General features: G+C 40.0%; 1 protein-coding gene across 1 annotated transcript; it reads right to left on the minus strand.

Moving 5' to 3' along the window:
* Positions 1 to 21,500: 21,500 nt before the first annotated feature.
* cntn6 (contactin 6) lies at positions 21,501 to 54,730 on the minus strand (the record flags this gene model as incomplete). The annotated part of the gene is made up of 22 exons (XM_083667611.1): positions 21,501 to 21,604; positions 34,538 to 34,706; positions 36,159 to 36,271; positions 36,709 to 36,889; positions 37,424 to 37,539; positions 37,653 to 37,887; positions 38,326 to 38,396; positions 39,235 to 39,384; positions 39,662 to 39,820; positions 40,223 to 40,340; positions 40,862 to 41,034; positions 41,681 to 41,808; positions 44,345 to 44,495; positions 44,824 to 44,953; positions 45,340 to 45,482; positions 46,055 to 46,239; positions 46,419 to 46,521; positions 47,238 to 47,441; positions 50,832 to 50,927; positions 51,809 to 51,984; positions 52,186 to 52,312; positions 54,670 to 54,730. The coding sequence occupies 22 exons, from the start codon at positions 54,728 to 54,730 to the stop codon at positions 21,501 to 21,503; spliced, it is 3,093 nt and encodes a 1,030-aa protein (XP_083523737.1).
* Positions 54,731 to 72,089: the final 17,359 nt, after the last annotated feature.

Here is a 72,089-nt window from a genome sequence, read left to right on the forward strand (position 1 = left end):
TGGTGTCCAATGGTGTGGTGCATCTTGAAGCCAGTGGCTCTGCATCACTAACAATCCCCCATGCACAACCCCCCTTGCCAGCTTCAGCTCTACTGCTGTTCAATGCCTGCTCCACAATTTACTGTAAAAAAGTTTACTGTATACAGTCTATCAACTGAGGCCTCTTTTCATGTTAAATATGAAAGCAGTGTGATAGTAATACTGAAAAGACGTAACCATTATGTTCAAGGAATCATTTTATTTGGGTAGTGGTGAACAACTTTCATCCAACCCACATAATCAAAACACACATATCAGACAAAGAACCATGGAAGATTTATTGCTTTTTTTTTATTTTTTTATCACATCTTAAAATCTAAATATATGCCATTTAGCTGACAAGAACACTCACATACAGTGAGAATTTGAAAATGTTACAGAAAAGTACTAAAATGCAACATTCAAGAATAAATGCTGATACCAAGTAGTGAAATAATGTTTCAAATGCAATAAATGAATAGGTACATTTGTATGCTAACAGGATTTACTAAGATAAATCCTCTTATATCGAACTTTGGATTATACTATCAAGACACATTTTAGATAAAATTAAAGTCTTAAGTGTCTCTTGATGTCCACCAAAACCATTAGAAGGTCAATAGCAATCTCCAGCTTTGTGCTTATTGATTGGCATTCACACTAGAAGGAAATTGCTCTTTGATCAAAATTAATCTGCTGAAGATGTAACACTCTAACTTAATTAATACGACGTTCCAAATTGATTTGACAGACATCAAGACTTACTTGGTTATTAAACTAAACCTGGTTGATTACAGAGCATATGAAGTTTGGGAGATTGAATTGTGTCAGATAACAGTTAAGATGTGTGGGGAACTGCATTTTTCATCCTTGATATTAAACACTCTAGAACTTTCACTCTGTCATAGCACACTGATAATGGCCAATTCAGTAATTCAGTGGATTTAACTTTTCAAAATAACTCTCCTGTCCTCTTAGGGCAATCCTTGAGTCATGAACATTATAAATAATTCCCTGCCTAGTTATAACAAGCATAGTTGAAAATAAATAAATAAAATGTAAAGACTCGGCCAGGAATACTCTTGGCACCTTTGCAGTTGTTTACACAACAGTAACAATGTTGTGTTAACATCAAAAATCAAACGTGTTCATAATGGCTTTCTGAAGCTTTTACAAGTTATATCCTGCTTCCTGGTTTAAATGTGTAATTGGGTTAATCAAATAGTTACTTACAGTAAAATACTTGGTTTTCAGGTATTGAAACAGGTGGTCACCATGACAGGTTGTCACCACGCTTCCTATCCAAGCTGTTAATGCCCAGCAAAGCTGCAATATCCTGAGTGCTCCAATTAAACAACAAACACATTCAAACACACACATTATTATTATTATTATTATTATTATTACACACATGCAAAAACACTGATTTAAACACCTTGAAATGTATCCCAATTGTACTGTACATGAAAATATGCACTGGAGGATTTCGCATGTGAGCGTCATTCGGGATCTATACAGCAAAGCTGTGTTGAACCCTAATGTAATTGTTAGCGTTATTATTACTATTTGGATTGTAATTGCACTGCAAAAACATGCCACATTTACAACATCCCAGTAGATTAATGCTGCAGATTCAAAAATGGTGTTAGAGATGTTTAAAGCATGGGCGAGGATGGAACAACAGTGACACCAATGTTGTCAGAATATTCTTGAATGCCTTTTGAAGGTAAGACACCCTCTGCATTGGACAATTATACTGTACATTAGCCAACCTCTCCATTGGGGAATTACAGTATATATTATTACAGATTACAGTACTGTATAGAGCTCTATACAGCTCTATACAGCTCTATACAGTACTGCAATCTGTAATAATATATATTGTAATTCCCCAATGGAGAGGTTGGCTAATGTACAGTATAATTCTCCAATGCAGAGGGTGTCTTACCTTTACCCTCACCTCCCAGGGTGAGTGTGAGGAGGCAGCCCTGCTGGCAGCTGCATTACTGCATTAGTACCAAAATGAAGTTCAGGAATCTGAGCTGTCAGATTGTCAAAGGTGCCTTTCCTTGCTCCCTTAAATATTAGTGAGGCTAATAACAGGTCAATGCCACAGTGACATGGGCTGGCTGAACCCTAGATTGCCTGTGAGATTAGCCCAAGGCGACAGGGGCAGATCCATCCCAGAGAACAGGAGCTGAGGCTCATGATGGAGGACTTGTCAGGGCCGTGGAGAGGATTCATGATGATGCTCTTGACAATAGACTGTCTGATAGTCAATGAGCCACAGCCTGTCAGAGGAGCACCTCCACCGGATGAGATGCCATACAGGTGCTCCTGCTCAAAGAGAGAGAAATGAGAGGAAACATATATGTTTAAAGAAGATTACCCTTCAAACAAGTGATAGACCTGGAGCACATTGATTATTTACTTATCTGACAGTTGGAGTGGTAAGAGTATGCTACTGTATATCTGGTTGGTTCTTTTTTGTGATGATAACTACATAATATACACATAATATACACGTACATGTGCAAGGTAAACTGGTAGTTGAGAAAAGGAAATCATACATTTTGAACATAATTTTAATCCAGGATATAGATTTGATCATAAACATTTTGAAACTTTGAAGAGATGCAACAAGGATTTTAGTTAAATCAAATTTTGCCTTGTGTTGATTGTATGGTTCATGATATAATGTTAATGGATTTCTTATCGCATTAGACCACAAAGTACTCAGTTTAAGGACAACAAAAGAAGCATTTCCTCATGGGAGTGGGGAGGTGTGCCTCTCTCTTACCAATCAGGTAATTTCTTGATGATGTTTTTCTCTTTCGGGGACTCATTTTTGGCACACTTCCTTGCTATTCCTTTTTTTTTTTTTTAAACATTAACAATTGAGAGAAATATTCATGTCTTGACTGTAAAACCTCACTCTTAGTTCACAGCGCTTCCCTGACTTTTTATTCTACAATGCCAGAATTGAAGAAAGCTGCTCTCAGGAGGTAGAGATGACATTCAAATACCCTGTGTTCTGTAGCTCCCACTTATTATGGCCAGTGCAAGTGGACTCTCACTTAGTCTATTCTCTCTCACTTAATCAGGTGTCTGGGGAGATGGTGCTATTGTGTGTACATCATTAGAGCCCTCCCCATTGACATTTACAGAGCCAAACCAAGTGACATGTTCAAGATGATTGTACTGTACAGTAATACTACCCCCAGAATCGGGAAAAAATCTAGAGACAAAGACATCAGTGTACTTTTTAAATTCACAGTTACTCTCAGGTAAATTCAGTAGCTCCTTGTTTTTCTATGCTTTTGCAATTACTGTATGTCCAGTGGTAGAGAGACGATTCAATAGATATCCACTTGTGCCTTCTCAGGTGGTGTGATAATGCCCTGAGGCACCATAGCACTTGTCCAAGTTATTGACTGTGTTTAAACAAAAGTGCTTTTAATCTCTCCTTGTGTCCCCTTGATCTAATATGAATTGAAAACATGGATACAGTTTCCTTTTTATTGAAAGAGTATACCTTTTATGATACTGCATGGTGCCAATCAAATGAATGGCCCAATGTCTTGAATTCATATTTAGCCTTTAAATAGCCTCTATGCAGCAAAACTCAATCAAATGCATTACGCTCACATTTCTCCCCTTTGTATTTGTGGCGCTCATAGAATTTCTCTTTTCACTCACGAAAGCAATCTTCAAAACTAACCATTGGTTGTTAAAATGCAAAGAAATCCCCCATTTCCTACTGAGAACTTATTGGAGCGTGTCCCTCTAGCTGGCAGAATGTAATAATAAGTGGGCTATGACACTATGTACTAATCAGTTGACAGGGAGCCCTGCAGAAGCATAGACGGGAGGAAATGTGCAATGAGCAGGACTGTGTTTAACCCCTGGAGTCACAGGGACAGGGGCGGTGTGTCTCTAGTCAGACTGTAGTAGCTTCAACGGGTGAGGAATTGAGACATTATTTTTTAGATCAGGCTGCCAAAAACATTTGTTTTCTATGCTTAAACGCATGTCAAACAATTGATTGTTTGTGTGTGTGTGTGTGTGTGTGTGTGTGTGTGTGTGTGTGTGTGTGTGTGTGTGTATGTGTGTGTGTGCAGAGCATAAGGGCAAGGCTGGGTGGAAGTAATCTTTAATAAAAGTGAGGTACATATCTGATGGATGGCACTTCTCCATTGCCCTACAGATGTCACAATAGGACAGCTACTGTAGGTCAAGGCTCAAGTAAAAAAAAAAAAAAAAAAAGGTTAAATTCCTAATTTTAAGATTTATCGCAGCCAAGACCAAGGCTATGTCTCCCTGGAGTCATTTCTACATACTGTTCTGTGTGAGACAAGTCGCTGCAGCTGGCACAGGAAGCCATATCAGTCTCTTAAAACCAGTCACAGAGCTGAGCTGAAATGTGCACCACCAGCAGATTCATTCTGCACTTGATCAAACAGACACACAAACATTTCATATGGGGTCTCAAGGTGATAACAGAATTTGATTTGATAGTATTGATTGACCCCCAAGTAATTTTCCCCACTCTTACTGTACATCAAGAATCTTTGACACCACTGTTATTTGCTTGAGATAAGGTTATCCGTCATAGTGCAGAAAAAAATGGGAGCTAAAAAGTAAGTAAGAAATCTTTCAAATATATAAAAAAAATTCTATGTTCTTCACATAGCTGCCCTTTATTTCATTTTGCTTTATTCCTCTTTTCAGAAGTACAAATGTATGGTGCATGATCAATCATTTTTGTTTGTGTTTCAGTACTGTATACTCTCATCTTTGTTGTTTTCTAAATTGAGACCAGTGGGACTTTTTACTACAACATGTCGTCACAAGTTGCCCTCTATCTCCAGGTAACTGCTTAAAATCAACTCTCCATCTTGTTTCGTATGACGCCATATCTCTACCCTTTCCCCCACCCTTGACATGTACTGCAAAAAAAACATGTAAACCCACAGAATGTCTCTCCAAAGGGACCACCCTTTCCATATTTATACCCAGTGACGAGGCGATGTACTCTGCTACGCCTTTGAGCAAGAGATTTCCCTGGCCTCTCACAAAAGCGCTGCCACCCTTTAAACATTCCAGTCATGGTTCAGCAAGGTGCCTGCTGTCAATTTTATTTATAAACCTCCCTGCCCTAGTCTTTCATTCAGACAGGCACTCTCCCACCTCCCATCCACCTCCAATACACAGCTATGGAGGGGAGCAGACACAACCTACAAGACATCCTCAAAGGTAAAGAGTAAACATAGCTCACAACAACGCTTAATGCAATCACTTGGCATAGAAACACATGCCTCAGCAATAACACAGCACAACACAGTCCAGGGGTATTTAGGTGTATAAAAATGCCACAATGCATCCCAATAGCACACTGCGTGAAATATATTTTTCAGAGAGCCACGCTCTAGATATTACCTCCTGTTTCTATTGGCCCTTCTTCACCACTCATGCAACAGACACTCATGCTGTAAGGACTTGATGGCTCCCCGGGTGCGAGTCAGAGCTCTCTGACAATAGGCTCTGATAGTCACAAGTCCAAATGATAGTTCCCTCCATGGGGGTGTCTAGAGAGAAGCCCTGATAAAGCAGCAACCCTAAAGAAAGCCAGAGGAGCTCTTACACACAGGATCACGCTGACATAATGAGGACAATTGCATGCACTGTATTTGCCATTCATTTGCAGCTCACATTTCAGTGAGAAAAAGGGAAATAGTAAAATGTTTTTATATGTAATACGATAACACTCATGTAGAACATCATATAACACATGTAGAACATCATACATTCACACGTTTCTCTTTCCACAATGTACTCCAGAAAACCACCCATTGTTTATTCAATTTATTAGCCAATTAAAACAGCTGGCCCACATCCACAAGACATTACAGCACATACAGCACTGTACATCTGTGTGAGAAATGTGCCCACTGGGTTGGAGGATTGAGCTGTGATGCTTGAAGGGGACTGGTGCTGCAGTTGACACAGCTGCTTCTGAACCACCAGCAAGTAGTTGCCATTTTACCAATGCCTTTAGGACTGCCACAATCCCTCTATAACAGGCTACTGAGGACTGCATTAAATTGAAGTGGTCGTCTTTCTATGAAATATTACTGATGTATTAGAATAATAACATGAGGCAGACATTGGTGTGGATGATGCCATCATATACCTGCTACACAGAGCTCACTCCCATTTGGATAAGGCTGGCAGCACTGTGAGGATCATGTTCTTTGACTTTTCCAGTGCATTTAACACCATACAGCCCTTATTACTTGCGGATAAGCTGCTGAGGATGCAGGTGCTCCCCCATTGTTTCCTGGATTATGAACTACCTGACCAACAGGCCACAGTTTGTATGGCTGCAGGGATATGTGTCGGACTGGGTGGTGAGCAGCACTGGTGCCTCCAGGGCACCTCTTCACCCTCTATACCTCGGACTTCAGGCACAACACAGATATTTGCCATCTGCAGGTTCTGCAAGTTCATCTGCATCTGCAAGTTCTCGGACGATTCTGCTATTGTGGAATGTGTCAGTGGCGGCCAGGAGACCAAGTACAGAGGACTGGTGGACAGTTTTGCTGAGTGGTGTGAGCAGAACCACCTGCTACTCAACATCAGCAAGACAAAGGGGATGGTGGTGGACTTTAGGAGGACTAGGGTCCCCCTGTCTCCTGTTTCCATCCAGGGAGAGGACGTGGAGGTGGTCCAGAACCCCAAGTACCTGGGGGTGCACTTGGACAATAAACTGGACTGGAATGGTAACACAGATGTCCTGTGCAAGAGGGGCCAGAGCCAGCTCTCCTGAGGAGGCTCAGGTCCTTTGGCGTGTGCAGGACTCTGCTGAACATGTTCTACTAGTCAAGTGGTGGCCAGCGCAGTTCTGTATGTGGTGGCATGCTGGGGGGGCAGCATCAAGGAAGGTGACACCAAGAGGCTGAACAAGCTTATTAGGAAAGCTGGTTCTGTGGCCAATAGGAGGTGGCCAATAGGAGGATGAGGACCAAACTCCTGGCCATCATGGACAATCCCTCCTGTCCCCTACATGACACTGGCAGAGCAGAGAAGCTCCTTTAGCAACAGGTTATTACAACCACGTTGCACTAAGGAGCACTATAGGAGATCTTTTCTGCCTGCCGCAATAAGACTGTACAACTCCTCCTCCGGCTGGCTCGATCGGGGTGATCAGAGTCAGGCTGGGGAATGTCTATTTTACTCTATTATTCTGTTGGCATTTAAAAAAAAAAAAAAAAATTGTTTGTGATGTGAGCTGCTGTAACGCGTTAATTTCCCCTCAGGGATCAATAAAGTACCTATCTATCTAAATATAACTAGAAACGACAGTTTACAGTAAGTACAGTAAAGTACAGTATTGGGTGTATTCAATCTTGCCAACTGTAATTGCTTAACAACTAGGTTTTGTACATGCACAGTAACACTGTACTGTAAGTATCCAAGCAACATACTGTTAGCGATTTAGTCTTTTTTTTTTTTGTAATTATGTACAGTGGTCGCAGGAGTGTGGTCTTTATTCCACTTGGTTCCACTTGAAGTAATGAAGTAATTTCATGCTTGTTTTCATAAGCATGTTACCTTTTCTGGCAACCTAAAATTTGAAATTCAACATGCAATGCTACTGTGCTAAGTACAGCCTAATGATCAATCATAGTGTTTGGTTTGTCAAAAGAACTTCCTGAAACCTACATCTGTTTATTATCAAAATGGTGGATGGTAGTTTGCATCCATGGTAAACTCAACAAGGCTGTCTCTGTATGGTGATTTGGTTCAGGTTCAGAACAGCCCATCCTCTTGACAGGCTCAGCTAAATCCTGGAAAATGCACATGTAGTACACTGAGATGGGACTACGCTGTAGCTGCTGCCTGGCGTTCCTGTAAACTATTTCAGAAATAAATTGGACTCCATTTCAACAGAGAGACTTTGCAGGCATCACAAATCCAATTTTGGCCAACTCTTTTCTCAGATTTGTCAGTGGACCGCAGATTGTATTTCCTTGAACAAAATAGCTGTGACTTGGTTGGATGTATTTGCTCAGCGATGCTTCAATAGCATTTACTGGCTTCCTAGACGACTGCTCTCCTGTAGCCTGGAGGAAGATTGTCAAACTGAACTGCTTCTAACTATAACCCAACAAGTCAGAGATTGTTCTATTGGTGTCACAAATGTGTTAGAAAAAGGTCTAACAATTTTCTCATTTCAAGATACCAACTGAATTTAAATGGGGGAGTGTTAAGAATACTTGAGAAATCAAAGCCCAAAGCAACAGTGTAGTGCAAAAAAGAGGAATGCATTCTAAGCATTAATAGCCTATTAATCCCCCAATGTCTTGTGGAAGATTATGATAATTGATCAATTGATTATTAATTCTATATTCATACTTTCAATTAATAACATGATATATTGGATACTGATCATTTGATCTTTATACATACATATACATAGTGAACTTTTGACTTGAGACTCATGTTGACTTTTTCTAGCTACACATTCCTGAGCATATGTAGGGGTGAAAGGTATGATTTCTATATGGAGAGGTGAAAAGTTACATCTAGTTTAAAGATTGAGGGGTGAAAAGTTAGGAACAAAGAGGTGATTTGGGGAATAAAAAGGCTGCCTAGAGAGAAGATGTTTTAATTTGTCTCTGCCCTCGTGTGTAGAGTATCTCTGTGCATATGATTTTGGTGTATTGAGAAGTTTCTGTCAAGTTGGAATAATAAAATGAGCTCTGAATTAACTTTGGTTTCTTGATTACAGAATATGTAGATTGTGACTAACCATAAGAACTCAAGTTTGGAGGCACATCAAAGCCTCAGCGGTTGACCATCGAGTCCCGGTGGCATGTGGGTGACAATGGAAAAACGTGTGAATAGAAAAGAAGGTAAGAGACACCTTGTTCATAAAACGTCTCCATATTAGCTGTTTGTTGCCCCCACTCTGTCGAGACCTTGTGTGGTGCATTCAACTGACTGACGACGTCTGTTCTAGAGAAACCAAATTTAAAGTGCATTTAAGGCCATGGAATGAAAAGAGGTTATTAGCACTGTGATATTAAAAGTTCAACCATACAGGAGTAATTTAGTAGACACGGGTCGTGAAACTGTGCAAATAGGATAGACATCAATTGTTGACTCAAGATAGCAAAATTTATGTCACCAGTAGGCTGGTGTATATATATAAACATTAGTCGTTGACTTAAGGTAACTGATTATCAGTGAATTGATGCAGGTAGTTGCTAGCTGTTGATTGAAGGTAGCCGAATGTTAGGCTACTAATGAGCCAAAGCCGTATGCTTGGATGTTGGCCAGTTTTTTTACTTACGATAATCAACGTCCCTGATTATCAGTGAAACTGACGTATTATGTGTGTAAAAGGATAGGTACCTGTTTTCAGTCATTGACCAGAATACGTGAAATAGATATTGGTGGACTAAATAACCTGTTCAGGCGTTGACCAGAATAACCGTTTTAAAAGTTATTGGTGGGCTGGACAAACCTGCGCAGTAGGGACAAGATATTCCTATTTTGTTGGAAATCATCGAATGCATTGCAGATTAAAGCGTGGATTGATCACCCACTGTTTAAAGTATGTGTGGGGTGTGTGTGACTGAGTGCTGTTTGAGTCCAGCCATGAGTGTGTGTGAGAGAGAGACTGTGTGTGTGAGAAGGAAGTCGAGCGTGTGTGTGTGTGTGAGAGAGAGAGGATAGGGAGCGAGTGTGTGTGTTTCTTGCAAAAAAATCCACCATTTCCACTTCCTTCAAGCTTAATCATAATATGTTCTTTAAAATGAATTATTTTCTTTCACTATTACTATGTATTCAATTGCTTTTGTGGATTATTGAAATAATTGTCATTACAGATGTATTGAAGGGATTGGAGTTGTGCACTTGGATGTCAATCTCTCATTCGTTTGATATTGGTCATTCTTATTAAGCAGTATTGATTCAAATACTTTTTATACAGACATCTACTCTGATGTCGTTATATAAGATTTATATCCATGTGATATGATATTATATATGTGTGCCTGGATTTGTGCAAAAATGAATGCTGCTGACATTATCTAGACATTAACAAACAAATATATGACAGCAATAATAATTAATGCGAGCTATCGCTTATTATAGGTTGTTGGTATTATAGTTATGTAAACAATAGAAGATTTTTGAAAGTTTTTAAATGGTTGGGAAAACTAAAAAAAAAAAAAAAAAAAAAAAACATTGCAATTTAATTTTTTGTTTCTATACTCGTTTTTGTATCTCTTTGAGTAGAGCAGGCTGAGCTCGGTTAAATGGTATATGGTTTTAACATAACTGAGTTTGGTTTAATAATGTGTAAATGGGTGATAATGGAGGAATTCACCCAGGTTGTCTGTGTGCGTGTGTTATTTGCGTGATATGCTTTGGAGTTGCGTTGGGTTGGTTGGCAACAACTATAAATCCGTTGCATGGGCTGAGAAATAATACAGGGGTCTAAGTCATATAGTCTTTGCATGTGTGTGTGCTTGCTGTGCTGTGTACACACATTCATTTTGTGTTCAGAGAAAAGCCATTTAGCGATGCTTCCAAGTGCTCAGATTGTTAGGACTGACTGTTAGGAAGTCTGGTTTGCCAGTATCTAAGGAGAGGAGTTTGGACCTGGGAAGCCCCTTCCCAGGTCCCTCCCAAGGTAAAAAAAAAAAAGAAAAAGAAAAAAGGGGTAGAGAAAGATTTTCTATTGCGACATTGTGTGGTGAGTGCAAACAATTACCACTTGAGAACACTTACTTTATTATTGTATTTTTTTTCAGATTGTGAAAGACACACATCTTGCTCATTTTTGAAAGTACAATGATACAAAGAATAGAAGAAATAAAGAAATTCAAGATGGATAGAGTTGAAACTACGCTACAATACATGGTGTGAGTAAACAGGCCTGAACACACAGCCATTACTAAGAAATGGTCACTGTGGACCTTGGACACTCCATACGTCTGGCCCATTGAAGGCACCTGGAGGAGTCCAAAGTACATGGTCAGTGTTGAAACAGCTTACAGCATGAAAGAAGCCGCTAATTCTAAAAAAGGCTCCATGAGAAGAAAAGACATGTGTCCACGCCGTCTTGTCATGGAGCAATGGAAAGCAGAAGTGCTCCTCCATCCATATGTATCAGTGTACCCCAGAATTGCCATACTGGAAGAACAGAACAAACAAGCACTGATGGTAAACCAAGGAATACCTATTCATTAAATGCCAATGATGACACTAGGAGCAACCGTTCAGTTTGATGGAAACCTTAAAGGTCAGTTTCAAGTTAACTCTGACCAGCAGACGATGTCTACATCCAGAGAACCAGGACAAGGATTCGGCTCTCCCCCCTGGAGCCTTGGCTCTCGGAATAAAGGATCTGGGATCTGGGAATCCCCATTACATAGTGAGGCATATAAAAGCCTGCATCAGACATGGAGTAGACCGAGCAGCCTCACCTTTGAGCTTATGGGTCAAGCAGCTGCATGGGAAGAAAGAAAGAGAACAGATGAGGAAGTAGCTCATCCGCCATCTGACTGTTCGTCAACCTCCATGCCTGGTCAAATCAGCATGTGGACCAGAGACTCATGTATACCCCAAGCCCCTGGAGGAGGTCAGTACAAGATAGGAGGAACAGTCAACCTCGACTGCATAGAGAATAAGCTAGTTGTGGCAATGGATGAAAAGGAAAACGAATTGGAAGCTCGCCTATCAGACCACACTCAAACATGGATAGAAACAGACCAACAGAAGGCAACAGCACAACAAGCCCAAACCCTGACAGAAGAACAAAGAAATATTTTGGATCTAATCATTCACAAACACCTTGCTCGGGCCGAGGAGGTCCGGACACAGTTGGATGCAGTATGTACAATAAGAAAATCAAATCCTGACAGAAGATCACCTGACAGATACCAAGGAGCCTGGGGATCAACACAAAGGATCCCAGAAGAAAACAAGGAGGAAGCAACAATAGCTCCACTCTTGATGACGCCAAGTGCCAATGGGCCACAAGCAAAGTATGTGCCATGGTCAAGTGGAGACATGGAACAAATCTACTCTAATCTCCCAGGCTTACAAGTGGTGCAAGGCCTGTATAGGAGCTTTCGAGTCAAAAACTCGAAACAAATGTGGACCAGATATGAAACAAAAGATATGAAACAAATGTGGACCAGATGCGTGAATTGGCCAAAGTAGGACACTACAGCAGGAAAACATGAGACAGTGCCATTCAACGCTCACTGCCCAGCCCTATGGAAGGCCTTGGAAAAACTGTACCCGACTCATACAGACCTGTCAAAACTGATGGGAACTAAACTGAAAGAAAGAGAAGAACAAGAGGACTATCTGAGCAGACTAGCTGACCTGTGGGAAGAACAGATGGACGAGTCATGGGAGACTAACATCTCAACTAAAGCATTGTTCTGGCAGATAGCCCTGACAGGTCTGCCCACTCCAGTCAAGAATCGCTTTGAAGAAGAATTAAACCTGGCTGATGAAGAATAGTCAATGCAGAGAGCTATGCTTATACACCACACCAGGAAATATGCTGAAAGAAAGAAAAAAAGAAAGAGAAGAAGGGGACAAACTCAAGAAGAAAATTATGTCTCTACAGATTCCTAGGAATGACTGGTTATTGTCGACAGTGGATCTGTGACTATGCAGTAATGACCAAACCACTGAGAGACATGTGCTTACATAGCTCAGGAAAAGACCTATTAATATGGAATGACCAGGTCAAAAAAGCATTCACTGATTTGAAAAATGCCCTACAAGACGCGCCAGCACTGGGTCTGCCGGATTACTCAAAAACATTCAACTAATTCTCGGCCGAGCAGCATGGTTTTCCTAATACAGTATTGACTCATAAGTATAGTACTCAGCATAAACCAGTGGCATATTACAGTATGCGCTTGGATGGAGTGGAGAGAGGATTGCACAGTTGTGAAAGAGCATTAGCAGCAGCAGCTTTTGCTGTGGATAAATCATCTCCAGTGACTCTTGGACATCCAACCATGTTATATATGTCGCATGCAGTAGATTTGTTGTTAAGTAGTAGGAAATCATCTATTACCCAGAGGAGGTTAAGTGGCTATGAGGTCCTGCTGTCCAGACCTGAACTGACCATTACTAGATGCACAATGGTCAACCTGGCTGAACTACAGCTCACGGCAGATGATGGAACTGCCCATCGATGCGAGGAAGTAGTGCACACAGAATCACAAGCCCGACCTGACCTGCATCACAATCCCCTGCCAACCCTGAAAGAAAATTTTTTGTTGATGGCTCAGCCTCAAGAGATCCGGACACTGGACAGTGTGGAGCCGAGTATGCTGCCATTGAAATGACGGCCGAGGACACTTCGAAGTGAGGGAGGGATTTGCATTACCTCCACACTATAAGTGCTCAAATGGCGGAATTGGTTGCAATCCAACGCGCATGTACGCTGGGGAAGGGTAAACGAGTTACAATCTATTGTGACTCAGCTTATGCTTGTGGAGTTGTGTGTAGTTGGGCAGGGATATGGGCCTTGAGGAACTACCTGACTGCAGCAGAGCAAAAATGAGCAACAATGCCTAATTAGTAAGAGAATTGTCGGAGGCAATGAAATTGCCCACAGCATTGGCAGTGGTGAAGTGTGCTGCTCACACCAAAGGCAGTGATGTTGCATGCATCGGAAATAGGTATGCTGATATCGCCACAAAAGCAGCTGCTGAAAGTCTGTTTGTGCCCACAGAAAATTTCTGCCCAATAATTGAGACTTCAGACATTCCATTGACTGAACTCTTGGAAACACAGGAAGCAACTTCTCCGCCAGAGGTTGCTCTCTGGGTTCATCGGGGCTGCAAGCACGACCCCGAAACAGGCCTTTGGAGACAGGCTAGTACAGGAAAAATTGTGGCTCCAAGGGGTCTAATTCGTAATCTCTGCAGAGCGGCTCACGGTGTGTGTCAACTCTGCTAGGGGGGTAATGATGGAGAAATTATGTGCTGATTGGTTTATACCACAGGTCACAGACCGTGTGCAAAATTTACAAATGCCAAATTTGTCAAGAAAACAATGTAAAAAAAAATCCCACCAAACCTGGAAAAATGCCGCCTCCAGAAACCATCCCCGATCCATTGACCTCTGAATGTCAATACAATGCAATATCATGGCTATATTATCACCGTAGAGAACATGACCTTTTGTTAGCCACCTCAATAGGTTTATTCAAGCCCTCGTGGTGACATTTTTAGCCAATCACATAGATAACATCACATATACCTTACAGGGTTTTGCTAATGAAACAATCAAAGGATTTCAGTTTCTGTCGAACACTGACAGGAGTCATAGGTTAACTCTATTAAAACATGAATTGGCTCTCAACTATATTTTGACGAAACAAGGGGGGTTAAGCAACACGTTAAATTTGACAGGTGAAGCCTGATTCTACTGACAATATGACCAACGTGATTACAGCCCTAGAACACATAAGGGATGCATTTGGTCCATCAAAAGATGCAGGATCTTCCACAACCAAATGGTTAATCGATAAACTTGGACACTGGGTAGCAATGTTAGTCCAGATCTTGGTGCCCCTGGTCAAAATATAAGGAATAATGTTTTGCTTCTGCACCATAATGTTAACTTGTTCGAAGGCTATGTTACTAAAATGGGTAGGAATTGTAATGCCAGGGGAAGGTGGTGTGACAATGCCATTATTATCAGTAGAACTTCCTGAGGATGATGGTGACTTTGACTTAGGTTTATGAACTAACTGTATGATAGAAGACTACATGTTTGAAGACGATACTGAATATCTTCGTTAAGTAAATTCCTGACTCATCAATACGGTCATCATCTACCACTCAGGAACAAAGTGAATAGCACATCCTAAAGTGCACCTCTTCTATAGGTTTATTCACAAGACAACATAAAATTATATATGCTGATATACAGTGCATTCAGAAAGTATTCAGACCACTTCACTTTTTCCACGTTTTGTTATGTTACAGCCTTATTCTAAAATGGATTAAATTAATTTTTTTCAATCGATCTATTTATCAATCTACACACAATACCCCATTATGACAAAGCCAAAACAGGTTTTTAAAAATGTTTGCTAATTTATTAAAAAATAAAAAACTGAAATATCACATTTACATAAGTATTCAGACCCTTTGCTATGACACTCGAAATTGAGCTCAGGTGCATCCTGTTTCCATTGATCATCCTTGAGATGTTGTGAGATTGAAGTCCACCTGTGGTAAATAGATTGGACATGATTTGGAACGGCACACACCTGTCTATACAAGGTCCCACAGTTGACAGTGCAGTTGACAGTGCCATGAGGTCGAAGGAATTGTCCGTAGACCTCCGAGACAGGATTGTGTCAAGGCACAGATCTTGGGAAGGGTACAAAAAATGTCTCCACAAAACTCACAATAGGTGAATGATCACTCATTGAAAGGAGCGTGCACATTGTGGAGAGGCTTGTGAGATGCAACTCCACAATAGGTTTCCCCTACGTAAGGTAAATCCACAAACATAAGTATAGGGAAGATTTTGGGGGAAGGAACTGGCGAACACTGCAGTGAAATGTTTCGCTGTCCAGCCCTACGAGCCCTACTACCTGATGATCAATGACAAAGAATAAAAGATTAAATGTTTAACTGTGATGCAACAACATTTAAGGAGCCTTAAGTTCCTGTTTATCATGATATTAAAACAGTGAGATTTGAAATGTATGTGATGAATGATTAAATAATAGTATCCCTCTGAAAGGAAGTGCCAGATTGCAGACTAAAAAATGTGGTTGCTCAGGATTGGCTGGATGGTATGAGAACTGCAGGGGAATTTTCCTGGCAAACAGTCAAAATGTTTAGAAAGGCAAACGTTTTTCGCCCCTGCCTGTAATTATGTTAATTACTGATATCTTTGTCATTTGACCATTATACATACATACGTATCGTGAACGTTTGACTTGAGACTAATGTTGACTAGCTACTGTTGTTGCAATAACACATTCCTGAGCATATGTAGGGGTGAAAAGTTACATCTGGTTTAAAGATTGAGAGGTGAAAAGTTGGGAACAAAGAGGTGATTTGGGGAATTAAAAGGCTGCCTACAGAGGAGATGTTTGAATTTTTCTCTGCCGTGTGTAGAGTATCTCTCTCTGTGCATATGATTTCGGTGTATTGAAAAGTTTCTGTCAACTTGGCATAATAAAATGAGCTTTGAATTAACTTTGGTTTCTTGATTACAGAATATGTAGTATGCTAGATTGTGACTAACCATAAGAACTCAGGTTTGGAGGGTATTTCCTCCACAGTCTTTGCAAGCTAATGAGACATGAAAGACTATTTCCCATGTTTTGCATCTCAGTGCTACTGTATGTGTTCTATCCTTTTTCCAGGAAAGATAGGAAGTGCAGTCATGTAGCAACCGTCATGTAGTTCTCTCTCTCTCTGTGATGATGAGACTAATCCAGAGCTATTCAATCAAATGACACTTTTCAGTCAAGCCATTTTTCAGTGTCACATTCTTTTATGTTTGATCCATGAGGTAAGCGTGTCCCATTGGCATCATCTATCATCATCAAGTCAGGCAACTGGGGCTCTCCTGACCACTGGGCTGTCATTCTCTGGAGATGTATGCCTATGAGGAACATGTGTCAATCAAATAATTTAGAAGCTTCACTGTATTTCCATCTTAAATTAATCACAGTGAAATACATGAATGCCAGAGAGTACTATAACTCAACAAGCTATTCCACATACACACATGCACACACCCACACGCACACACGCATGCATGCGCACATACACACACACACAACAACAACAACACTAATGACCTGACGATGCTTTGTGGCTGCAGGCAGTCTAGCTCAATACAGTTCTCTTGGCTACTGAACTGGCAAATGCCTCCCTTTTTAGGGGGTGTTTGAGGAGATCTCTGCCCTTGTTGGGCGAGTTATCCATATGAAAGATTTCACATGGCAGTCACGCCTCCTAGCCCCGGTCCTGTGCCATGTTTGTTAAACCATGGCTATGAACCAAGTCTCAAAATAGGGCCTCTTGGATGAGATAGGTCCTCTACCGCGCAGCACAAACATTTATTCAGATTATTTATAGAATAAAAACATGCATTATTGTATCACATGGCAATCATACCAGTTCAACAAAGTGATAGAGCCGAAGTTGAAGATGGTTCAACTCAAAGAAATGTTGAAATCCTATGTCTTGTGTAATCAAATCCACGTTTCATGGTGAGTTTCAAGACTCCCCTTCAATATTGATAGAGGAGTGTCAGTTTCTTGACTGTCTTAAAAGGATTATCATTGGTGTGTGCAATGACTACTGCTCTTATTAGTTGCAAATATCAAAGAACATTTCTGAAATGTGAGAAAAATGTTAAGAAAATGTGTTTCCCTAATTGGCTTGCGTGACTCCATATTTAGACAAGTGGTTGAACAACAAAAGACAAGGAAGCAATGAAAAAAGAGCAAGCTATGAACATCTGAAGTTTTCATGAAAAGTGTCCCCTAAAGGAAGGAGGAACAAGACATGCAACAGATTTTGGAATGTTTGCGGTCACAGGGGGTCAAGCACTATTCAGACACTGAGGATGGCAACATTAATTGAGGTCACACCACTGGGGTGCACACTCCATTAGACACAATTTTCCCTGGAACAAGACTAGCCCACAGGAGCAAGGGAAAAAAAGAAAGAAATTAGCATACTTTTCTTTGGAGAGTATACAGTGATTTGGGAAATCCAGGATCATTTCATCAAGTCAGATCTGTGTTTACACACAGTGTGTACTGTTACCCTCTTGCCAGCAATAATATGGACTAGTTGCCAAGTTGCAAAAACCATGTCATTAATCTCTTGGTGGGTTCCACTCAATTACTTCATTTTCTCAAAGGAGCAAGGAACAGACTGGTGCAGCAAGTGCCTCCACTTATAATTAGAAATATTCTCATTTCAGAATAACAACAAGTGCTGTCACACAATTCCATAATCAATTGTGATGACCTACTCATATGTAATCAATATGGATAATGATATGATATGCATTGTGAATGTTAAATTGTTAATCCAAACGTATTTATATATGGTGCCTTCGGAAAGTATTCAGACCCCTTCCCTTTTTCCACATTTTGTTGTGTTATAGACTCAATTTAAAATGGATTAAATTAAAATAATTTGCCATCAATCCACACACATCCAATTTGTCCCCAGAATGACAAAGCGAAAACAGGTTTTTAGAAATTTCAGTAAAGTTATTAAAATTGAAATACAGAAATACCTCATGTACATAAGTATTCAGACCCTTTGCTATGACACTCTTAAAATTAGCTAAAATGCAAAATGTCATCAACAAATCACTCAATAAGTTGAATTGAGTCCATCTTAATGCAAGGATAATAGTCAATGTAATTTTGGAACTAATATCTTTGTTTTTATAGGGTCTCTGATTTGCATTGCTAGAGCAACCTATTTCTCACTCTGCTTAGGGGAGCTAGTCTCCCCCAGGGAGAAGAAGGGATTGTTGAGATCATCGTCACTTTAATTGCAGGTTTCAGGAATTTATTAGAAATTTCAGCAGGAAAGGGTAAATAGCGATATGACATTTAAATAAAAAGCTCTGCTTTAAAATGTAAAAATAACAACAAGTGGTTGGAGAGAGTGTAGATGAGCTGGCCTGTCTTGCCTAGCCTCCCTGTCAGCTCTGTGTTTTTCTTGTCCTGGAGTTGGATGCAGGACTGTCCGGGGCCCCTGTCTCAGTTTTTATCTTTGTGGCAGCTGAGCTCAGCAAGCCAGTCACTCCTGGATCTGTATCACAGCCGGAGCTGGGGGGCCTCGTCCAATTATCGGTAGAATGGTTGTAGCGTAGCACAGAGCATTGCTTGTCATCCAGTCGAAAGGTCCCACTTACTTCTCTAAAACACAACTTCTTATATTTTCCCTCTAACCCTCTCTCCTCCCATATATCAACATCACACAATAATTCAGATTCCTACAACACTCGTATGTTCAATGAAAAAACCTTGGTGCTCTTTACCATCAATCACAACATCTCTCTTTTTTGGAACACTGTTTTCACACAGCATCTCTCTTATTTGGAACACAGTCTATCACAAAATCCTATAACAAATCAATCACAAGGTCTAAGGCTTGTTTCATCATGTTTGAGCTGGTCTTTCAGAGACTTTCCACTCGTCCTGCTGGCTGGGCAAGGCGTTTCCTGTAACTCAGGTGACAAAATACACAGCACACAAACAGGCTTCCATATTTTTTATTAGAGTTTTACATATAGTCATAACAGTCTTTTACTTTTCTGAATGACTGATCATAACACAGTTTCATATATATATATATATATATGCAGTACATTTGGAAAGTATTCAGACCGCTTCAGTTTTTCCACATTTTGTTATGTTATAGCCTTATTCTAAAATGGATTAAATTATTTTTTTCCCCTCATCAATCTACACACAATACCCCACAATGAAAAAGCCAAAACAGGTTTTTAGAAATGTTTGCTAATTTATTAAAAATACAAAACTGAAATAAGTATTCAGACCCTTTACTCAGTACTTTGTTGAAGCACCTTTGCACCGATTACCGATTACCTTTGCACCGTCTTCTTGGGTATGACGCTACAAGCTTGGCACACCTGTATTAGGGGAGTTTCTCCCATTCTTCTCTGCAGATCCTCTCAAGCTCTGTCAGGTTGGATGGTGAGCGTCGGTGCACAGCTACTTTCAGATCTCTCCAGAGATGTTCGATTGGGTTCAAGTCCAGGCTCTGGCTGGGCCACTCAAGGACATTCAGAGACTTGTCCCGAAGCCACTCCTGCATTGTCTTGGCTTAGGGCCGTTGTCCTGTTGGAAGGTGAACCTTCGCCCCAGTCTGAGGTCTTGAGCGCTCTGGAGCAGGTTTTCATCAAGGATCTCTCTGTACTTTGCTCCGTTCATCTTTCCCTCAATCCTGACTAGTCTCCCAGTCCCTGCTTCTGAAAAACATCCCCACAGCATGATGCTGCCACCACCATGCTTCACCGTAGGGATGGTATTGGCCATGTGATGAGCGGTGCTTGGTTTCCTCCAGACGTGACGCTTGGCATTCAGGCCAAAGAGTTCAATCTTCAATGTATCAGACCAGAGAATCTGTGCCTCAACACAATCCTGTCTCGGAGGTCTATGGACAATTCCTTCGACCTCATGGCCTGATTTTTGCTCTGACATGCACTGTCAACTGTGGGACCTTATATAGACAGGTGTGTGCCGTTAGGGTTAGTGATAATTGTGATATTTCAGTTTTTTAATTTTAATAAATTAGCAAACATTTTTAAAAACCTGTTTTGGCTTTGTCATTATGGGGTATTGTGTGTAGACTGATGAGGGAAAAAAAATAATTGAATCCATTTTCAAATGTGGAAAAAGTTAAGGGTTCTGAATACTTTCCGAATGCACTCTATATACTGATTACTACTCTTAGCGGTAGGCATTTAAGCATTAAATCATTAAAGTATTCAATCACTTGCCTTTCTACTTCATCACCAGAAGCAAATAGTTCAATGGCTCTCCAGGACTTCAAGGGCTGAGTCATGGTCGCTATGGGGTGGCGTTCCCCTTTGGCCATCAGCGTGTCAAACTCTTGCTGCAGCTCTATGTTTCGTCATGTGCTTTCCGGATTATTCACTGGGCCTAAAGGATTGTAAGGCCTGTGTGGCCTAAGTTGTTCTTCATTCTTTCTTTGTCCCTTGAACTTGTGCCTTCGGTCAGAGGTCCCTGGGATAGGGCCCTCTGGGTCTGGCTTAGGTGTTCTAAGGGCGTTCTGGACACTCTTGTTCAGGTATTATCCAGCCTCTCTGATTCGTGTAGAGGTGCCGGCTGGTCGGTTTCTGACTATACCTTCTCTCATGAGTCTCAGGGAAAATCGAAGACATTTCTGGGGATCTCATCCTGTTGCTTCCCTTAGGGGATCTCTTCTCTATGACATAAGATGTGTTCATGTGGTCTTTGTCGGGGACCTCATTGTTTTGACAACCTTAATAGCTGATCTGGAGCTAATGGAAACAGCTTATACAATAAGAGCTACATGCCCTCTCAAGTTTATGTGGAAACTCACAGTTTATTTTCATTATATGGTTGGAGCATACCTAAAGACCAGTTTCAATGGGGATCTGTGAAGCAAAAGCCCTCAACATGCAAGTGCATGCTGGGATTTAGCCAGCCTCTTGGCAGATGTTTTGGGCAAAATATGTAAGCTGATCTAGCTAAGGTTGTACTAGTAAGAGCAATAAAAACTGGTAAATATCATTGGAAGGAGTGACAACTTATCACAACTTAGCCATAGTTGCTACAATGTTAACAATACAACCACTAGATGCCATAGTGCCATTCATCTAGCCAAGTAAAATAATTAATAATTTCCTCAAGTATATCATCGACACACTACGTCCCTCTGCACCGCACTCAAGGGCAGACTCATCAGACTGTAGGGGTTTACAGCCAACCCTCCATCCTGGCTCACCACCAGGTTCTCCTCTGTGTTTAATTACATGGCCACATTAATGAAACATTAGAAACAAAGAGAGTTATATCATTCTAAATTTGAGAGAGCGATAGCTATAGAAAGAAATAGAGAGAGAGGGAGAAGGTGGGAGGGAAGAGAGGCAGAGAGAGGGAGAGAGAGAGAGAGGAAGGCTAAATGGCATATATAGGAAGGCAGGTGTTGTCTTGCAGGAGGTGATACCTTTGTTGGCATAGCAATAACAAAGATCACTCTCATTCTTCTCTCTACTTAAATAGTCAGTGGATTATCAACTTTTCACACAAGCAGTTTCCTTGTGAGATGAATGAACGGAAATCATTCCTCAACACTGAGCTTTAATTATCAGTGTATCCATGCATAACAGACAATTGTTAACATTGTACTACTTTATAGCTTTCTGTCATCCCCTCCTGATTTCCTTATTCATCCTAAAAGGTCCTCTTCACCTTATGAAAATATATTCTTAATTTCATGAGTACATCAAGTGTATGATCTTTTACAGGTTTGTCTCCCATATTAACACTATGACTGCAGTTTGCTATTGTTAATCATCATCAGTATGACTGATCTCATCTTCTTTATCTTTGGAGGCAGGCAGCCATGTACTGCACATTACATAGTCAGGTCATTGATTATAAGGGTCCTTGTGGTATTTTGTTAAATCTGTAGCAGCTCCTGAGAGAAAGAAACGTGGAATATTTCCAATTTGATTTAGTGTAAAGGCAGTCATCCTTTTGATTCAATATTTGCATAGTTCTCTCACAATAATTCAAATTGTTCTTTTGTCTCCTCACAGTATTCATTCAATATTCAATAATAAGCTACATATATGTTTTTCCTGTATGAATTATATATTCCATCTGAGTCTTTAGGTTCAGAGGACACTGTCATATGATTAGGAAATTGATCATTTGGTCAGATCATACAGCATGTTTGATTGGCATGGTTTTAATGCATCATTTGGTTATGCACTGGGGAGCCCATTCTCTGGTGCTAATGATACGACTCTGGTCTATTTTTCATCTTAACAAACCAATTAGGCAGCAATTAGAAGCTCTAATTGACAGAGCAAATCAGCTTAAAGGAGCTATGTATCTATGCTAATCGCTCTGCTGTTATTCATATTTACATGCACAACAATGGTTGTGTTGCTCGCCGAAATGAAACCTACAAAATACACCTTTGAGAACCTTTAGTGAACCATTGCCAAAATGCGTTTTTATTAACTACAGCTTTCCGAATCAAGGTATGTTGTCTGAGTGTATGACCTGTGTGACGGGGTGGATATTTGAATTCATTCTGTATGGTAAACATGGAGAGGCCAGGTGCTAAAGTTAGACATAAAGAGATAACGTTTGACATCATCAATGACTTACAGACCTCTTATCCATTGTGTGGCATAGCAACATGATTACTTTAATTAGCCTTGCACAGTTTTGTCACAGCCGCTGAATAATTTAGCTTACACAGTTTGTCATTAAGGCCCTTAGCATTTTTGGAAGGATCTCAAAAATGACGCAAATACCCATATTCACAGTCATGGCTATCATGGCTGTTCCTATCTTCATGATGTATAGTGTCATCAATTACAGTTCTGAATCTTAGCAAATAAGTTACACCAAATGTGCTAAATTATCCAACATAGTACCGTATATCTGTTTGTTTTGTGATCCATTTCAGGATTCCTCAGGATATAAAAAAAAAAAAAAAAAGCTGGAACACCTGTAACAGCCATTTACTGCAATCTAGAGCCTTGAGTCATAAAGGAAGCCACAGTACTATACATTACTACCAAATATATAGTGGAAACCCTTTAGAAACCGATTAGAAGGTTTAGAAAATTATTTAATTGTCTACTTGTTTTTAGGTAATCTACTAATATAGGCCTATTTTGTGCACTGATTTTGATCCTGTTGATTATTTTGTTCTAGTACCCTGCACACTGTAATAATACCTATAACATAGAGTTGAAAGTTGGGTTGGTTCAAAAGACCAGACATACTGTACAGTACAGCACTATTCCTAATCAATTATTTACAGTAGAGTGAATCCTCCTGATCGACATGGCAATGTGCAGACCCCAGGGCATTACAGGGTTAATGGCATACATGCATTAATGGGCTGAAATTCCAGAGGATGTTTGACAGGGTAGAGCAGATAAGGAGACATCTTTGTTCCTCCAGATTGCTTAGATGCTGATGGACTGAAGCTCAATTGGAGGAGAAATAAATTGCCAGGCACATGACAAAACAACTGGATACAAGCAATACAATTGCTGTACAATATTGCAAATATGAAGACTATAGGTATGTGGGTATGCCCTGCATATTGATCAATGCCCCACATGTTATCTCACAGATACAGGTACTGTATAGTCAACATTTAACACAGGTAAGCTTTCATGAACCAATAAGTAACAAGTTGCATGTGTGTCTAATTGTTTATTTCTCCAGTACCATGACTTCTGGTGTAGTAACACTAATGTTTTCCTGCATCTCATTCTCATCTCCTAACTAAGCCGGCTGAAGTCTTTGATGCTCTGGCATCAAACTCAAAATGTCAGCATGGATGATGGATGTTGAAAGGTCATAAACTTCTTGTTTTACTTTAGATCTTATCAGAGACAAGTCAATCAACATTACCATTGTTTGAATTTGAGTCTATAAAATGTCATGTATTTCTGAGAACACACTGTCACTCCACTGTGCCTCTGCAATAGAATACAGCAATTAATGTTGCAAGGGGAACGCACAGTGTGACTTCTCTTGGGAAAATACATGCCTATAAACTATGGTTCAATGGATAGGCTATGAACAAACTAAAATGCTGTATCTGTACTGTTTATGTTATGGTTAATCCTTTAATCAAAATCGTGATGAAAAAGTTATTTATTTTCAACAGAACATGTGCATTATCTTTAGCTACAGTGGTTCTACACTGTAGGTTAATTGGTAAAATTGTGAAAATAATTTTAGATAAAAGACAAGTTCACCAATATTAAAAGTCAATTGGAAGCAACTGTCTAAAACAATCACAAATTGAAGTATTTAGAGGAGTAGCATGTTCATGTCGTGTCTTGTTTCAAATAAATTGCGCACGTTAATTGAAATGTCATTCCTGTTTCACACAGTACATGCCCCTGACAAGGGACTGAAAATCAAAAGACCTGTTTCGCTACAGAAAACACACTGATATTTCTAAAGCCTTGATCCAATTATTTTTCCTTCCACTACACAATCAAAGAGTTTCCTCACAGGCAAATCTGTCAACGTTCCAAACTTTTGCTATGATGTGTACTGTGTCTTCTTTGCAAGTCAGCTAACTAAATTGTTATACTGTACCTATGTTTTTTGTTGATGTTGGTATTTACATTTATTATATAACAGATGACTTTGATGTTCCTATATATTGTAATGTATGGCCTGGTTGTTTGTCACCTCACCTGTATAGGCCAATTACTGCATCTTTATGTTTGTTGCATATGTTGGTAACACTTGAACTAACTATTAACAAATTATTATTCCAACATTTATACACCATATTCAATTCTTCGTAAATGATTAGTTACTATATATATCATAATAAATAGTAACATTAATACATGAGATAAACTTTGTTTGGTTAGTTAATGATTTACATTTACATCCTTACATTTATACATTATTTGTAAATACATTAATAAATAATGTATTAATCATTTGTAGAGTGTTTTGCAGCACCTAATCTAAAGTTGTAACAACTCATCCTCAAACGTTTAGAAAGGTTTATAAGCCATGCAGACCTTGATATACCACCCATAAATAGTGACATGATATTTTCTTCTCACTCAGCATGATCTGAAATTGGCTGCATACAATAAACACACACAACCTTTGTTATAGAAACAGACATTTTATTAGATAGAGTACCATACAGTGAAAAACCATCATCAAACACATGAAACTAGAATACTGCAGCTAGCTTGCTTGTCCACCGTCATTTATAAATGCAAGCAAAACATTAACTAACCAAACTAATCTCTGAATTATTTCTAAATGTGGTAATACTGTATTTTAGTGAACACATATAAGGCAGTCATTTGTAGCTTATAAGTGTTTGCTTTCTACCTAGACCCCCAAGAACCCCCCCCCCCCCCAACCCTAACCCTAACCCCCCCCCCCCCCCCCCCCCCCCACACACACACACACACACACACACACACACAACAATGTTATTGGGGGCAAAGTTGGCCTTGAGGTTAGGGAGGCTAGCCAGTAACCTACATGACGTATAACATGAGAATAACAAAACACTGATCTGGCAAAAGCTTACGTTCCATTGCTATCAGGAAATGAGGCCCAGCTTGGTTTCCAATCCACTCTACAAAATTTACCACAACACACTCACTACATCTTCGGTATTTGCAGTCGTTTCTGGGGTCATAACTGGATGCAGTCGTTTCTGGGGTCATAACTTGAAAGTCCTACAGTACAGTATGATTTCACCACAGGTGCACAATGTCTGAAATTTACTCAAGTGTCATTTTGAATGTTTTCCTTTGTCCCTTTACTTGTTCAGTGTACAACCATGCATGCATCTTTGGCCTCAGAAACTACTCTTGAGAGCTGGCTCGCACCATGTCAACAAGTTACTTAACACAGACTCTATAGTATAATTATTTGTTGTATTTAGCATTAAAAACCAAGGGACTCTATTGAATTGTGTAGTACACCTACGAGTCACTTGAATGGGAGGGATGACTTCAATATTTCTGTAAGTCTGAACTCTCAACAGTGGCTGTCCACAGAGGGCCTTTTCCATGTGAACTTGGGGAGAGAGCTCTACAGGCTGCCTGTCAGTTGTCTTATGGTGGTTGGAGAGGGCTCATAGTCTTTTTTTAATTCTCAGCCAATCTTCTGTCCATCACACCACTTTATCCCTACTTTAGAGCTCAGCTCAGGTCCACACACTGTCACTTTCTGACATATCTCACAGCCTACACCTTGGCAATAACAGAAAATATAGTGTCAGTGTAACCTCCCCAACTCTACTGAAATAAAAACCATCCCTACCATGGAGTTTCACAACAAAAAACAAGGGTAATTTGTAATTATACTGCACATAGAATATAATGGAACTGAATTCTGAATTGAATTGACACCCAGATCATCTTTCAGATGTTGTCAAAAGTAAGTTATTTAAATATCTGAGAAAATATTGTTTTTCTTCCCTAAGGGCATAACTGATTTCAGAACTCATGAAGGCTCACCATCATTACTCTTAATCAACTGCTATTGCTCTATACTTTGATTATGATCTAAGTACATCTTTATTGGTAGATCACAACCAACTTGTATTAAATGGTCACAAACTGCTGCTCAAGCAAAGGCTGACTCAAGGCAATGCTCTGTCAAGCTCTGGTTGTACCAATTGCTTTACATATTTAAATCTGAGTTTCCGTCTTACAGAACAGCCAGCTTAAACTCAAAGGGGATTGAAGTTTTGTAAAATGGGACTGTCTATTAAAAATAGACTTGATTGATGTTAGTTTCCAAAACTCTCATACCGGTAGTCATCCACATCGTATCCATACAAGAAAAAAAAGTCTGATGTGTGCATTGAGATTAAAATTTACCCTGAAATTAACCATGACTGATATTTGCACCCCTAGCATATTTTTTTCTGTACATTTTAATTACTGCAAATGTCAAGCTAGATCCTGGATTTGACCAACAATTGGACTTTGATACCCATTCTTTAACCAAAATTATTCATTTCAATTGCAAGAGAATTTCTCTACCAGACCTCTCCTTTGTGTAATTACAGTGATCTTTCACCACTTATGTGGCTATCTATGGAAAATCTGGGCCAAATGTTCTCTCGTTGTTATGCATAAGATCCATTACATGCCCTTAGGATGGACTGTTTAATCTGTCCCTTCTTGAATTAACTGATCTCTATCTAACAGCTATTTAAGTATTGTCAAGAATGAAACTGCTGTATAATATAAGACTGAAAGTGGATTGCGACTCCATTGAGATAGATACTGTAGAAGGAAAGCATGACTAGTTTGTGTGGAGGTCACCATTCATAAGAGAATACTGTAACTATAAGTATGGTGCACATCAGTAATGACTCAGATAATCATTTTTATGGTCTGACAGTTATAACATGAACAGTCCCTTAAAAGATTGAATAGTAATTATCCGAATAGATCCAATTGTAAATTGTAAATCATGTCTTGGTGTATTATTAACAGTAATGGACTGACTAATGCTTACCAAGAGATTGATTGATAGAAATATTGGTTGACTGAACAGACTACTTTCCCACATTTCACTTGCATCAATTATTAGTCCTATTCTCTCATACCAACTCTGTCAGAGAGCAATACCCCCTTCCTAGGGTACAGTAAGTGTAGATTCACTTTAAGCAAGCCACAATAAATGCAGAAGAGACACCTCACAGAATTGTCCCTAACTTCCTCACACAATTAATACTACACTTTTGATAATATTACTCATAGATATTATTCATTGAGACATAATAGGGATAAAATTAAACCTTGAGGACAACTTTGCTATGGGTATGAATAATCTATTTCATAAGACCAGTAAACAAACATTTGGGGCACAATTTTATTGAAGGGAATTCGTTTTTGAAAACCTTTGTATAATGTAAAATGACATGCAGTAGGGACAATTTTGCTACAGTACCACTACAACTGCCTCTATTTTCAGACAGCCTGCCTAGTATTCATTATAAAAGCTGTTGGTACACCTCAGAGTTATAGGAGTTCTCAGGAGATTAATGTCCATGTTCAGACACTTACCTGTCAAAAAAACTGACAAGATTATTCCTCTGTGTGGATGGATACTAGCCGTCACACAGTCTTCATTTCACGCATTGGCTGTAGGTTAGTATTATGTTATAGATCCAAACTTCAAAATTCTCACCAAATACATTTTCATTCATCAGCTTTCACTTACTGTACCTTGAATCTATCAAAATATAGATCTAATGTTGATAAGTATAATATATCAAGACAAACATTGAGAAATAAAAAACAATATAAGATTTAGACATAAGACATCCAAGGTGAAAATAGTACCACTACTATATTTATTAACAAATCTGTATGGACTTGCTTTTTCCTACTGAATGTTAACCTCTGTATTTACCATTCTAATTGCCTATTGCAAGTCAATTTGTTTTCTGAAGTAGTCTTTGTTCTCTCAGAAAATATACTGAGCATGGTGCACAATATTCTATAAAATGAATACAGCAGACATTTTGTCTGAAAACATGACGATTTCAAGGGTTGATTTTCCATTCTAAACGAGCAACCAAAAAGCATTTGAAAGCAAATGTATAATTAATGTTTTCATCAGAGGTTATTCTTGGGCTATTGATAATTAACAATCATTATGTCGAGGAATCGTCTCCAGGCAACCACATACAGTACAGTAGATTGGGAGCATGAGATCCACCATGTTCTTTTTTTACCTTTAGGGAGTTGAGTATTGCTTTGTACATTCACACTGTTCATACACTGTACTGTACATACTTTCTAAAGTACTGTATCTACCTGCTATATTAACCACAAATACCAAAAACAGCTGGCTGAAAGGTAGCCAACAATGTTGTTATTCAGAAGAAAAGAAAATACTTGAACAACTCAGTTTGCCCATGAACCTTGTTTTAAAGTATTATTCTTGTAAGTCTGGGTAGTAGGGACGATGTTTGTGGGTATATTCAGCTTCTCATCATGTGGGTCAGCATCTGCCATTTACAGTAGAGTGCAACAACTCACATTCTAGTGATTCTAGTCTGATAAAAATATAAATGGTTTGGGCAATAAATAAAAAAATAAAAATGCTAGCTTTGACAGTGACAGTGACTAGATAAACAGAGCCAATGTGTGGATTCAATGCAGTCTGTCCTTGTCCATACTGATTTCAAAGTAAGTAAACACATATGTGATTTTGTAATTTAGTTGAACTATCCCTTTAATTGATGAATTACTATCATTCAAATCACACAAATGATACAGAGTTAAAAAGGAGATTTCAATGTGAAATTTTATTCAGTTTCATTTACATCTCACAGAGATAGATTTTGTATGCTAATACAATAGTATTCAATCACTTATGTAACATATTCACATTTATCATACATCAATTCAGGAAAAAACTAATTGCCATCAATACAAGCACACAACTTGGAATCTCTTCACTACAAAACATTGGAAAATTTAGAAATAGTTACACTTGATGGAAACAATTTTAAATTATCATCTCAAGGTATAGCAGAGTCTCATGATCCAGACTTGCTGTCTCTCCATGGCGTTTAAGTCATGCCAAGCGTGACTAGTTATAGTAGTATCAATAGGCCATATATTATCAAGTTTTAAACTAATGTTCAAAGGAGGGACATAAGGAAGACCACCATGTGTAGTACTCTATATATTTCCAAAAGGTACTCCATAATGTCATGTTGAACACAAATAAATGTATTGACGATAGCATGCACAAAACCTCAAGAACATCCATAGATACCACAGAGATGGGATTCTTTTTCACAGAATCTTATTGAAAATGATTGGCCAGACAAAACACATAACTGCATATGATGTCAGAATTAAATGGCCATCCTCTTTCTACAGTAATACAAACCATTAGGGGCAATGTCACTTAGCATACCTGCGGTTTAACCTGATTCAGAAAGCGTTCCCCAAAAACCGACAATTTACTGGTTTACGCTGCACCTGTGAATGAGTAAATCGTGATTGCTGTGTCAAATTAATCATATGTTTCGATAATTCGCACAGAAAGTTTGCGGAAAAGTATTTTCTATCGTTTAAACAATAGTAACAACAATCTTCTCCATTTAACTGTTTAACAAAATACATTAGATAAACAAAAATGAATGGCATTATTTTTTCATCTCGGACATCTCTAGCATTAAAAGCGCCTTGGTGGTGAAATTAATTTTCTGTTTAAGAATTGTGACATTGCGATTGTGATGGTATTTCCATGATTAATATGTTTTTGGGATCAATAATTATGCTTCAGATTCATTTTTCTATGTATGCTTATAACTGAAGGGGCAGACATCAATTCTGCCCCCCATCAAAATGATTGTGATCTCTCTGTGATGTTTAATAAGCCCAAGCCCTCAGGAATATGTTGATGTTGTGGTGTTATATGAATATAACTGATAGGATGAGGTCTCATTGGTTCTCCTTGCAAACAGCTCTTAATTGAAATACTATGCTTGGAAGTCAGGTATAAAACAGAATGTAGAGGACAGATTCTTTCTCTGTGTCCTGGTTTTGATTTGTGGGTACAGTAGCAGATCATGTGGTCTGTCGTTTGTGTGTGTGTGTGTGTGTGTGTGTGTGTGTGTGTGTCTCTCTCTCTCTCTCTCTCTCTCTCTCTCTATACTTTTATACTATTGACATTGACATCTGTCTATGACATTTCTCTATGATTTATTTGCTTTGTAATAATTTAGAATAAATAAAGTTTACAATATTATTAAAGCCTCATTCAATTAATTCTTGACTATTATTGCTCTAATCAGCACAAACTCAACACTTCTTCACACATACTGTAGTGTGAATTAAATTACTTGGAGTCAGATTATTAATATTTTGCTTTGGTATTAAGAGTACACACATTTCCTTGCCAACCCTTCATATTGTACTGCCATCCTATAAGGCCCTACAATAACCACAGATTAAAAAAAACGAAACAAAGCAAAAACGGATGTCTACCTTGTAGATTCCCCCTACTTTTCATCAAGGCTATTGGGAATATTTGTTTTTCTGCTAATTGTGCATAATTCAGTCCTTCTTATTAACTAAATAAAAGCCATTTTATTCACTAATATGCTTGAAAACAGACTATGAAACTATCCATTAATTGTACTCAGATTGAGAGGGGTATTCAGAGTAAGGTGTATACATGTCCTAATAGTCCTATTATAATCCAAACAATTAACTCCATATTCCACATATTCTATTTGGAGCCTCCGATTAAGGCTTTATTCAGGGTAACAAAACCAGAATAAGGTGTTTACATGATTCACGCCTTATTTGCCTAGTATTGCCATATTACGAGAATATCTAATCATACTAATGTCTGAGTATTAGCATGGACCAATACATGATGGTGACACCATTGGATGTTTTTAAATATCATGATAACGAATCTGTAATGAAAGTGGTATATATTCCTAAATACAATATTGTATCTCATAATTTGTATGATCCCTGGTGATTTCTGGAGTACATTGCGACTGAGTTCAAGATAAAAACATAAGTGTACTCTAAACCACATGTGCCAAGGACACAGCATTCACATTTACACAGCTGTGAGTCTTAATTGTGTACGCATGTCTCAGTTGGGTTTATACCAAACTATGCTAAGGTAGCTGACAGCAATAGCCCCATACAGTTTCAACGCTTGAGTTATCCTAACAGAAAAACTTTACAAATACATGGGGCAAACATGTAACAGGGATGAGGCACCAAGGGAGAGGTCCAGTATGTCTAAACATTAGAAAAAGACACAGTGTTACTTTAAAGAGACGCTTGATATGACCAAGAGAACCACAATGTTTCTACAAATTGTATATTCCTTAATTTCATGTAACTTTCATGTAATCATATTTCTTTCATTAATTTATAGTCAGTGCAACTCATCCCCATGAAAATGATCACTACGATACCCTATGCCAACTGAAATAGTTAACTGAGAGAATTAATTAGCATGGGGGTTATTGTATTTCCCCACCCACATTGTATTTCCACTATGTCCATTTGGCAATGCCGTTAATTTAAAAAGTTTAATTAACTTGAAGTCATTTTGATAACACAATTGTGTTTCTTACTAATTCAAAATAGTTACTCTGTAGTTGCAGGTGATTAATGTACTGTACCTACATGACTGTATGTAGGTTTTTGTTAAGTATTACCTGCTCATGATTTCTGTGAAGTTATACATCCCTCTACGGATGCTAAACAGACATCATCTCCTGTCACTTCACTGATGGATTCCGATTCACTTCTGAATATCATTAATGCCTACACCATTATAATTGGTAAATTATGTTGACATTCAACATTAGAAAACCTGCCCTTTTTGCATACAATCTAAAACCAAAATTCGCAACAGCTTGGTAACATGAATAAAATTGTAAGGCAACAAATTGGAGCTTTGTTGAATCATCATGTTGTTTTCACAATCATGAGATGGGAGAGCCACTAGATGGGAGAGCCACTACAATAAAATTAAATAAATATTGTATTATCAACTGCAATAATCCAGGTATTACATGTGTGCCTTGCTGGGTACATTGGTCTCAAAGTTAGAGCTAATCAAAGGCATTACATGTTGATGTTCGATAAAATGATCCTTGAAAGTGTAACAAACATAATTGCACAAATCTTGCTTGGATATGAGCGGATATTTCCCTTTGAATTAAGACCTGAAAAGTAAGCAAACACATAAATAGACAAATCAATAAAACATGCCTGAGTGTATTCCCATCCATCAAATCTAATCTGCATGTTTTATCAATAGTTAAACTAATTTAATAGACCGAAAGAAAAGACTATGACCCAAAGAAAGCAATACATCAAATAAACATTGGTGAAATGTGTCACTTGAATGTAAAACAGGTAGTACATTATGAATGGTGATTACGTGGAATTGATTAATGGTCTATGCAATCAACCAACGAGATCATCTCTTTACTAAATAGAGTGGCACTGCTGTATTTCACTGTTGAACTCTCTTCTTAGCCATGTTACCAAATGTAACTTTAAAGGTAGACGTCATCGAAAAAAAATAAAAAATGAATATATAAATAAATAAATAAAATAAAAAATATATATTAGCAGGCCACGCTTCCAGAGATTTTCAAAAACGGAAATGCAACAGACTAGAGAATAGAGCGTTAAAAGCGTCAAAAGTTTTGTTGTGCAGTCTTGAGTCTCCGGTAGAATTCAAATATCTTTGGTTCTCATCTAGGCAACTGTTTACTGTAGGCTAGATTTCAAAGAAATGGAACCAAAAAAGATATGGAAAGAAAGTGAAAAAGTTTAAGCAAATGAAATTTAAAGTGAAGGGCAGTAAAACGAGTGGACAGTCTTGTTTACTCCAATATACAGTATTTGATGCTCTGTTTTCACGGGTGTGATGTCATATCCCGTGTCTACCTTTAACTTTACACGTTTTTAACCTCGCTTTAAACTTTGATTGCAACTTTTTAACAATTTTAAGAGATTGTTTATTCTCAACCCTGTGAAAGGTAAAAAAGACAGTGGGCCTCATTCATCAATATGTTCCTAAATAATGCGCAAATGTGTTTTTATATGCACGTGTGCAAAACCAATATATGATTCATGAAACTTGCGGAGAGACCCGATTGTGTTCTTACCCTCTCATGTTCTTAAATTGGATGAGCATGCAGGTAGCATAAGGAAAAGCCCAGAATATCCCATATATGGACATTTCTGAGTTCAATCAGTCCCACACTGTAAACAGCTCAAGAGCCACTCGTCACTCTAAGCAAACATATCGCTGCGGTCTCTGAAGAGGCTCTCTTTAGCCACGCATTGATAGGCTAAAGACTATGTTTTGAACAAAAATAAATCAAGTTGTTGAAATTACAATCATTCATTTATTATCTTATCATTGTGTACTTCACGTTCTGCCTTCAGCAGATATGTATTTGTTAATGTGATGTACTGTAATGTTACTCTACATCAATGAAATGTGTGTACGAGTGGTCTGGAGCACCCGTAAATATATTCTTCTGTCAAGAATATATATCAACTAAGAAGAAATTGATGAATGCTTAAATTTGTTCTTACGCACGACTTAAGAGCAAATCCATGCATACGCACGATAGATGAATGAGGCCCAGCGAGCTCTTACTGGACATCTTTGGTATCCTGATGGGGCCACTGCTACTGCCATCCCCTCCGTCACTTAACACCTTGATCTCGATGAGGTAGTCCTCGCCAGAGGGGACCTGCAGCTCCACACTGGTTTTATTGGTCTCCACCACACTGGTTCTCCCAGGCCAGTTCTGGCGGTACACCACCTGGAAAAGGGTGGAAGGAGGGTATTTTGTCATATATATTTGTCATAGTATTATTTCATCTTATAATTGTCATTAAAAAATAATAATAAAAGAAAACACAGTTTTATTGTGAATGTGTCATTTGTATGTGTAAGAGAGGACATGTTGGTCCTCAGACATGCTCATGCTTAAAGCTAAATTATTTTATTTTGCAGCTAAAATCTTAAGATATTGATTGTTTTTTTTCCTGCAGGCTCTTTACAGAGGTTGTCATGAATTGCAAATGATGCTGTGAGGTGCTAGTGTGGCCCCTGTGGCGCACCATGGAGGCAGGCCTCTGAATGCACTGCTTCATGGACGACCAGCTGCTTCCTCACCTTTACTCTCATATATCTAAGACACAGCACATCAATTAATTAGCCAAAATGCTCAGCAGCAAATGAATACTTTAAAAGAAAGCAGGACCTTTTTGATTTATAATCCTCTGCTCAACGCTCAGAGTTCAGATACATGGGGATGGCAAGAACGGTTGCATTCTCTCAGGTTCTGAACACAGCAGGTGTTCTTAGTACAGAGCATTCCAATAGAAGAAAAGGCAAACATTTTCACCAAGCATGTTCACAGCCTCAGCAAGGACACATTTTTGGAGGGTGATTCACTAACAAATATACATTTTGTATAGAAAATGACAAAATGTGATATACTGGTAAGCACATCTTGCTTACACATATAAGCTGTTTCCTTTGAATGACAGTAAGCAAAGAAAAACCTGTATTGTGGACAATTCGCACAATGGAGACATACAGTAACATACATTCGTGTCAGGTTTTGATTAAATCACTGACATGATATATATATATATAATAACTTCTGTGCTCTAGTGCTTTTCATCCTATAACCTGGAACAGATCTTTTAATTTTGAAGGGCCAGACAGGACTAATCCATAATGTGACACTGGAGTGCTGAGGTCTACTGTACATATATTGTCATTGCTATGAGAGAGACATTTACTGAGACAACAGCTTCTGAGGCTGTATTTGTTTCGCTAGTTTCACATATGAAGTTTATGTAAGTTCAGACAGGACACTTTAAGCCGAACAGAGCAGCTGTCAGTCAGCTGATTCACACGTATGCAAAACATCATCACATGTCTCAGGGACAAGGCTTAATAGTTAAACAGTGTACGGCACTGGCCATGAGAGTTTCACTTGTTGGTCGTCCCACCCACCACCCCTGCCTCCACCTGCTTGGTCGCTCTGTACTTACCTACCTACGGGGGGTTTGATAGTATGGGCTCCCTGCTTATGTTATTTTGTATTTTATAATGTTTACATTTCAGGCAGGGAGCTACAGTATACAGAGCGGAGCCATTCAATTTCGCCAAACTTAACTGTATTACCATTTTCATTAAACATGATTAAACCAGGGTAAGTGTGTTGACTGAATTACTACTATTACATTGATAAACTCACCTTGTATCCTGTCACCTCAGACTCATTTTCCATTGCCTTGACATGGTCCCAATTTAGAAAGATTTTGGAGTTGGTCAAGTTCCACTCAATATTCCCTGGCGGTTGACTTGGTGCTGAAATATATGCAATCATATACCCACACAATTTATTCACAAGTGAATCTGAATTTATTTGTTGAATACCTGAAATCACTCCAGATTCTGAGCTATTCATCAGCCATGTGTAAATCAGCTCTCAAATGAAAGGGAACAGATCGAGGACTGAAAGAAGTAGTAGTAGTAGTAGTAGATTTTTGTGTGTTGATTCCATCAACAGTATTTCAAAACAGAAATCTTTAATATGGTAGAAATTATTACAAAAGGGCTGAACGGAAGTTGCAGGATTCAGCACGACTGACACCTCAAGAACACACAGAAGTAATACAGATCTCTTTGTATTTCAGAGTGTAATTGCTGACAAACAGACAAGGTAGGCATGCGAAAACAGAATTGTAAATAGAATTATGTGTAAATTGCTTCTGAAAGTTACTCAGTCCCGAGAGAGGACTCACGTGGTTTCTTGGTGGTGATGTTGACGGCGGGGCTGGACGGTCCTGCTCCGGCGCTGTTCTGGGGCCTGACTGAGATCAGATAGAGCGTGCTGCCCTTCAACCCTGAGAGCAGTGCAGCAGTGTCCGTGACCCTCACACTCTCAGCATCGCTCTCCTGCGTCCCCTCCTCCCAACAAAGGACCTGGACCAAACTCATGAAGGTTATTCCAGACCCCCAGCATTAGCACCAGCAGAGACACTTCCTGGCTGCACTGTTGTTGTTGATGTAATTCTGGACCTGAGGGCCAGAGGCTGTGAGTGACCTTAGGGCTTCACCATGGAGGTCAAGCAACCTGGGCCTTCTGCACAGTAAACCGTGGGTTAAAGAAATAATAGGAAGGATCCTCAGGGTTTTCCACCGTGACAGGGGGTGTTTTTGTGGAGGAAATTGATATATGATGTTCACACTTCTAAGGGGTGATTTATAGAACACTACATCGGCACCCAGGGTATTAGGCACCTTCGGAGACTGGAACAGCTGTGAACAGACCTCTTCATTCTCCAGATTAGATTGTGAAAAATTTACCTTTGTACCACAAGCTATATTTCAGGGTTGGAACATGTAAAATGTTTGCCATGGGCAGTGCTATTAAAATGTATGAAAACCTATTGTGGTGTCAATCATTTTGAGAATGTCTACACTATCATGATATTTATGATGGAGGGGGGGGGTTACCTCATATCCAATGATCCTACCACTGCTGGCCCTCTGAGGGATGGGCTCCCAGTACACCTCGATTTCAGATGCTGACAGTGTCCGGGCCCACACTCTTGATGGTGCTTCAGTAGGCTCTAATCATGTAGGGATGGGACCAAGAAGATTACCAGGAATTAGTAACAATGAAATCTCAGCATTCAAGTGTCTAAGTTCTATCAACAACTTGAGGAGCAGTAATAGAACAAACCTTCCTCTGCAGAATACACTATAACCACATGGCTAGACAGTCCTTCTCCTATGTTGTTGTAAACTCCAACTTTCACCTCAAATTGGGACAGAGGTGGAATGCTGTCATTCTTATAGATGTATCTGGATGCATCAGGTGAAGCCAACACTGTCTCGATCCAGATGTTGGTGCCAAGAGGACGGAAAGCCACAACATATCCAAACCCCTCTCCATTTTGCAGCTCCTCTGGAATGGGCTGTAAGTGGGACAAATGTTTGCACTTTGCATTACTTCCATTTGTTGCTACAGTATATGGAAAATGCAGTGTATTTTGTGTGGCTTAGTATCATATTTCTATAACAATTCAGTTCCACGTTACTACACAGTACACATACAACATAAAACAATATGCATGTTGAGTCATATCACTTAAGAGGCCCACAGAAGCTTCCTTCTTGAGAGGTCAGATTTATGCACATACAATTTCCACCATCTCTGCATCTTCATTTTGATTTACACACCAGGGGAGCTGTTTGGAGGAGGCAAATAGCGAGGCAAGACAGCTCTGCTTTTAATTAAAACCCATTTAATTGAAGTCGCGTCACCGTGGAGAATTCTGTCAAAATCCAAAGACTGATTTGAAAACAGTCTGTCATAATGAAGACATATTCTAATAAGTCTTGGATCCTCTTACCTCCCATATAATCACAAGCTCGCCTCTGCTCCCTCCACCACCACTGACATTAGCTGGTGCAACTTCAGGAACTGGAGGGAATTAAAACAACAATGACAAACATTAGGGTGCATATGCCTTCATACAGAGGAGCAAAGACAGGTATTTGCATCCCTATCATACTCTACCTTAGTCCTGATAAAAAACTAATGTGTGAGCACTGCCCTACTGTACTTCTATTCCCAATTAGTTTTATATTTCATGATTCATGTTTACAAAAGAGCCTGTCTTTCTGATCTAATTAAACATTGGCATGACCAATGGTGCACAGTGCTTCTGTTTGTACAGTATGTCACCTCCATGTGTGAGACTCTGCAGGAGCCCTGCTCGCATTTGATTCATACAGCAAGGCGGAAACACTAACCCGCTCAGAACAGACACTTTCAAGTCATTGCCTTATGGCATGTGTGGGTATTTCACACGGTTCCTGTTGCAGACATAAATTAATCATCGCAGGATTTCCTGAGTGCTGATGTACACAACATCTAAATGCTTAAAAGGTATGATGTCTCCTGCTCTAGTGATTTTAATCTGACGTGTGAAGGTGTCAAAAATCCACATGGATACTGTAGATAGACCATATTATATAAACATATCAATTTTGTTCTCGCTTATTTGGTAAATCATTAACATCTGTCCTTGTATCAGTCAAATTGAAATTAAGCTATTTTTTTCTTCAATAAACTTAATCAGCGAAGAAATACACAATAACCAACAGATTGGTGTAAAAACTGACTCCAGATTTTGCATGGAGAAATCCATCCGGGGAGAGCACTTAATGCAAATAAAACTAATCATACAGTGAAATGACATTTCTACTATGGTAATGATGGTTTCACCAAGAGGGAGAGAGAGAGAAAACTAGTGTACCTGCTGCTTTGGTTCGAATCTGTTTCGATGGAGTGCTGGGCTCTCCCACACCCACACTGTTGATTGCCACCACCCTGAATTCGTAATGCACCCAGGGGTTCAAATATTTCACTGTTGCATGCAACATCTGTCCAGGCACAGAATCAGGAACTAGGATTAAAGAATTTAGAATTGAAATAAATATTGTTTCTCATAGGCCAACAAAAAAAACAACCACATTTCAAGAGGCAGGTATGCTATCAAAGACTGACTGCGGTTACAATTCATGACATTATTTATTATCCAAAATGACCCCTGAGATAAAAGTTATAAGAAAGCAATGCATCTCTTCTCATTATGCCCCACATATTACTCTTCCCACAGTATTCAGTGAGTACAGAAAAATGCTCTGTATATAGTGCCGTGTTACAGGGGGTTGATGTGGTACCTGTTCTGACAGCCTGCCAGCCTATGGAGAAGGGGGTCCTGGCCTGTACAATGTATGTGGTGACAGGGCTGTGGTTGTCAGGCCCGGACCCCCACGAGAGCTGGGCAGTGGTGTCAGTGATCTCCCCCACCAGCAGACTCTCTGGGGCACCAGGAGACCCTGTGGGAACCAGCAAGCAGCGCAGAGAAAGAAGGGCAAGCAATTTCATCAGCTTCTATTGTATCAGCCCATCAGCTCAGTCAATGGCAAGGTTAAAATGTTTCATGCAAGGCAGACAAGTCCGTTCAACAAAAGAAAGAGGTTTAATATTTCACACCAGAGCTAAAGATCCTTCAATTGATGGTGGAAACACAAAGGACTCCAAGGAAGGGAGAAGTTAAAAATTAATGCATTGATCTCAGATGCTCGCGTCATTATTGGAGAGGCACCCGGAATTGTTGGATGAAATAAAGAAAATGGAGGGAGATAAAGTGTGAGGCTTTCTAATTCCTCTGAAGATGAGTGTTACTGCATACTACTGTAATACCAAGTTATCAGTGCAAGGAGGAAGTGCATACAGACCTCTCACAATCAGGTCAGCTGCAGCAGAGACACTATCCACCACCGTGTGCACCATGCAGACATACTTCCCAGAGTGCTTTAGCTGAATGTTCCGCACCATCAGATCACCTGCAGAACCCTGAAGAAAAATAAAATATGCTATATCAATATTTGATACTTGTAGCATGTTTGCATACTGCATGATGCCTATCTCATACGCTATCATGTGTTTTCAACCCTCTCTGCTTATACATGCAGTAGAGAGAGAGAGAGAGAGAGAGAGAGAGATGAGGAGAAAGCAAAGAGTGACACCGATTCCTTTCACCCCTATGTTAAAAAAACAACTTCCTGAGATTTATGAGCATTTACAATGATGCTCCAACTGAAAATGTCAATCTTATACAAGCAATTTTAGTGGGTCTTTGTGTGCTTATCTGACCAGGACATAAATCCTGTAATCAGACAGATGTGTGCTTCTTTGTTCACTGAACTGTCAGGTGATTTACACATAAGATCACCTACAGGCTGGGGAGTTTTCACATCTGTCTGCAGCGTTTACCCCAGTCTCCTGTGTTAACTGTTCCTGACGTGTGTATGAGGCTTACATGCTATAAAGTGTGTGAACAAAGCTTGTGGTGCTGTCCCTGGTACTGTACATACACCTCCGATCATCTCAAAGTGGTCCTGTCTGTTGAAATCAATGAGTTTCCCGTTGAAAAACCACTTGAAGGTAGGATCCAGGGAGGAGTCTCTGGACACCTCGCATGGCAACACAATGCTCTCTCCCACCGTGGCGTCCAAGCTTAGTGGTGGAACTGTGATCCTGGTTGGCTCTGTTACAGAATGTCGAAAAACAAAGACATTTCAGATTTCACATTTGTGTAATACTGTATCCATGATTCAAGCTTAGAATATAGGCCTGCTGGATGAAATGAGAAATAACTCAACACAGAGACAGCCTCTTCCTGTGTTGATGTACAGTACATGAATTGTAATTAATTGACCCTAAATAGTTCTCCCTTGTGAAGTGTCTTTCTCTCAAAATTCAATTAACATGTTCTGGAAAAAATATTTTGTATTGATTGTCTTGAGAATGAATAATTCAACATACTCCAATCACCATGTAAAATTAAGGAAAAATGAAATCTCTATGTACAACCATCAGTTATTAAAAATGCCAAATTGAAAAAATGCAACAGCAGCTCTTTTTAAATTAACATGCAATGTCTGACTTGGTAAGAACAGAACATTCTTTCTCCAGTACTATAGATGCCAGGGATTTTTTCCACTCTGCTGTGTGACCAATAACTCACAGCTGACAAAACCTAGGATGAGTTATGATTCTGTCAAACCAGCAGGAACATAAAACAACTATATATTTCATTATCAATTTCATGCTTGGGTTAGTATTTTTTTCTTCTAAACACAGGTTTAAACCATCTGCTTAAAAGGTAGTGAAATCTGAGGCCGGAAAAGTACCTTTCACCACCAGTGTGCCAGTACTGCTTGATGTCCCGAAGGGGTTTCTGGCCACACAGGTGTACCTTCCCCCATCAGACTTGCTTATGTTGGTGATACGCAGAGTGCCATCTTCCATGATGGTCCGTCTAAAGAGGACGAAACAACAGACAACTATTGTTACCGGAATCCATAGTGATTGAATAGCACTCAACAAGTTGATGAGCAATTTAAGACTGACATTTTGTTTGTCATTTAATCATAAACTGAAGGATCGTATTACCTTAACGAGTCATACTGTGCATACTGTATATTTTCATCATTAATATCATGTACTGTACTGTAATAGTGTGAACAAGTTTTTATTGAAAGAAATTGACTTGTCTGGAAGACAAGAATTCTCTCTACAAGCACATGTACACATTTCAGAACAGAGTCATTATCTTAGTTCAAGCAAAACAGATTCGCTGTAGGGTTGCCACGGTATTGACTGCACAAAAGAGTAAATGTGCTTATTGTTAAGGATTCACAATGGGACACTAAGGCCAATGAGGACAGAGGAAGGGGAAGAGCAATATATTGGAAAGAGATGATTCACTTCGAATGGAATCTTTACCAGCGGCCTTATCAACAACAACATGTGTGAGATCCTATCAACACGCTAAAAGCCATTTCCAAAAAGGTAATGAAACCAGATATGAATATAAAGCTATCTCACTTGTGGCAGAATGTCTGGAAATGAGTGAGAAACCAGGGAATCTTACGGGACAATGGTTGAAAAGCGCACGACTGAAATAGAACGGAGTATTGTTCTCTTTGTAATATTGAATACACTATATCTGTTTGCAATATTTTCCCATTATCTCAATTTTGCTGTCATGTGAATCATCAGATGGAATTATTTTATTTGAAATGAGAAAACAACATCACAACACAACAGTATTTTCTCTTCATTGTTTGCCATATTGCACAAACAATAAGGGCCATGGGGTGGCTAATTCTTATGTTATTCTTCAAATACAAAAGTTGGAAACAAATGGAAACACATGCATAATAATGCTGAGAACTCCTCACTACCATGACCTTCTGTTTCAGTAAATCAAACAGAAAAGCTGAGCTGCAAGCGCCAAGCTCAGAAATCAAACAATTTCACTGGAGCTCTTAAAAATAAATATGTATTCACTCCGCCTGAGCTGAGACCCAGGGAGCATGTCTGACACAGGGTGCTTTGCGCCGATTTATTGACAAAAATATCCAACATTGAGTGATGGAGGGGCGCAGAGAACATGACCTGAGGGGCAATGAGCTGCAAAACAAATAAAAACGTAAAGAACTATCTGCTTTACGAACAAACTCTGTTCCACGCTGTGCATTTCTATTCTCATCCAGACGCACTGCCTGTGTAATCACTTCTTTTTCCTTTTCTCTATGACTACCCTGTGGAATATGATAACTAATCAATCGCTCTGCTCACATGTTGAAGCAGGTCCAGTGCGTTACGGAAAGCCTATGGAAATGTGGCAGGCAGCACATATTGATTTGAGCTACAGCCCAAAAGCAAGTGACTAGGGAAAGTAGCACAGCAGTATCACCAAGGCTCCTCTTCACACTTCATTGGAGACAACCACACCACCCAAATTAAAAATGCAAAATTAGAGAAGAGCATATGCCAGGGTGTGAGAGGAGTACATTAAACAGCACCCTGGTGAAAATAAACTAATCTTCGCTATCTCACTCTCCTCCTCTGTCACTCTCTCATCCTCCCTTCCTCCGTCCCTCTCTTTCTCTCTCTCTCCCTCTCACTGTCTCATTCTCTCTCTTTCTCTCTCTCTGGTACCATATCTGGTTATCTCTCTCTGGTACTCTCTCTCAAATACACACATTCATACATGACATGATTGACTCATCAGATAGTTTAAACTGAGGTGTAGTGCACAGAGATTATCCCCTCAGTCCATATTATGCTCTCTGGTTATTTTTTCTCTCTCAGAGGGCTGCAGAGCAACAGCATAGGCATGTATCTGTGACACTATCCTTACAGGCTCTCTGGGCTGTGACCTGCACCTTGAATGGACTTCTGAGCTGTAACCCTGTGAGGCCATAAGGCTAGCATGAGATGTAATGAACAATCATCACATGGACGTTATACAGTGTAATGCCATCCTTCCTCAACTCCCCGCCTTGAGGTCTGCTGGATTTCATTCTTCCTGTCCCATCAGAGACTGATTCAGACTTGGACAACCAGGAGCGTAGAACCTCTGTCCATCAGTGACATTTATCAATCAATCAACTACAGGTACTAGGTAGAAAAGAACACACGCAGTGCTCCGGACCTTGAGGCTTGTATTTGAGCACCCTGTCTGGTCTGTGCTATTCCTGAATAATGGGTAGAACAACCAAGGTCATGATCAAACATGTCATCCTCTGTAACTGTAACCGTGAAGGAGTTCACACTGTACAACAACAAAAAGAAAACATTTATACAGAGAGAGATCTGTAAACAAGACCTTTGTCTTGGAGCAACAGAGACAGTTTAAGCAAAAAGCTCCCTCACCACCACTTCTGAAGTCGCCTCGAATAGAGACACAAAAGACAGCTAGCCCTAGAGACCCACACGGCCAAGAGAGGAGTCTCCTTTAATACGTGCCATCAATGGCATGAGCACTGATGCGTACAGAACTGTACCTCTTGCTGTCCTTCAGGAACTCTCCCCCTCTCCGCCAGGAGATGGAGGCTCTGGGGGAGGCATGGGGACGACACTCCATGATCACCTCCCCCCCTCGCTGGATTAGCATGGACTTCTTCACTGCACTCTTGGAGAAGTCGGGGGGAGAGGCTGAGGATTGGAACATATCCTATTTAAGCCATTTGCTCTCTTCAAGGAGGAACAACCGCTATGCATCAGGCAAAATGTCAAACACATCATAGTCAACAACAACTGTATTTAATCAAAAACTGTCTTTCTTTATGAAGTAATTATGTAAATGCATCTAAAGTCATGGCTCAGCTGCCGTGTTTGTTTCATATTCATTTGAGGAACTTCTTCCCACTGACAACATCCGTAAATATGTGTAGACATGTGTGTTTGGCCTGTAGCCATGCCTCTGGCATTGATTGTGTGTAAACAAGACAAAATGAACGCTGTAGAGTAGACACATGCTTACCCACAACCTTCAGTTCAGCGCTGGCATAGATGGCCCCGTGTTCATTCTCAGCCAGGCATTGGTACATCCCAGAGTCCAGTAGACTGATGCTTGATATGGTCAAACTTCCACCTTCTACCTGTATCCTGTCCTGGTGACAAATAAGTATGTGATTTTGCGATTAAACTAAATGTATACATTTATACTTTTATCAATTTACAACCCAGGGAAATCTATTTGAATACAAATTACCATACTGTACGATGATGTTATTGTGTCTTTAGATTTTGCTCATATATGTACCAGAACAAAGTCAATAAGCTTTTGTATCCTCAATAAAGTGGATATCATCTCACTGATGACTGTGACCTTTGCAGCAAAGTTTGTGTTGGGTAGACTTTTTTTTAATGAAAATCGGCTTAATGTTTGATCTCGTGTCTTTGATGTGAGATGAAAAAGAAGGTTGAGACGGGTAGAATAATTCTTTATATGAAATATCACAATAATGCAGTGCAATGGAAGGTGAGTCACTCTCACCTCTGGTACCAGGGGCTCACCGTTCTTCATCCATCTGTACACAGGCTTAGGCTTACTGCTGGCCCTGCACTCCCATAGGAGGTTAGATTCAATGGCCATATGAGCATCTTTCAATGTCTGAACCCAGTGCAGATGTTCAACATCTGAGGAATTCAAGAATGTGATTAAGTTATAAAATGTCAGCATCTTTATTGACGATTATGACAAGTAAATATATGTGTATTGGCATAAATGGGCCCAATCTAAATGTCACAAACAATGGCTCAATGGAGTACTGTAGCTGGAAGCTGCCCTGAGCTTTGAATAGAATGATTCTCTTTGCACCACTGGCTAATAGCAATATTCAAGTTGGCAGGCAACGGCTTAGCCACTTTAGAATGACAAAACAGAAAGGTTAATTGGTACACGTTAATTCCAGATGATCCCGTCTTTATCTTGCCTTTTCATAGAGTGGGCACAAGGTTTTTCAACCTTTACTTATGACTTATAATTTACGGACCAGATATTTTAATTTGACTTACTTGGCAAAGCGTTGACAAAAGAGACAAAAATCCATTCACATTCTTGGATTTGTTAGTTACTATTTGTAAAATTTCACTTGAAGAAATTCCAAACCACATATTGGTTCCATTATTATTAATATAATATAGCCACATACTTGAGAAATTAAATTCAGTATTTTTTTGGATTAATTAACACATTCTGAGAAACATACTATGGAAGATGAGTTGTCCTTTGGCAATATTCCTTCCCCTTGAGTTCTCGGCAACACACTCGTATAGACCGGTATCCTCTGGGCGGAAATATGGGATTTCCAGGACCCCGTTGGAGTGGTTGATTTTGATCTTGCCAGGGAAGGGATTCCCGTCTGCTCTTCTCCATGTGATGGAAGGCACTGGGCTGAAGAGGTCAGGCATAAAAGGTCACACTAGCCATGCGCCCCATTCTGACACTTAATAAGACATTGGCTGCTATAATTCTAACTGGATTCAGCCATGGAGTAAGTCACAAACATCACATTCCATATGCAGAGTAGAGTGCTACAATATGCCATGCTTATTATCGTGCTGGAGACTTACTTTCCTAAGGCAAAGCATTCCAGTTTCACAGATGAACCTTTGGCCACATGGAGTTTTTCGGAAAACTGAACTTCGATCTTTGGCTCGTACTCTCCCATGACAGCTGCATGGGGCAAGAAAATTCACATCAGTTCCAACACAAAAAACAAAGATGACATCTCCTGTAATTCAAGTTCATTGTAAGAACTGTGGCATAAGGCAGACTGCTGGAGAGCAAGCCTGTGTGTTAACATACATACTTTACAGCACTTGGTTCAGCGGATGGATGAGTTTGGATTACATATCTGCTTCAGCTAAAGTCTTAAGTGGTACATTTAACCAGTTGAAATGGGGTTGTTGTGAGGTGAACCTCCCTGTGCTGAACATGTGTTTACATGTCTGTGTGTGTGTGTGTGTGTGTGTGTGTGAGTGAGTGAGTGAGTGAGTGAGTGAGTGAGTGAGTGAGTGAGTGAGTGAGTGAGAGAGTGTGTGTGTGTGTGTGTGTGTGTATGTGTGTGTGTGTGTGAGAGAGAGAGAGAGAGAGAGAGAGAGAGAGAGAGAGAGAGAGAGAGAGAGAGTGAGTGTGAGTGTGTGTACACCCTGCAATTCTGAATATGTAAATGTGTCCTATCATGCGGGAGAGAGGGCTTTTCAGACATATAGCTCCGTACAGTGTGGAGACTGTGAATGCTGCTCTGCTCCTGAGCAAACCAGCAAAACAAACAGTGTCACGCTCAAGACGACTGATTTATCTCCTTAGCTTTCACTCCCAGCAACAGCACAGGCAAGTTCAGCGGCTAGGATAAGCAGGAGGCAGCGGGGGCAGCAGAGCATGCTCACCGTCCCTGCGCAGCACCACAGGAGTTGGGGAGCTGTAGACAGTGGCGTTGGTCATCATGTTCCTCACCACACACGTGTAGTTACCCACATCTGAGGCCTCCACCTTGGCTATGTACAAGTTCCCTGTCCTCTGGGAGACGAAGCGACGAGTGTCCTGCTGCAGGAAACTGGGTCGTCCGTTGAAGACCCACGAATATTTGATCTCTGTGAATGAGAAGCGCAGAAACTGACCACAGAGGACCTTGGATATTGACAAAGAAAGTGATACTGATTCCACGGACATTCAAAAATCTTCCAGTGTGGCGAAACTATAGACATAAGATCTGGTTAGGATTTGAAAGCTATAAAAAGGGTAGACATGTCGTTGAGTATAGTCCTCTTTTTCTAATATCAATAAAGTTTGCACCACTGTCCCTCCTAAAGACCTCTTCATCCCCACTACCTCCCTGTACACGTTTCTCTCCTGTAAAAAACGTATAATTACAAATTTAAAAAAAAAGAAAATAAGTAATTCTTCCTTCTTCTAGCAGTGTGACTGCCAATAGCCCCTGGTCCTACCATAGATTACTTTTTCTTATGATAACTGATGGATAGATGATTCACTTGCTTAAACAAATGTATTTGTTGTAAGTCGCTTTGGATAAAGGCGTCTGCTAAATGCCATAAATGTAAATGTAAATGTAAAAAATGTGCAATGTAACTTTGCAAGATCTGTGCAGGGAGAGCTCACAAGAACAATAGCTACACATCAGAGTGACAGTACCAGTGACAGTACCAGTATCAGTACCAGACGGCAGCACAGAGACAGTCACAACATCCTTGACAGGGTGTGCTTTACTACTGAAGATAGCCAATAATTTGATTTTAAGAATATGCAGACAATTGGTTACTCTACTGAAATGCCAGTTCCACCAACCACACAAATTAACACAGAAAGGTTACAATTCTTACTCGCAAGAAAGGTCCACTGACAACATCCGTAAATATGTGTAGACATGTGTGTTTGGCCTGTAGCCATGCCTCTGGCATTGATTGTGTGTAAACAAGACAAAATAAACGCTGTAGAGTAGACACATGCTTACCCACCAACCACACAAATTAACACAGAAAGGCCCTGGTCATACAGACAGTAAAGTAACTAACTTTAAAAAAACACAATATTTATGTGGTCATATCCAGTAGTTATATTTAGACACAGAGAGAGAAAATGAAAATCAGGGTCTAAGGACATCAATGTCAAATTAAGAGCTGCTTATAAAAAGGGCAGGATGATGGAGGGCAGGATGGGTTGGGTATTAGGGCCCTTCTGTGATCAGGAACACATTACATCCTGAAATCAGCCTTTTGACTGTGGAAAGTGCCACTTGCTTCCTTGAGGGAAACAATGAATTAAAACCATTGTAGTGAAAGTCAGGGCAGAATGATTAGAGACTATTCTGCTTGGGGGTGGTGGTCTCACAGCAACAGAAGACTTGCAGGCACATAATCTCATATCCTTGACAGAATTTAACACTGAACACAGATCATTTTAGAGCACTTAGTATTTATTGCTCAAAGTGACTTTGTATATAGTAATTTGACTACATTTATTTCTATATGGTAAGCATTATTGTGCGCCTCAGTTGTTTGGAATTGGCATGATTACATTTACAATAAACAGAATTGTTGTCCAATTTAAGCCAATACAGTTCCTGTGAAATACACCTGGAGACAGCAGTATTGTGTAACCAAATACCATCTAATGTGTGACAATGGTCTCCTTGGAAAAAAATAAGCTTAGAATATGTTAAATAAAGAGATGAAGGCGTTTTGGGGAAAGGTGGGCAAATTGCGAAAGTGTGCATTTTGAACCCCTCACGGCCATTGATTCAGTTGGAAACAGAGAGTGAAGAAATGCTGGTGCGCTGGCGTGAAATTGTGCTGGTGGCGCAGAATGGCTGCAGGAGTGTGGGGCACTTTGAGGGTCTGCTAATCAGCAGTACACAGACACGGAGCAGACTCACAGCTGTGCCATGGGATAAACACTCCCCCTGCCACACTAGCCACCAGGAGCCTTTATTACCCACCGATAGCCAGCCCACTTGGAGGAAAATGGCAGTGTGGAAGTAGAGTACTGGAGGCTTTACAGATGACAGCATGGTCAGAGGTCACATGGGGGAAAGAAGTGACTTGGAGGTCATGGAGGGTCAGGCTATGGATTGGGAGTTTGGGGAGAGTTCATGTGTCGGACTTGGTGGTAGGATCCAATAGTGTATGATCATAAAAATCCTTTCTCCCACAGACAGGGAGGAGAGAGAAAACACTGCATGGAAGTGTGGAACTAGACTCTAAAGTGCTGAGAAGAAATTGTAGGTACGAAAAGTACAGCAATGTTAGAGAAAGATAGTGAGTATGGGGTCTATTCTAATTTCCTTGCACGCCACCTTATGTGCACAGATCTGTGCTTTACATGCCAAATATGCGTGCAAAACTCCAGTGTGTATTCTAATGTCAGCCCAGTAAGCGCCATTGTGCCAACTGCATGTTTGGGGTGGAGAAACTCATCTCAAGGGTGTGTCTCATGAGTATCATAGATACGCGCATTCTCATCTGATATTTTACGTGCAAATTCTCCATGTTCCCTGCGCGCTGGAGAGGCTACATTAAGTCCAGCAACACTATTGGCAGGGTTAGAAATTGTGTCTTTTGCTATCAGTATTTTATGGATGACCGTTGATTCAACAGCAGGCTAATCAGGTAATGTAACATTGCTCATGTCATGACCATTTGTTGAAGTGACACTGAAAATAATTGAAAAACACATGTAGCTGTATTGCAATAGCAAATACCACTGCAACCCTTATCTTTGGTAGACGTTTTACTTATTAATGGTCTCGATAATTTAGCCTTCCTTTATAGAGTCAGTTGCTATTAAATAGCAACAGTACATGTATTGCCTATCATTTCAAATGTATCGCCTGATTGCTTACCAATTAGAAAGAATGGCCGCACTGATGGAGGGAATTGGGCCCATGAATAACAGAATACATGCAATTAAAGTTGTATTGTCATATTACTATATGTAATGGGTTACAAGAATGTTCATGACAGTACAATTCAATTCTTACTCGCAAGCCTCCCTCTTCGCAATAACACATGAGAGGGAGGTATCGTGTGGTGTATCGTGGACATTGGAACTGCTGTGTTGTGGTCATGGAGGCTCAGTCTATAGAAGTCAATTTTGAACATGTTTGATGACTGTTTTACCAAAGTTACTTTCGAGATTAAATGTTACAATCTTTGCAAACACTTGAGTGCTCCATGACAATTCTGACAGACAGTTGAAGGATTAATGTGGAAATGTTTCCACTGATTTCGCAATGCAATATAAGCACCGTGGACAGCGGCCATGAATGACAGATAGAGAGAACACAAACATGTTACACATGCTTTGAAAATGATTCTCCACAATTCAATTCAACTGCAAAGCACGTGGGCTATGGCAAAGAACAGGCTATTTAAGTAAGGAGAATAGAGTAAAGAACAATAACAATTTCTGGGGGGATGAGAGTGAAGCAGTAGGCATTGTGTGAGAGTGAGAACACGTTGCAGTACCTCCATTATGGGGTGGTGGGCCACATAGCAGAACCACAGCCTGGCCCTCTCTCACTGACACTGTATTCCTCGGCTTTCTGCTGAAATTCTGCAGATCTGTGAGGTTGCAAACACAATAGAACTCTGATTATTTTTGGCTTTTAATAGTTAAACCGATTCAGGAGAGGGGCATTTCATTTTGAGTGCCATTTTCCTCTCTATGCACATTGCTCAAAGCTGCCTCGTCCCTGCTGGTATTACCAAACACATGTGTGAGCTCAGAGCAGGTGAACATAAATGCCTCTCTCTAAACTGGCTCAACAGATGACTTTCACTTTTCATTAAATGCTGCTGTGATGTAAGAGGAAATAAACATCACTATAGGGAACTAAACCTTTGGAAATATCATCCAAATCCCAGGGGAGGTCAGCAAATATCAAGAATAATAAAGTCAGAACTCACTTAATTCAAAACCTTACATAACCATTTAAATTAAAAGATCGAGTACCCCCCCCCCCCCCCCCCTTGATTATGCAATCATATGACAACTAAAGTCTAACATCATTTTTATCTGTTCACAAGACACAGTATATAGGGGTACATTTCACAGTGCATTTGAGTGAGACCAAGGAAACAATCTGTTGTTGAAATCCTTGAGATCATGTGATTAAGTCAGGGTGTAACATTAAGCCAGTGTCAAAGTGGTGCTAAGATTCAGACTTATGCTAATCATTGTGCTATCACTAATGGAGCCGCAGGCTTACTGCATGTCAACATGACGATAACCCCCACTAACATCTGTTTTCAAATTAAAACATGCTTCGATAATGAGAGTAAAAAACCATTCTGGGTTCATAACCTGAATGATTTTCTTGTGCTGTACACATTTCACTAAATCATTCATCATATCCACTCTACTAAAGAAGAGAAGATCTCAAAGATGGTCTATTCTAAAACACACATTAAAAAATGTAACTGAAAAGACAGAATCCACTCACATGCAAACTGAACTTTAGCCTCCCTGCTGACGATGGTTCCAAATGTGTTGGTGGCTATACACTGGTAGACTCCCCCATGATGGGCTGCATGAGGGTTACTGATCAACAAGTTGCCCTCCACCAGGCTGTAGTTCAAATCCACATCAATACCAATATCTCTGCCATCAACTTTCCATCTGTAGAGTAATACATGTACATTAAAGAACATCATCAGCATCACATTTAAATTGAAGGTAGGCTACAGTCTACTGGTGGAGCATACTGTATAATACTGTGTTGAAAACACATCTTTATAATTGTAATTACAGTATTGACAAAAACACATAACATCCCAATCTAATAGGGTAAAGAGGAAAGTTCTGAGTTGAGAAACCTACTTGTAATGTGGAGGAGGGTTTCCTTTTGCTTTACAGTTGATGAACACCTTGTTGTCCTCAGAGCTCAAAGGGAAAATACTGTCACTTGGTTCTTGAGTGAAGACAGGTCCATGGCGTGCATTTCTCTCTGTTTGAAGGAGAACAAACACTTTAGTTGTAGCATGCTGCTGACTACCATGTGGGTAAAAGGTACGAAACCTACTTATACATTTATTCATGGGCTTCTACTTATAATTCATACTGTACATTTTGTTAAAACACCACCAACACCCATTTAATTAGCTGCCAACACGCTTCTTTACATATGGTTTGAGTCTATTGTTATAACCTTCAGTGCTGCTATTCGAGAGGACAAATACTACACTGACATGAGAGGGCAATTAACTGATTACGTTCGGTACCCTGTAGCTTTCCATGCATATTAGCACACCCAATTTAAAGCCCACATGGACATACAAGCCACAAGCCGTACGGGAACGTCTTTTATTTGTCTTTCTTCCATTTGAATGCTAACCAACATGATGTCTGTTTTGGCACGCGTGACACGCATGGCAGCTCAGTTAGGTCTGCTGTTTTGGTAAGCTACTGCCAAAATACCAATACGCTAGAGTAATTACCCTGTGTTGCACTAATTACTTCAGCGAAATGTATCATATCTTCAATGGGTAAGAACCCCCTCTCTCGCCATCCCTCAGAACTAATCGTCTTCACTGCTGAGACACACAGTGCTGTATGTATGATGGTGGCTCTTACAAGCTACAGTGGCTTCATTTCCCTCTTTGAAAATCATCAGGTTTTTTTCACTTTGAGGATGAGATTCTTTTTTACAGGTCTCTAACCTTGACGAGGACAAAGAGAAGCGCTCCCTCCCGCATCATCATCATCCTAATGAGAGTGGGAGAGCGTTTTGCTTCGCCTCAGGTGAGGGCCTCCTTTTCTAGCCTCTAAGGGAGGTGCTTCATCTCCCGACTCCCACCCTCCTCTATGTCCTTTAAATGTTACAAATTAATAAACCTTTTATAGCTGGGCTTCTCAACTTGGGAAATGCAGTTGTTCATTTGATATTGTACTTGAGAAAAGTGGGCCGTAGTCATCCTCTTGGCATCAACCTAAACATGCCCGCCAATGTTAATACGCCTATATATGCATGCATGTAAATGTAAACTCATCCACAGATAATACATCCACAGATACAAAGTCTGCATCTTTAACATAGGCTACTCACACTGTTTTTCATACTGTCTTACTCCTTGTTGTATGTATTCATTCTCTGGCTGCACAGATACGTGCCCCTGACAAAGTGCTGACTTAAGATGAAATGCTAAATCAATGGAAATGGAAGCATAAATAACAACACAATGGCCATCTACTGTATACATTTAAATACATTTGTCGGATGACTTGTAAACATTCGGCTTGACTTCAATTTATATCTGTCAGACGGACCTGTCATCCCCAAATCCCTCTCCCCACTGTAGGCTATAGTAAATACAGTAGTTCAATAACCCAGACATAACAATGTAAGAGATAGTCAGGATATTGGAACTTTACAGCCGTCCAGGTAAGTCACTGAGTTCCTGTGGTTGTGTGTTGAGTGAATAGGCTGAGGTGGAGATAGAAGCTGAGGGAATGTGTTTCCATTGTACGACAAGTAGGTTGAGTACGAACGGAAGGTAGCGGAAATACTGTAGATATGACATGTTCATTTTATCTAGCAAGGTCATGCTACAGTACATTCAAAACGGCAATAACCGGAGCAGGTTCATTGATTATTCTCTTGAAGTACAGTACAGTACAACTGCATTATTTAGTACTGAACCTGCCACCTTAGTCTTTTCCTTAAGCTGTGAGTCAAAGATCAGAAAGCGGGTCTTACAATATTTGAAGAAGAGCTCTTCATTTACTGACTTAGCTTTTCAAATTCACCAATAGGCATTTTTGGGCATTGATATATTAAAGGCCAAATACTCTATGCATCTTTTTGCCGTCTCCATTTTCTAAAGGAACAATAAGATACCCTTTGATCTTATGCACCTGTTAGAGTGACAGCACATTCTATGATTGGAGAGCTGCAGCAGCAACTCAAACCTTTCAGGTCCTGCATCACTGCTGATCCACTATGGAATGACATGCTGACAACTTCAGAGTGTCTAAAAGAAAATGAAATGCAGAATACTGTACAGTCGGTTTGTGGCATTGAAGCCACTGAGAGTCAGCTTATCACATATGCGACAACTTTAACCCAAACTTTAACCCAAAGTTTACTCCATGATCCTTTGTTGTGATACAGATCAAGTTATGAGTAATGTCGTCCTGCTGGTAACCCCCTGACAACATGAGTCGTGGGTGAGAATGGCATGATCCTCTTTGAATAGATAAGGAAATTATAAAAAAACAGACATGCATAAAAAGAGCTGAACTCTCCCAGAGAGGGGAGTATGCAGATCAGGTGTGGTATCAAAGGCGACTTAGGGAACATCTTACCAGCGAGACACTCCTTGAGTGACAGAAGGATTAACAGTTCCCATGGCAACAACATCTTCATTTTCCAAGGTCAAAGACTTTCTTTCTTCCCATCCAATTGCCAGAGAGAGGTGAATATTTCCTGTGTAAACTCTTCTCCTTTGGCTGCAAAAAAAGAAAAGAGAGGAAATGGGCAATGCGGCAACACTCCCATGCAATATACACTGAGCCAGTTGAAAAACTGAGCTGGAACTTGAGGAAAATCAGTGGGCCATTAATAATTCATTCATCCAAATAAGCTGAGCCAAGATCTCATGCCTACGGGCCAGCTACCAGCTGATCTACGGGAGCTGATATTTAGTGTATACATTCGCTGCTACAATATCTCCCAGGAGCAAGTCAGGGGACGGGAAGAAAAAACTGGTTCTAGGCTTACAGCAGCAACAGATGAGCCAGCCCCCTGCCAGAGGCAATGTTTAGATTTCTCTAAAACTATTGGTTTAACACATTTACACTGGGAATAAATGGGTGATACATTTACAAATATGCATACATTTCTCTCTCTACTTATCCCCGAGAATGCTGAGAGTATGATGTGAGATAGACTTTTAAAGGGCATTACACATGACAGCATGGTGAGACATATTACATTAACCTACCCTCTATTGAGAGAACTAGAGAGATGCAATCCATCTGCTAGGTGAGGCATTCAATCCACTTCAAAACAGACCAGACAGACAGACTATCCTCTATGAATCATGAGAGGAAACAACTACTGCCATGGATTCTGACTCACATCTCCACGGCTTGATCAACAGCTCCAGAGAGGTCAGATTGCAAAACATGAATTCATTATATTGTTGTAGGATTCAAGAGTATTTGAAAGCTAGGAACATTGCAAGTTTGGGTCAGTACACCTATGGAAATCAGAGGCAGTGAAGTGGTATTTGTAAAGTATCTCTCTTTACACTCTCTTCATTACCTTTATAAAAGAACACGAAACAATGTACAAGGGAGGCTCAGTGTGAATTCCTAGGTGTTTGTGAAAACTCTTGAGTCAGGTATCACTGTCCTATCGAACGGCTCTTGGTGCAGTCATACTGTGTCAATTGTCTCCTTTATAATTCTGCTCTTATGTTAAAACTACAGAACAGAAAGGTGATGAATAAAATAACGTGCAGCTGATTTGTTCTTCACTCCACTCAGTCTCATTTCCCAAGGCAAAAAATTCCTCTGTTGGAAGCATGTTCAAAAGGTGTGAAAAGCACTGATCAGGAAAGAAAAATGGAAGTAGATCATTGTGGGGATGAGAAGAGAGATTGAATTAGATTAGATTTATTATATTCGCTATTATCTACTCAGAGGGACTAAGACTCCTGACCTTCAATGCTTCATCTCTTCAGTCATCTCTATTGATTTGGTTTCCATTTTTTAACCTCCTGCCTTTTTGTTTGTCATTCTGCCCACAGTCCTGCGATGAGTCTCAATGAAGTATGGAAGGATGGGTCAATAACAGGATATTTGGTTGATGTCTTGCCTTATGAGACTTACAGGGATGATGTATTTGTCTCATGCAGGGAAAACTGATGCTGAAACAGTATCCATTGGACCATCGAGCAAGCTCACTTTTGACCTATTTCAACACTCATGGGACAATCCCCTCAGTCTATCCACAGTCATGTGTATGGTATAGGCCTACTGTATGTGCCATTTAATGTTACAGAATATTACCTCCTATATTAACACACACACACACACATATATATATATATATATATATATATATATATATATATACAGTATATAAAGGGGGAAAGATTTAGAGTCAGTCAAGGTGTCATCCATTTTCTCACAAAATACTTAGAGTAAAACCAGTGGAGGGATAGTTCACTTATAATGAATATATATGATTACTGACTTGCATTGATTTAAACTGCATAAAAGCATGTAATCAACGTAACAACAGAGCAACCTGTAAAATGTTTGTTGTTGTTGCACATCAGCCCCATTGGCTGTCATTCATGTTGGTCCTGGGACACCTTAGCTAGCCAGAAATTGATGAAACAAATTAATCCAAATATGCACTTTAAAATAGTCAGAGTAAATGGACAACAGACAGGGTAAATCAAGTATATATATATAAGTCCCTGTCGTCACCACCACCAAGTACCTTAGTTTCTACCTAGACTCAGTCGGTGAGGAAAACCTCACAATGGGTACACTTTCTGACTGTCCTAGCCAGACATGGCCTACCCTGTGAGGACCTGGTAACCATCTACACCACACTGGTCAAGCCATGCCTGGAATATGGTGGAGCCCTCTTACTGGGATGCACTGTCGAGATAGCATGGGTTCAAACAATTCAATAGAATTGTGAGCACACAAGCTAGCTACACGAATACAACTACAGTACACTTTATACAGTCAGCAAGTAAGGAGTAGAAAGGATGAAATGGCACGCTTGCTGCGTCCCTTTATTGACATGGGTGGCAGGCAGGGCTATTTCCTTGCAAGCGTCACAGGCCTGCACCAGGTGTGATTGAATAGGGGTCTTCAGCGAAAGGTACACAAGAGTGCGTGTCCCATAGCGAGGGGCTGAACCGAGTCGACTGAAAAGACAAACACAACCTAAACCCTAACCCCCCCCCCCCAACCCTAACCCTAAAACCCAGACATTTCCAATGCGCTCAGTCTGCCCCCAGTCCAAAAACATTAAGACATTTAAACATCTCCATACTGACACCACAACAACCTTCAGGTCACAGATTACCTGCGCCTCAGAGGGTGTTGTATACGCCATCTAACGTCCATGTCCATTTACCTATGTAGGCAAGACGACCTGTCCACTATGTACCTGTATTATTGAGCACAAAAGCTCCATCAGAAGGAACAACCCTACTTTTCTCCTTACTGTCCACTTCTCCCACAAAAAAACACTCAATGAGCTCCAGTTCTGGGCACTTGAAAAACTGGAGAGAAATGCAAGGGGAGTTAAATTTGATCAACTCCTCTAACAAAAAGAGGCCAGATGGATCCATACATTGGATCCTGTATACCCTAAAGGATTGAATGAATCGTTGGAATTGATATATTTGTGTGTCTTAAAAAGGCACAAACACATGCTGCTTCACGTCACATCCTCTACCTTTTCTATATAGGTATGTGACATCCAGATTATATGTTTTGAGTGTGTGTGATCTATGCAGTTAGCCTTTTGCTCAAGCTCTGTGACTGGGACTTAAGTATATGCATTTTTGTACCACACAATTTGTATACCCATTAAATATTTTGCATTCTATTTTTGGTTACTCTCTCTCTCCTATTTTTTAACCAATAAATATTACATGCCAGCGACTGTAAGTCATTCCAAATCAATATGATTTAAATTCAGGCAAGCTTGCTAAAAATATCCATGTGAGCACACAAACTCAAAGCAGAGCATGAAGTGGCCCCATTTACTTGAAATTCAACTGAAGAGTATATCTGACTAGTTTCTTACATAGCAGAAAAAGTCAACAATTAAAGTGAAGCAGGGTTTGAAAGTATAAGGGTGGTACTGTAGACCCAACTACAAAATGTGCTGTAAGTTGCTGATGGTAATGAAGTACATAGGCCAAGAGGGGGCACTCTTCTTTTTGGTCCAAGTTGATCCTACTGTAATATAATCAGGGCCTAATACCAGGTCATGATGCCATCCAATCATTCCCCAGCTTATAACATCCTGAAATGACTCACATTTCTTCACTGAAAGGACTACCGCATAATGATCTCTCTAGCATATTTGCCATGCATCAAGAGAGATGCTAGAGTACAGTTTGTTGGTACAGTAGGTAAGTTGATTTAACCCCAAACACATTTGCTGCACTTCTAGTCAGAGTGGTGTAATGTCTATATGAATACATGAGTTGTGTAAAAAAAATAAAGTGACATTAATCTACTGATACCTGTGGCAAATACGCTCACTGAGGAATGATCTATTTATGGGTACTTAGTGGATGGTGAGGACCGGGGAACCATTGCAGTCCATTGCAGAGGTTGTCTAACAAGCCCCCGAAGCCTAAAGTCATTAGTGTCCCTGGTCTGCGAAATGATCGATGCTAATTTATGTTCGCTGTAGTCAGCTGTCTAGTTTCACTTTCAAGCGGATCAACTTTCTTTTGTCTCCCCACGCTAGCACGCCCTCTCCCCCTGGCACTCAAAGTCAAACTCATGGAGCCTGTTTGCATTTGTCCATGGACGGTAGTAGCTCTGATTATGCACAGTGTGGAGATGCAGAGCCCACATTCCCGTAAGGTACGGGCGAGAGATCTGGCGCTGTTCCTCTGTCAGATAGCACAACTCTCTTTTAATGATGCATAGGTCCCAGGCATCCTTGGGGAGGATGTGTTTCTTGGTCACAGTCCAGAAATTTCAAGTAGTTGCTCATGATCCCCATGATTAATTTATATACCAGAGAAAAAATACAATGGTAATAATTCTTGTGCCCAGCGGACAGTGGTCGCAGGTGTTGGAAATTCCAAGTGGGATGAATCGAGCTAATGATGCCTGCAAGGGATAATCCCTAATAAAACTGTGGCATAGATAATGCGCTTCCCCCCTCTCAATGGCTTCTGATATCGAGATAGCTGTGAGAGAAATGATTAAATGATGTATCGATATTGACACAGCTTAATGTATGTATCTGTACTGATGTATTGCCTGGCTCAATGTTTATTACTGATTATCTGCATCCCACAGTGGAATATGTGAACTGGGTGGAAAAGGGGGGATTCGGTGAACTCTGGTGAGCAGTGTTCCACTTCATTAATTCCTGAGCAATTGGCTAAACATGTGACCACGGAAATTAACATCAGCCGTCTTTTGAGAGGTAATTAACGTGTTTTTGGAACATACTCCTGTAAATAAGACCAGTATAGAGCATCACACTGTGTTTACAATGGCCATGATCCGAAACCTAATTTTGTTAGGGTTAATCATGGCAAGGAGCATTAGGACCAGCTGGACTACACATTATCTCAAAATTACAAAGCTGGAGAAACTACGTACAGTGTTGCAACACACAGACCATAATCATATCTAGAAAATATGATCCCTTTTAAGCAGACTGAATTAAGGCTGGTCCATACCCTTGCATTTATAACATAATCATATCACAGCTGGCCTCTCCTAAACATTCCTGTAAGCTTCTTTATCTCAGGTTACTCTCCATCCATATCCAGTCATGGGGGAACCTGAGCTAGGCCAACGCTACTGTGGGTGGATGTCAATCACCATCCTCCGTCAGAGGGGTAAATACACGCTGTTAGAGGAGAATATTGATGGGTAACATCTTGTTAATTCCCTCCTCGCTTCCCAGCATTCAAAGTCAACAAGCATAGAGGAGGGAAGAAGGTTGAAGATAGATTTAAAGAGAACCCCATGTTTCAGAAATAAACTTCAAAACTTCAATCACCTCAAAATGATCACCTGGATGAATCCCTCCACTCTGAACCTAGTCTTGCGGGGCCAGATGTGTTGCCTCCCACAAATTGAATATGCTCCCTTCTGGAGGCTTATTGTTTTCAAACTGAGTAGACGGATGGGGAGGGACTTACATGCGCAGGAAATCCACCTGTCGTTATTCGTCTTCCGAATCTATTGTCAATGTCTCCCAGACACAAAATGTGTCGCTAACTTCTAGAGGCTTGCTGATGTTAACTTGCATTAGCTATAGAGATTTATTTTGGATTTATAGAGAGCACAATTTCCACCTTCATTCTGAGCCGCCCACCTACACAAACTCGTTAATTGTCGTGAGGTGTTTGTCTGTAGAAGACCCTCCCTCTAAGTTCTCAAAAGTTGGATCTGTTATTTCCAGATGTACCTGGTATGGAGGGCTCAAGACTACTCTGGACCTACTGTATACTAGTAATCCACAAATGCATTTAATTTGCAGAAGATGCATCCCTTTCGAGATAAAACTATAGAACACAGTATTGCACACAACTGAAGTAAGGCAATATTATTTTATCAACACTTTTATCTGTATTGAAAGTAACCTTATCATACTCGACTCGGATTTGTATCAACACTTACAGTATGTCCTTACATAGCTAAGCATGCACAAAAACACTGTGTTGTATTCAACACTGCAGATATCATGTAGACTAAGCACCGTGGACAGTGCAAGTCACTAAGAACATTTACAGTACATTTACAGCACATTCATGCATGTACACACACACACACACACACACACACACACACACACACACACACACACACACACACACACACACACACACACACACACACACACACACAAGAAACACATGGAAAATGGGATTACACTCGATACAACCACAGCTTCTGTACTTATCACAGCCACAGTCGCACTCATTTACAGAATGAAATAAATCATGAGGACCCACTGACAACCATGTTTACCACTGATTGAGTACTCACAGAGTTAGTGGAGTGAGCCCCAGCAGCAGAGACACAATCAGCCCCTTCCCTTGGTCTGCTAAGAAAGAGAGCTCAGAGGCTGTGTGAGCTGAATCTGAAGCCAGGAGCCACTGAAATGGTCTTAGCTTGGGAAGCGTGGTGCGTCACTGCTATCAGTCTGTAACACAGAGTCTGCAACTATTGCTTTGTGTCCTGCCCTTTCAACAATCCAAACAATTATGGCAAGCTACTGTATCCACCAAGGCAGGATTCAACTAGAGACTAATGGCTCTGCTTAAAAAAAGATCCCTGGCCATCAAACAGCAATAAAGATGTGACAAATATTGTTCAACATTATCCAATTTAGGCACCTCTGTAAAGCAGTGCAGCATTGTAGAAAGGCATGACGCAAATACTGTAGTGTTTTATACAAATGGTAACTCCTTTAAAGGATATCACATTTTCTAATAGGTAACTGTGATATATGTCTCACCACACACACACACACACACACACACACACACACACACACACACACACACACACACACACACACACACACACACACACAATGATCAAAATGACCTGAATTTCTGCGCAAGCACCACAGAGGCCATTTACTCATTGTAATTTGGTTTCCAGCATGGCAGACTCCAGCAGAGCTATCACAAAAAGACTGATTGTTTCTGCAGGTGGATAGAGCCCTGCTTGCAGTGGCCTTAATAAAAAGCACTCTGCATACTCTATTGTGCAACATCAGAAAAAAAAGTATTTCTTCTCTCAAGAAAAGCAAACGGCTAGCAATTTCACAACAAGAGTCCTAGAGAGGATCATTGAGCAAGTTGCTGAAGGAATTGTCAGTGGCAATCGGCAATACAATTCGCATGATTTCATATTTTTCAACAGAAAAGGTGAAGTAGATATGTTTGTTTACAAGGCAATTTCAGTATCAGTGAGAAGTGCACCTATGGCATAAAAAAAATCATCATTATGATTATGGCATGACTAAATATTTTTATGAATGATTATGATGATCCAAGGTGCATTGGGATATATCAGGGCAGCCTACCACTTTAAATGTCATCATAGCCTATCAATTGATTTGCAAACATGAATACAAAACATAAAGTGTACAAAAGGTCACAGAACTGTATTATTTCTAATGTATTTATCATCCGTCTCCTGTACAAATGCATAGAGAGAGAGAGATAGAGAGAGAGAGAGAGAGAGAGAGACGGAGAGAGAGAGAGAAGGAGAGAGCCTCCACGTTGGCTTGAATTATATTTCACACATTAAAAAGCCCAATAAATATAAGCAGCAGTGATATTCAAGATCTCATTTTACCGGAATGACTGTCTCCAATAGGACCTTAATGAGGAGGGGAACAAAGCAAGGCAATTCTTTATTGAATTAACATGATTTACCACAACTCAGGATGGCTGATTACTATGCATAATCCTGCCTTTGACTGGTGGACACTTAATCCACCTTACATCAATGTCCACTCTCTGCCTCCAGTAGGGAATGGATATTGCAGGCTGTTCCCAGTCGGGTGCCATATAATACCACACATACCACACATAACTAATCATATCTATATCTCCCTTCGCTCTTGAGCTTAGTGGAAGGGTGTTGGAGGATAGTGTTAGTAAAAGATATGCTACTCTATACTAATGGATTGTCTATTTTAAGGGGTGATACAGGTAATACGGTTCATGGGTGGGTTGTTTAAAGCACACATTATCTCCCGGTTTGTCTTTTTAATCTTTTTGTATCATGCTCATTGATATATCTGATAAATTAGATGACTTGCCAGGGAAAAACATGTCAGGGATTTACTCTTGCATGCCCTTATGGCGTGGCTATGTGTCAGCGCAGTCTATAAAGTCAGTTGTCCAAAGCATGTTTTTCTATATCCTCCATTCTCCTCTACCATTGTATCTAAATTGTTAACATTTAGAGTCTCCTCTCAGCATACAGTAAAAAATGCTCTATTTCCACCCCTTACTGACATGCTCAGGTATCAAGCAGCCTTTTGGAAACGCCACTAAGTGCCCAAAGCAAACGAGTCACATTACTGCAGCCCCGGAGATTATGAATGATAGGGAAACTCTTTTTACATTCATTAGTGTCAGCCATGAATAATGCATTGGATCAAATTACAGGCCCCCAAAATATTCAACTGTGTTGTATCAGGCCTTTCCTCTTCAATTGATCACTTCTTATACACGTGATGACGCTAGACAGAATATAACTTTTACTGTAAGGCAAAGTAATAGGAGCCATCCCAAACTGAAATGAAAGGCAGATCAAGAACATATTTACAGCAATGCTGCTCCTCTGATGCTTCTGAAGCCATATTATTTGTAATTTCAGGTGAAATGTAACTTACGTGAATAATAAATTGCCCTGAGTCAAATATAACATCCTTTGAGAAAATGTGCTGAGGAAAAAAACGTCAAATCATAAACTGCTGATAGTGTAACGCATGCATCATCGCACTGTATAATATCATCAGAGCTCCCCAGAGTTCTGTCAACACAGCCGGGTATGTCGGTTTCACTGGGGAATTGCAGCTGTCATTCACCTGAATAATGTGGAAGACAGCAGTGGTGTTTCACAGAAAGGAGAAGAAGTCCATCATCTCTGCTAGGTCACAGAGTGAGTGACTAATTCTGCTAAAGGTTAGGCATGAACTGTGACCGCTCTTCTTGACAGGGCTTTGACTGAGCACCCACACCCAACAAAACAGGTCAATGCCAGTACAATTATTCCTCCTACATCTATAAGAATAGGAGAGGTGATAGAGTAGGGGGAGGGCTAGGAGGTTGGCATTGAAGGACATCAAATGGGAAATTCAACAAGAGATGAGAAGAGACCTCACAATGCAGTTACTATATACTGTAGAAATGTGTGGCAGTTTGTTGCCCCCACTGGATGAATCTCGTCTGAGATTCTGGTGGCAGCTTTTCAGAGGAGCCTCAATGAAGGGAAGACAGGCAGTACAGTACCTGTAAAGGCTTATAGAATGATTCCAGGCATCTCCCAAATTACCTATTGTATGTTATCTCTTACAGAAAGTGACACTTTAGTGTAAAGGACCAACCACATGAGGAAAAATAAATGGCTGTTTTCAGTGCATCATCATCCAATAATTGAATGTACGTCTTCAATCAAAATGTCTCCTCACTTCAATGCTAACAAGTTAATTAACCTGGTAAAGAATCCAGAGGAAGCATGTCACAAGATCAAAGGGGTATGGCTGTACAACAAGCTTGAGTCAAAAGGCAATTTGCAAAGGTCTAGAGTCGTAGGATTAAAGCTTGAAGAAAAAATATCAGATAGATTGAAGGTCAAGAGTCAAGGCAAATTAAATAACCCTCAAGCTCTTCAAGCATGAAATAATAATGCAGTTAATTTAACAGTGAACTCCCCACAAATGGCTTCAGTAGTCAAAATCATGACCACTATGGAGATCTTTAAACATTTTTGCATGTAAAGCTAAATACTGCACACCCTCTTTCAGACTTTTTTCTAAGTGTATTTGTCCCGGAAAATCATTGGCTGTGGCACCCTTGCCTGCCCATGTACCCTAAACTCTTGGGGACCCCAATCTCAGAGGTTTCAATTAGATTCAATTCTCAGCTGGAGAACCTTGAGGAACACTGAGCCGAAGAGACAGGGAGCCCATTAACACCTGCTCTCCAACTCCAATTTTGAATCGAACTCAGCAGAGAGGATTTTCTTCTGATGTATCTGCTCTAACTGAACAATATTCGTTGCAACTCAATGTCTGACACTTGAAATAAGGATGACATAGTGTTAAATAGGAGCACAATGCAATCCAACTATGCTCACATACCTTAACTTGTGAAAGGTGATTAAGCTTTTAACATCCTACCAAACATTGTTAGAAACACAACAATTAAATTCTAGGGGCATAGCTCTAGTTTTTCATACATGTATCTCACAGAAAAAAGGGCTTAATTACAATGGTCTTTTGAATTTATAATGTTCATACTTATTCCTATGTTAGTTGTGAGGATATTGTTATCTAAAAGCTGGGTAACAATACACAACACCACGTAGTGTCACTAAAGTGGTGTACCAGCATGTGCACTGCAAAGCCCTAACTACATGGGAGAAATCTGAGGGAACTGGTGAATATAAAAACTCTACTACATAATTTAACTCTATTGTCTACTCAGGCACTTTACCTCTGTGCAAACATTTGATCCATGATACTGTTTTATCATTGTTTTCCATCTTAAGGTGAAACTATGCTAACCTGTTTAAGAAATATATCCCACAAATGTGTACCTTATCTAGAGTTCCCCATAAAAATGGCACACCTATGCATAACATATTGGTAAATACTGTATCACCTATTCTTACACAGCAACAGTAATGTAATGGCATAAAGCTGATCTAGATTGCAACATTCAATTTGTATACAATAGCTGTTAGTTCTATAGAGATGTTGAGCATGCGCATTGTGCGTGGGGGAGCAGAATGGATTGTCTCAGTGGCTGTGGGAGAGTGCCATCCGCTCAAAGCCCAATGTTTGCTGCTCCTCTGGGTTTCTCCCCTGAACTCCACTGTGTCATCACAGCTTTGCCCTTTATCCTTGCTAAAGTCCTGTAACTTTGATCTCCTAGCCATCAATTAAGACAAGGTTTACTCTCACTAAGTCCATTAGAAGCCTGCGGCACTGCACAAGCCTTCACAGCTCTGAGTGCTGAGCCCTTCACACTGGTGGCCTGCGCATATTCTTCATGTTGTCGCCCCATTAGACAGGCCCATTCTTAATTGCAGAGGCCCTATCTAGCGTGTTCAGGGGGATGGTGTTGCTGTAGTCAGCAGTCCACAAGGCTCATTTTTACTTCTCTCTGTGCTTCAACACCACACAACAGAGACTTTCTCTGGAGACACATCTCACATCGACATGTCCCTTTAATTGATGGCAAAGGTGCCGTCAGTGATCATTAACAACATGGAACAGTTCTGACTGCAGGTGTCTCTATGTTAAAGCAAAATGCCTCATTTGTCAACCAGTAAGCCTTTATTACTGGAAAAATCTGGTTTCCTAAATTATGCCCCAAAACAAAACAGACTATCCATTAGTCACATGACATCATGAGATACTAACTAAACCCATAACATTTGAAGGAGAGACCACACATGGGCCACAACCCCCTGCTGGAGTCTACCTTATCTCAAACTGTCCTGTTTGAACACATCAACAAATTAAATCAGGATCATCATCAACGTGAACATTTATGATGGCAGATGACTTTATGTGTCCAAGTTGTCTGTCCTGTAAATGGAGTACAGGCCAGACACAGAGCCCTGGTTAGGTTCTGTTGAGCCATGGGATCCTGGGTTTGACCACACCTGGCTGCTGTTGCCTAGAGACTCACTAGGCCTGAGATTAATATGCAAAGCATTAGGGCATTGGACATTGTGTCTGCTGCCTGTGACAAACTGTAATGAACCCAGCAGAACCTTATCAACCCTACAGAAACCAGCAATGATCACATTGGAACAGTCTGGTGCAACTGAAATTAAAGTGTCATCCTAGCAAAGGGACTTGGAACAGTGAAATCCCTTTTGTGTTATCTAGACAATACTGCTACAGTACTACTGCATGCAGACACAGTATACTGTGCTCCTACAGTATTGCCATCATTTTAGCTAATTCCAGATCCTTATCAAGTGCTCTCATATTCTTCTCTACTTTTACTCTGTCATGTGTTTCAGGCAGTGTTCTAAGATAGACCATCTCCCCTGAGAAAGATAAGCACATATTCTAATAAACAGTCAGTTACCCTCACTGGGTTTGTCGGTGATAGTATTCAATACTAACAACATTAATAGTCATCCCTACGCCTCTGACCTTCATGTATTTAGGTAGTGTAATGTTGTTTTAGGATACCTTGTTGAACCTACAGTAATGGGTCTGTTTTAAACATGCTACATTAACAGGGAGCATGACATGTGGAATGCACCTTTGATACACACCTTCAATAAAATATAATAGAAATGACAATAAGATTGACTTTATTCATTCTATTGGGCAGTGAGATTGGGCCTCTAAAGAATGAAACAATCTTTCTCAATCCAATTATATTATGTAAAGCTGGTTTCCTTCTCTTAGTCTTGATCAATAGAATAGTATGGAAAATCTAGGTATGATCTCCTAATATAAAGGCTTTGCTCATACACAGAGACCATCAACCAGCCTTGATGGATACGCCTGAAATGTGTTTGAAAATACTCCTGAAATGTGTTTGTTCCTACCAGGCAGGGAGTAAAGGTATATCAGACTAATGAAATTGACATTTCTTTTGAAAACATATCTTTCTTTGCTAACACTCCACAATGGTAGGAGCTGTTTTTAATTAGCACCATCTCTGAAAACTCTTCCCTAATATTATTCATATCATTCAAACATTCTTGGCAAGTGGCATCATGTTATCTAATAGAAGAGAGCATGTTTATGAAACTGTTTGATATGGTAAGAGAGAAGGATGACTCACATATCAACAAGACCATACTGCAACGCTATATCCAATAATCAAATCGGTTGTTAAGGACACAAATCTGAAGTCTGTATCCGCTTAAGCATTATTTTCCATTTCCATAAAACTAAAGAGAATGACAGTGAGAGAGAGAGAGAGAGTTTGAGTCATTTACATTAATATCTAATAAAATGCAAAGTAACAAACTCCATGCACAGTGCATGCAACTGTACCAATCAGTGGTTTCCCAAGCCTGTCAGAGCCTGCTGGTGAGCTTTCACACTAAGGCCAATTAGTTTGGAGGCAGGGCTCATTGAAATGGAACAGCTGGGATGCAGAACAAGGGCCAAAGTGTTGCTGGTAAAACGAATGCCAATCAAAAGCATGTCCCACTATGTCGGGGAGGAAGTGGAACAAGAACAACTCTTACCATTGATGTTACTCTGAAATTCCTCCATGTTGAATAGTAATTCCCCCATGCTGAAAAGTAATCCTCGATGCAATTTACCCAAATAGCAATTAGAAAATTACCCTAGCCATCCCATTCACATTGACATGCAATACATATTTAAACTTTAAGAATTCCCAATGCCACATTGTGAATTGAATCCCTCTGTAACCTAACAAGGATATATTCTAGACCTAAAGTCAGCAAAAAAACACAAAACTGTGTCTAAACACAAAATCTGTGCCTGAGAGGGATCTAACACAGACATCCTCACTAATAACTTAAAGTACTGTGTACAGTACGTTTATGAACTAGCCTTAATTGCAAATGTTTTGCAATGTTTTGGGAGTATTACAACGTGCAACTAAGAAACGTTTGGGGTTTGTTTTGTGCGTCGTCCTGTCTTACCTTCCATGATCTAGCAAACGACCCCAACGATTTTCATTATGCACATACACTTCTAAAAGTGTACTACAACTGTTATCTGTTATGGATTAAATCTCAGCCTGAGTGTAATGACATCATATTGCAGGTTGAACTACCTGTGATAGTTACAGAGTGCAACATCAACTAACTAAGGATCGATTCTGACATTACTAAGCACCAACAGTAACAATACCACTCAACTTTACGCTTATCAGATGGCTCAGCAAACCTTGCACACATAGAGATATGTCCTAAATATTTAGCAGACCAACCATCTAAACCCACAATTCTCCCACAGCGATTATTTTTGATTCTCCATGCTAATACAGTATGTGTTGCAAGAGTCTGCTTTTGAATACAAGCAAGGGCAGGGGATCTTTTAAACTCAGTAAAGGCCCACATTAGTCATTTTGACATTTTGGAGCTGCACAATGATATTGCACAATGATTCAAGTCCAAAAAAGGTCAATGTACGTGTATTTTGGGCCACGTGCCGTGACACATGACATTCAATACAGCTCAGAGCTCCGAAGTGTGATGTGGCTATCCTGTTTGTAAAGTTAGTGGCCAGAGTCAAATATAACCCTCCAAACACCCTTCACTGTTTTTTCAGACTTAGTCAAACAACCTTTGTACTCATTGTATTGAGAATTGCTCCTAGCTATATCTGGACTTTCCCGAATATTGTAGCTCCATGAATGACTAACATCACTACTCTCTGTTTCCGTTCTTTGAGTATTTTTTTCAAGAAAAGCCAGGAAGCAAATGTGGCTGGCGTGGACCTTTAACTCCTAGCCTAGCTCAGTAAATTGTTTTTTTTATAGTGCTGAGGGGTCTTCAATGTTCCATGGCCTTTGCTATGAGGGCATGGAGTAGCTTGTTTTAACTGGAGATCTTTTAACCCTCACCATCTTTGAGCCTCAAACTGCAGATGACAGGTAGGTAACTAGCCAGAGAGCAAAGGCAAAGGCCAACTCACCTCAGAATATAAAAGCGGAGTGATTTTTGGACCAAATTAAAGGAATGTTCTGTAGGCTCATAATGAGGATTTTAAATCAATCAAAGGGAGACCCACAGCTGAGCCACAGACTACTGATACTGTATCTCTGGATAGCTGCTTTTTCCCTTTAGATCATTGAGAGGCTTAAGAGACAGAAGTCTCCTAATACTAAGCACTCCTATGTTTACATACAGGTACAGTGTGTTACCAAAAAAGAGACAATTAATGCATTTTCATTTATGAAACATGAACACATTTGGTTAAATTTGACAGATTTCTTTGGTAAGAAAATGTCATAACAAACCACAACAACATGCTGGCATGAATAGATAAAATAAACTCTCTAATTAACAAAAATATTAACACCCAAGATATTTCCTTATTCTTAAGAATTATATTTTAGTATTCCCTTTTAACTGAGCACTCTGTCAAATAAAATACATCTTTTATTCATCATACAAAGTTGGGAATTTGAGAAATCAAACATTGCATTCTCTGAGGTCTATGTCTGAATATAAACTTGGTGAATATGTATACAGGAGTTATTGAATTACTATGTAGTTAATTATTAAATTATCTGCTCAATTGTCAACCCCAGGAACTCCAGAGGATTTAACATGCGCCCGAGTAAATGGCCACCACATGAAAGTTTAGACTTTTTAGAAGGTTGCGGAGGTGAAACTGCCACCTCTTCGTAGGGGTCCTCCCGCAGTGACACTGCTCTAGTTTGTGTCTGGCTACAATGAAAGCTTTATTATTTACCACTTCAGTATATTCAATCATCCTGCGGACTGCACTGAATCACTGAATACCCCAGTCCTATAGGTTGTCTGTTTCTTTGAGCTTTCGGTAGAAACCAGCAATAACATTAATCCAGTGCGATGACTACTGTGGGTGGGGGGCAACCACACTGCTCTGAAGTGACTCTGTGGACACTTGCTCAGATCACGGATCACTTTTCAATTTTGTTGCAATCAATCCTGCATGTATAGTCCTCTGTAATATCCTCCCTCCGGTACAGGAAGGAGCAGGAAGAACTATTCAGCACATACAGAAAGATGCAAGAGCCAGTATGTCTTGGAAACCAATGAGCATTTAATATCATGCAAGAACTCTAAGGGTCAGAATCAATAAAATCTTACTAACACAGTATCTTTGTTTTCAGACTACTGCTTTTGCATAGTGTATATACAGTATATAGTGCATAAGTTATTTTGACAACTGGAAGATTCAGGGGGAGTCTCTTTTCCAGTGCCCAGCAAGATAATCCATGAACCAATATGCAGAATAAACAGAACAAAATGAAAAAAAAAAAGCTGTTTTAAAAAACAGAGTTAATATAGTAACAGATAAATGTCAGTTTGGGAAATGCAGCATAATTTATGAGGCAACCACACTCGTGATAAGTCCATCTTAATTGCTCCAGTGAATTATGAAAGTCACATGTATTTTCAGCATGATGTAAAATGTGTTTCATACAGTAGATCGGGGCGCAATAATGGGATCCATAAATAACTTGCAAAGAATATATATGTACTTTCTTACTCAAAAACCAAGTAACAAATAAAAGATACCCCATTTAATGGTCAGTGTTTCTTGGAGTGAATATCATTCAAAGAAACAGACAGTGCATTTAAGCTGAGACAAATTCTTAAGAGACATGCTCAGGCCTTCAAAGCAGAAGATGAAATTGTTATCTCTATAAACATGCACAACTCAAAGTATTCTTTCAGCAAGAACTTAGTCAGTTCTACTGGCTGGACAGTTGAGATACAGTATATTCAAAGTTTGTGTATAGTTTACATTTGAAAATGACATACTATCAGGACGCCTGCCAATTTGAATGAACATACACTAAAGCTGATGTTCAAATTATGAAAACATTTCTGATCAAAGATTTGTTTGAGCATATGTTTCTACGACCTATTAACTCACAATACAATATTAAACATTCTACTCTGCAGTGAGAGAATAATTGTTATTGGTGAAATGTGATGCATTGTTTGTCATACTGATTACACATCTGGTAGTGATAGAAAATAATGACATCATGAATTATGAATGATGGAACTATGATTCTAATGGTTTTGGAATATGCAAACAGAGCTGTGACTTCATCTGTCCATATTAAGATAAGCATGAGTGAGGAGGACTGAGGATCTTAGGGGGGAGCCGTTCAGTGGGATGCTGATTTGAATATGATTAATGGAGGGCCAGGTCCTGGAGTTCCATCCAGCACCCACAGCCAGTCATCCGCTGATAGGATACAACGCAAACTTGTCTCTGCTATCACATAGGCACTGCCTCTATTTACTCTGGACTCAGGAGGGTAGACTCCTGCGCTCTGTCTTAAGCCCAGACCACAGCACTGCCCATAATAAGACAGTGAGGAAGCTGTCCAGCTAGATAGAAGCTCAGGACCACTGGCACCAATACCACCGTCAGTAGGAGACCGCTTTTCATTTCCCACACAGAGGAGCAAGGCAATATTGTCACTGTTGCATCGTCTGCTTTCGTTCATGTCACTTGAAAGAACTGAAATCAAAAAGCACTGTCAGAGGCATGTACGCCATCACCACCAGAAGCTCTACAGGCATCAAGGTCACCCTTGACAAAGCCACCA

The sequence above is a fragment of the Argentina silus genome (assembly GCF_951799395.1).
Source record: "Argentina silus genome assembly, chromosome: 4".
Taxonomy (NCBI): domain Eukaryota; kingdom Metazoa; phylum Chordata; class Actinopteri; order Argentiniformes; family Argentinidae; genus Argentina; species Argentina silus.